The 72,089-nt window shown below is 43.9% G+C and overlaps 1 protein-coding gene across 1 annotated transcript; it reads left to right on the plus strand.

Annotated features, from left to right (window-relative positions):
• Nucleotides 1-787: 787 nt before the first annotated feature.
• Nucleotides 788-45,926, plus strand: LOC130283216 (calcium-activated chloride channel regulator 1-like). Its single transcript, XM_056532420.1, has 14 exons — nt 788-943; nt 3,640-3,783; nt 7,925-8,075; nt 12,630-12,738; nt 13,701-13,875; nt 15,349-15,573; nt 25,118-25,345; nt 27,163-27,340; nt 28,922-29,028; nt 31,687-31,908; nt 34,582-34,852; nt 37,599-37,763; nt 41,790-42,020; nt 45,410-45,926. The coding sequence occupies exons 1-14, from the start codon at nt 788-790 to the stop codon at nt 45,793-45,795; spliced, it is 2,748 nt and encodes a 915-aa protein (XP_056388395.1). The 3' UTR covers nt 45,796-45,926.
• The last annotated feature ends 26,163 nt before the right edge of the window (nt 45,927-72,089 follow it).

A 72,089-nucleotide genomic window follows, 5' to 3' on the forward strand; every position in this document is an offset into this window, starting at 1 on the left:
ACAGTGTGCAGCAGTATTATATTCAGGGGTACAGTGTTTGGCAGTATTTTATTCAGAGGGTGCAGTGTGGGGCAGTATTATATTCAGGGGCCCAGTTTGCAGCAGTATTATATTCAGAGGGTACAGTGTGTGGCAGTATTATATTCAGGGGTACAGTGTGTGGCAGTATTATATTCAGGGGTACAATGTGTGGCAGTATTCAGGTCATACATCCTCCACACTTCAGTCGCTCATTTGCTCTTTACTTCATGGCACTGAGGCCACTAGGTGCGAACTAGGCCTTAGCATTCAGCTCAGACCTTTACCGGATGTTAGACCTGAAGAAGCGGACCTCTCTAAAATTAGTTGAGTAACCCTGCTCTAAACGAACGCCAGGTGCAGCAAAGAGATTGCGGGGGGTCCCCAGCAGCAGGACCACTGCAATCAGACATCTTATCCCCTATCCTTTGGATAGGGGATAAGTTGTCTAGGGGCAGAGTACCCCTTTAAGGGGTCCAAGGAACTTAAAGGATATCCCATTTTATCATGGTGACCTGAGCTTCCGCACCCGGGATCAAATCAACTTTTTTACTACTCTCACAGCAGTGAATTCCAGTTTCACCCAGAAAAACAACTTGTTCTATTTCTGTGATATGATGATACTATTGACTCGGCTGAGATTGCTCTCAACTGCGATGTCACCCAATCGTCGCAAAGAGATAAAGCAATAAAGTTCAATAAAATTCTCGAGCAGACAACACTAGAGCATCATAAAGGAACCATACGGCTGGATAAAAAGTTCTACGGGATGGCAGCTTGGGGTGTGTTGGCTCTACTGGGATTTCAGGTCTTCTTCCTAACTGAGGCTTCTATGGCGAGGTGCCAAGCAGGGGGGTACGAGGATATCGTCATCGCCATAGACCCGGGGGTACCGGAAAACGTTGCGATCTTAGAAACAATTCAGGTAAGGTCAGAGCATAATACATCTTTACAGTATAGAGTCAGGAGGACACTAGGTTGTTGACACCTTCTTGAGTCGATCACCCAAAAATTGTCTTCGAAGGGTTGGTCCACTTAAGGGTGACGAGAACAAACTTGGGATATAAAGGAACTGGAATTTTTTCAGCCAAAAACCTCTGGTTTAGGATAGGGCATAACCACTATAAGGGGAATTCCCAGGGACCACTGCTTTCTAGGGGGCCACAATGATACACAGTAAACAAAGTAAGCCAAAGCCCACCAAATTCATCAGGCCCAACTATCTACTGCAGTGTTTCCAAACCGGTGTGCCTCCAGAGACATACTGGTTGGGAAACACTGGTCTACTGTATATGGGGGGCTTCCTCACTCTCTTCTGGAAGATGATATTGGGGGAAGAGAAGAATCAGGCATGATGGATTTCAACAGCTCAATCCATTTATTCCATTTATCAATTTGGGATCTCAGTGCTGAGACCCCCACCGATTACTAGGTATAACTGGGAGAAGCAAGCAGCAGTGTGCTTCACTCCCCAGCTCTTCCGAAGTGGCGGTCCACTCAAGGGTGAGGCGAACAAACTTGGGGTGTAAGGGAACTGAAAATTTGTAGCCAAAAACCTCTGGTCTAGATCAGGGCAAGGTGGGCAATTCCTAGGGACCATTGATTCCTAGGAGGCCACAATGATTGGACCCATTGGATTAAAGGGATACTCCATGGAATACAATTATTATTATTTTTTTTATCAACAGATTTGAAAATTACTTCTATTTAAAAATCTTAATCCTTCCAGTACTTATCAGCTGCTGTATGCTCCAGAGGAAGTTGTGTAGTTATCTCCAGTCTGACCACAGTGCTCTCTGCTGACACTTCAGTCCAGGAACTGTCCAGAGAAGGAGATGTTTGCTATGGGGATTTTCTTGTACTCTGGACAGTTCCTGATATGGACAGAGGGGTCAGTAGAGAGCACTGTGGTCAGACTGGAAAGAACTACACAAAGCTGATAAGTACTGGAAGGATTAAGATTTTTAAAGAGAAGTAATTTACAAATCTGTTTAATTTTCAAATCAACTGATGCCAGAAAAAAAAATTAGTTTTCCACCGGAGTACTCCTTTAACCTACAGGTCCATACACAATAGAGCAAAGTAAGTCAAGCCCACCAACTTTAGCAGGGCCAACCAACTGTCTACTGCAGTGTTTCCCAATCGGCATGCCTCCAGCCAAAGGCTGTCCGGGCATGCTGGGAATAGTGTTGCTCGCGAATATTCGCAATGCGAATTTTATTCGCGAATTCGCGAATATTCTCGAATATAGCACTATTTATTCGTAATTACGAATATTCTTTTTATTTAAATTTTTTTTTGTTTTTGTCATTTTTTTTTTCACAGTAAACATCACAGTGATCATCCCTCTCTGCTTCCAGCTTGTGTGGTGTAAAGAAGGTTCTAATACTACTGTGTGAGACTGGCGTGCGAATTTTCGCATATGCGAACTTAGATGCATGTTAATTTCCGCTTATGCTAATTTTCACATATGCGAATTTTTGTATATGTTAATTATGGGTTATGCCAATTTTCGCCTATGTGAATTTTGGTTAATGTAATATTCGTATTTGCTAATTTTCGAATATGCGAATATTTAAGTTAAACAATGCGAATATTCATTTATGCGAATGTTTTTCTTATGTTAATTATGACATACTAATTTTCTTATGTGCGAATTTTTTTCTCATATGCGAAAATAAAAAGCGAATATTACGAATCTGTGAATATATGACGAATATTCGTCCATATATTCGCGAAATATCGCAAATTCGAATATGGCCTATGCTGCTCAACACTAGCTGGGAATTGTAGTTTTGCAACAGCAGGAGGCACCCTGGTTGGGAAACACTGGTCTACTGTATATGGGAGCTTCTTCAATCTTCACCTGGAAGATGTCAATGTTTTGATCATTTGGGGTGCCAGTGCTGAGACCTCCACCGATCTCTAGATAAAACTGGGAGAAGTGAGCAGCAGTGTGCTTCACTCCCTGGCTTAGCACTCAGTAAGTCTCAATGCAGGAGATGAGCTCCATAGACTTATAATGGAGCCCTTAAAGGGGTACTTCACTGGAAAAAAAATAAATAAATCAACTTGTGCCAGAAAGTTAAACAGATTTGTAAATGACTTCTATTTAAAAATCTTAAATCTTCCAGTACTTATCAGCTGCTGTATGCTCCACAGGAAGTTCTTTTCTTTTTTAATTTCCTTTCTGTCTGACCACAGTGCTCTTTGCCAACACCTCTGTCCATTCTAGGAATAGTCCAAAGCAGGAGCAAATCCCCATAGCAAACCTCTCCTGCTCTGGACAGTTTATAAAATGGACAGAGGTGTCAGCAGAGAGCACTGTAGTCAGATAGAAAAGAAATTCAAAAAGAAAAGAACTTTCTGGCACCAGTTGATTAAAAAAAATATGTTATCCAGGGGAGTATTCCTTTAATGGACTGAGCGCCGAGCTAAGGAATGAAGCATGCCGAACACTTCTCTTGGCTATACAGTATATATAAAGATAGATAGGGGTCTCAACACTAACACTATGTTCCGCTGTGGTTTTGCTGTAAATCATTACATTTCTGCTTGTTTTCTTAGTTCCATTTACATGATATTTACTCCTTTTTATACAACTTCCTCCGGCTTCTTCAGACAATGGTGAAGGAGGCTTCACATTACCTGTTTAATGCTACAAGACAAAGGCTTTATATAAGGAGTGCGAAGATCTTACTTCCTAGAACTTGGTCACTGAACTACACCAAGTATACCAACCGTACAAGAGAGCGGTATGAGAAGGTAAGATTTATACTCGGCGGCATACACAGAAGATAGGGGGCCTCGTAAAAAATATCCGGGCCCAATATTATGGCGTCTGATTTTGCCCCCCCCCCCCCCCCCCCAGGACAGAACAGTCTGGTGTATGTAGTGCGCCACCGGGTGTGAAGGTGAGGTGTATGGGGCAGATGTTATTAACCCCTAAATGTTCGTGACGCCAAGGCGTGATTTTCCCGGTAACCACCTGAACGGTATAACCGCTATCCATAGGTTAGGCAGGGTAATAATAGTCCAAGACCAGGTTAGGGTTAACGGTAGCTTTACTGAGGTAGACAGATGCCAATAGTCTTTACAGCTCGGCCAGGATCCCAGAGAGGTGACCAGTAACACAGGGGGACTCGCACCTTTCTGGGACTTGCAGTGTTTGGACAGACTTCAACTCAGCCACGCTGACTATTGTAGACTTGACTGTAGGTAGTAACAGCAGACAGAAATGACTTGACTTACTGACATGTGGCTGCTGGTTAGGCTTGAGGCCTCCAGATGTGCTGGACACTGGATCTGAGACGTCTGGTCTTTAATGTATCTGAGCAGGAGAAGAGAATCAAAGAGCAAAAGAGAGAAAGAGAGCAGCTCTTCCCTTCCTTATAAAGGGTGTGTGGTAGCCCTTGGGGGTATAGTATAGTTGGGGTGTTGCTTCAGAGTATAGGGGGTTAATTTAACCCCTGTCACTCGTGACGCCAGGGTGAGGGTTAATATGCTGAGGTAAATCTTCGGCCTATCACCACCCTTCCCAGAGACGATAAGTACGTGCTTAAATGAATGAAAGTCCACAATGGAGAGGAACTTGAACTTGCATAAACTTTACTGAGGTACTTGCGGTACATCCAATTAACAGCAACAGTCTCAGTAATACAGTCTCTATACAGCACGGCAGTGATTGACAGATGCTGAGGACCATTGACTTATCCAAAGAGTTATTAGATTTAGGATTTTTGCAGAGATCCGTCCGGAATATTTAGATCTGTGATCTTGCTGAGGTAATAGGGATTGAAGTAACTCACAGTTTTGAGAGATGACCGTTGCTGCAAGGCTTAGGCCTGGTTACTGCTGATGACAGCTGCGCAGATCCGTCCTCATCAGCAGCGCAGGAATAAGAGCGAGATTAATGGCCGTCGCTCCCTTATATGGGCAGGGCCATTTTGGATTGGTCCGTGTCAGCTGTCACTTACCATTACAAGGCATGGTGGGTGAACACGTCGAGGGGTCCTCCAAAGGTCCTTAAGCAAAACCATAGAGTTTCTACCTGATCACGTGACCCGCAGGTCCCGCTACACTCCGCACAGGTAAATAACCAAATATATACAGTTTCTATAGCTATATAAATATCAAATAGAATTACTATATATCTACTGACTAAGTGAGAGGTGACAAGGGGAAAACTAGACAAGAGGGACCCCGACGTCCTAGGGACTCTGGCTATGGGAACCTCTATACAGGTAACATATAGGATACGGTACCAGGACACCACAGGTGGCTGAGCAAGGAGCCCATAGGTCAAGCTGCAGGTGACCTGGTTAGCTGGTGCTCTAGTGTTGCTCGCGAATATTCGCAATGCGAATTTTATTCACGAATATCGCATATTCGCAAATTCGCGAATATTCACGAATATAGCACTATATATTCGTAATTACGAATATTTTTTTTTTTTTTTCACAGTACACATCACAGTGATCATTCCTCTCTGCTTCCAGCTTGTGTGGTGTAAAGAAGGTTCTAATACTACTGTGTGAGACTGGTGCGCGAATTGTCGCACATGCTAATGTTCGCATATGCAAATTTTTTGCATATACGCATTTTTGCTTATGTTAATGTTCGCATATGCAAAATTTCGCACATGGCGATTTCACACGCAAATTTTCGGGTACATTTATGTTCGCATACGCGATTTTTCTCGCTTGTACTTTTATTCGCATATGCGAATTTTCTCCCTGCAGATGTTCGCACATGTACATTCTTGCATACGTTAATTTTCGTATATGCGACCATCTGTTCACGTTAATGTTCGCATATGCGAAAATAAGAAGGGGGAATTTACGTATAAGCGAATATGCGCGAATATATGGCGAATATTCGTCCATATATTCGCGAATTCAAATATGGCCTATGCCACTCAACACTAGTAACAACCATGTGACAACAACATCATGGGCCTAACTCAAAGGTCCTTTATACCTAATACACCTAATATACAGATAACACAATGGATGAGACACTGCAGGAGGGCCCCTAGGACACAGAGGGACTCAACCTGACAGGGCCTAAGACTATATCCCGTACTGGGACATCACATGTATATTTTCCTTTGCTCTTTATAACCCATTGGTCAATCCCCCCTCCACTAATTTACTGACAATGCAGTTCCCTGGATACAGGGGTTCTGCACAGCTTCTTACCAATAGATAAAGGAATAGGGGACCAACCAGGACAAGGGCCCCATAGCAGACGCAAAATCTGCAACTTTGGTACGTACACCCTTGTTTGTACTATAAAGATAGTGGTGAATATTGATGCATGCAGGCTGTCAGCTGTATACATGGCTTGCTACAATGTATCAGCGTAAGAGAAAAAAAAGACCCTGGAGTGCGAACTGTTTAAAGGGGTACTCCAGAGAAAAATTTTTTTAGAATCAACTGATGCCATTAAGTTAAACAGATTTGTAAATTATTTCTTTAAAAAAATCTTAATCCTTCCAGTACTTATCAGCTGCTGTATGCTCCAGAGGAAGTTGTTTTTCTTTCTGGAATTCTTTTCTGTCTGAACACAGTGCTCTCTGCTGACACCTCTGTCCATGTCAGGAACTGTCCAGAGTACCAGCAAATCCTCATAGCAAACCTATCCTGCTCTGGACAGTTCCTGATAGGGACAGAGGTGTCAGCAGAGAGCACTGTGGTCAGACTAAAAAGAATTCCAGAAAGAAATACAACTTCCTTTGTAGTATACTGATAAGTACTGGAAGGATTAAGATTTTTAAATAGACGTAATTTACAAATCTGTTCAATTTAATGGAACCAGTTGATTTTAAAACACACAGAGGATTGGCTAGACCATTGTTTCCCAATCAGGGTGCCTCCAGTTGTTGCAAAACTACAACTCCCAGCATGCCCGGACAGCCAGAGGCTGTCCGGGCATGCTAGGAGTTGTAGTTTTGCAACAGCTGGAGGCACCCTGGTTGGGAAAAACTGGGCTAGACTGTATACATGCACACTCCTAGCTAGTGTTCAAAGTGTACAGAAATGTGCTTGTCCACCTACAGCAGTGTTTTTCAGTGTGCCTCCAGCTGTTCCACAACTACAAACCCTCATCATGATCAGATAGCTGTTGGCTGTCTAGGTATGCTGGGAGTTGCAGTTTTGCAACAGCTGGAGGCACACTGTTTGGAAAACCCTCGCCTACAAAGCAAAGTGCTGGAGGAAGCACATGCTCAGTCACTTCCCCTACAGCCAGCTCTCGGCATAGCGGTCCTATGCTCATTGCAGAGTAGTGTTGAGCGGCATAGGCCATATTCGAATTCGCGAATATTCACGATTATATGGACGAATATTCGTCATATATTCGTGAATATTCGCGTTTTATTTTCGCATATGCAAATATTCGCATATGCGCAACTTAACATATGCGAAAATTTGCATATGCAAAAACCCGTACAAGCAAAATTCGTATATGTGAAAATTAGCATATGCAACTTTTCGCACATGCGAAAATTCGCGCGCCAGTCTCACACAGTAGTATTAGAGCCTTCTTTACACTACACAAGCTGGAAGCAGAGAGGGGTGATCACTGTGATGTGTACTGTGAAAAAAAAAAAAAAAGCAAATATTCGTAATTACGAATATATAGTGCTATATTCACGAATAAAATTTGTATTGCGAATATTCGCAAGCAACACTATTGCAGAGCAGCCTGTGGCAGATGGCAGTATAGCCAAGGAGTTTCCTTTTGCAGGGCAAGTAAGATGGGACAATACTGTCAGATGCATGAAGAAAAAAAAATGTACTCCAATTCCGACCCCCAATTCACAGCAGCACCAGTGAGAAGACACATGGACGCAAAAAAAAAAAAAAAATTATTTAAAATTTTTTTTTTTGTTTTACAAATTTAGGCAGATGTTGTCATTGCGAATATGTTTCCAAGGATTGGAGACGCCCCTTACACAAAACAATATGGTGGATGTGGGGAACCAGGGCGATATATTCACTTGACACCAAACTTTCTGCTGCAGGAAAATTTAACCTCACTCTATGGACCATATGGTAAGAAATTAACTTGCTTTTTCCCCCCCAAAACCTTCTATTTGAAGTCCATGGGGTTGTCCAAGGATAGTAAATCAGAGCTAATTTCTTTCAAAACCAGAGCCACTCCTGTCCTTAGGTTGTGTGTGGTATTACAGCTTGTCTTCATTCACTTTAACGGAACTTAGCTGCAATACCACACACATCCTGAAGACAGGGGTGGTGCTGTTTTTAGAAGGAATTAGCTCTATCCTTTTTTTTTATTTTATTTTTATTCACGGGCAATCCCTTTAATTCAGACCAGCAGACTTAAAGGGGAACTCCACCCCGAGACATCTTATCCCCTATCTAAAGGATAGGGGATAAGATGTCAGATCGCCACGGTGCCGCTGCGCCGCTGCTGGGGAGCCCCGGGATCGCCGCTGCGGCACTGCGCTATCATTACAGCACAGAGCGAGTTCGCTCTGTGCGTAATGATGGGCGATACAGGGGACGGAGCAGCGTGACGTCATTGCTCCGCCCCTCGTGACATCACGGCCCGTCCCCTTAATGCAAGTCTATGGCAGGGGGCGTGACAGCTGCCACGCCCCCTCCCATAGACTTGTATTGAAAGGGGCGGGCCGTGATGTCACGAGGGGCGGAGCCGTGACGTCACGCTGCTCTGGCCCCTGTATTGCCCGTCATTACGTGCAGAGCGAACTTGCTCTGTGCTGTAATTATAGCGCAGTGCCGCAGCGGCGATCCCGGGGGTCCCCAGCAGCGGGACCGCGGCGATATGACATCTTATCCCCTATCCTTTGGATAGAGGATAAGATGTCTAGGGGCAGAGTACCCCTTTAAAGGGGTATTCCAGGAATTTTTTTTTATTTGGCTATGCTACAGGGGCTGTAACGTTAGTGTAGTTCATAATATAGTGTCTGTACCTGTGTGTGACGGTTTTCTCACAATTCTTCTGTGATTTTCCCCCCAATATTTATTTTTAGCAGCATACAAAATGACTGTTGTCTCAGATTTTACCCAGGTTGCAATGCGGCCGAGACCTGACCTCACTAGTCAGCTGATGACAGGGAGCCTGTCTGCTTCAATGGGTGGAGGGATCGCTTGGTGGGAGAGAGATCAATCTGCAACTAATGCAACAGCTTTAGGCACTCAGATTAAAAAACACTGGTCTTTTGAATGGATGCAGCTCATTTATGTTTCAATGGGTGGGGTGGCTGATATGTTAGCGGGAAGAAAATTGAATTATGCGATTTGTAGGCAAAAAAGAAAACTCAAACAGAAAATACCAGTTCACAAAAAGCTAGCCACAGTGTTATGGTAATCTCACAACATAGCCATTTAGCCCCAAGACAAGCGCAGATCCTTCCTAAGCATGTCCATTACTGTCTGCCAGGTACGTACTAAAATCACCTCATGGTGGATAGCCCCTTTAAAGGGGTTGTGCGCTGCCCTGCCTTTCGGAGCTCCGCTCGCAGCGTCCTGAAGTTCATTACTCCGAACACTGTGTGCGGGCTTCCGTGTTCGCGCCCCCCCCCCCCCCTCGTGACGTCACGCCCGCCCCCTCAACCAAAGTCTATGGGAAGGGGTGTGACAGCGGTCGCGCCCCCTTCCCATAGACTTTCGTTGAGGGGGCGGACGTGACGTCACGCGAACACGGAAGCCCGCACACAGTGTTCGGAGTAATGAACTTCCGGACGCTGCGAGCGGAGCTCCGAAAGGCAGCGCACAACCCCTTTAAAACATTTGTCGACCACAAATTTTGCAGACTAAATTGCTAGGCCAGTGGTCTCTTAACTGTGAACCTCCAGCTGTTGCAAAACCACAACTCCCAGCATGCCCGGACAGCCGTTGGCTGTCCGGGCATGCTGGGAGTTGTAATTTTGCAACAAATGGAGGTCCACAGTTTGGAGAGCATTGGCGTGTATTGATACCATTAGCTTTCACAGCACGCTATAAAGTGGGATGGTTTTCATTTCCCAGGCTGTTTTACCGACATCTAGTGGCCACTTCTAAAATTACAGCATTTCATATTTCACTTTACATGAACACTTCACACAATCATATAATACAGTTAAAATAATGTTTATAAAAAAAATTTTTGTAACAAAGAAAATTAAACAATGTGGGTATTTCTAATTATGGCATTTTCCACTGCATTGGAAGTGTATGGCCAATGTGGGAGATAAGCTCCGTAGAACCAGTCAAATAGCCGTCAGAGACAGAGACACACAAGTAATGTTTAAACAGGGCTTCTTCTATCTTAATTTATCTGTAAAAAAAAAAAAAAACAAATACACCCTTTATACTCCTTAATAAATCCTGCTCCTCTAGCGCTAATACAGACAAACTTTTCTGTCTATTCAGGTGGCTTACTACCAGCCGCCCAACACAACAGTCAACAAATGTATTACTCTCAAAAGTTACAATGTCCCCTTTTTGAGGCTGCAAACTAGGTTGCAGACTGACTCTCACCTAATTTTAAGCCGTACCTGTCATATCACAGAAAAAAAAAATGCTTATATGTTTCATTCACTAGGTCATGCAGATTCTTTACATGTCTTTTTTATGTGTCTAGCTTCTGTATTTGGTTAACAAATCTCTCTGATCTGCTGCTCACTCTTTCTGATATCCACTGCTCAGGAAGGGGCGTGTCCTAGGCAAGCATTGAGTTCGCCCTCACTCACCATGCATTCCCTTCCTCCCTGAGTCTGCTGTGCTGTGCAGGGTCTCTTAATTTAATCACTGCAGGCTGCTCTGTAACCTTGTCCTCTCTGCTTTCATGCTGCAGTCCGATAGGACAGGAGTGAGCACAGAGGAGTACTAGTCCCATCCTTACTTACAGAACTTTGTCCATGTCAGTGCTTCAGCTGGGACAAAGATGATGCTGCATCCGGACAGGGTTACGATCTGGGTGGTATGGGGACCCCTAGTGGTCTTTTTATAAGCCATGATATCTGTGAAAAGGAGATAAAAAATTTTTTACAAAGTATATTAGAAAGGTTAATGTTTTACCGAGATGTACAAAATATAAAAAAAATTATTTAAAGCAGTCAGAAAAATCTAACAGAATTGTGTAGGCCGTGAAAATTTGTGTAGGAATTTTTGTATTAGAAATTTTATATTTTGGTTTATAGACCCCTTTTTTTGGTTTAATATTTAAATTCTACCAGAAAATTAAATTTCTAATGGATCGATGATTTGATGGCGCTCTTATAGCACACCTCCACTAGGCCACGCCCCTCGTCACCAAACCTTGACACAATTCACATGGCGGAAATCTATTTCAGCTTCAAATTTCTGTCACAAAATTTTTACAATATCACCAATAGATTTTGTGCCATGTGAATATGGCTATAAAGTGCTAGCAGGCTTTTAGCAAACTTTACAGAAATATATAGAAAACATGAATTCTGCCTGGATCCCTTCTATACTGTACAGGTGAGAACCACATCCAGCTTAGGGAGGACTGTAGGATTGCACACAAAAAAAACAATGCATATAAAAAGTTTTTGATTCCTACAGTGTCCATTTAAAGTCCAGTGATAAACCCTTTTCACTACTCCCAGACTAGCCCAGATCAGCACAAAACTCATTTGTGCTGATCTGGGCTAGTCTCAACCTTGATTGGCTCAAGGATGGGATGAAAGGCCCCACTACCAAATGTCACGTTAAGCAGGGAACAGTGAAGCCCTGACTCACCCACAGCTACTGTCCCTACCTACTGCCTATCCACCCTTAGTGACGGATCGACAACCACAATGACAAACCCTCCCTGCTGAGTGCTGGGGCAGCGCTGTCAACATAATAAAATACAAAAACAGTAAGAGTCAGGAATCAGCTGGAGGCACACAAACTAACAGAGATACACAGTCAAACCAATGTCAGTCTAGCCAAGGTCTGTACCAGGAAATAGCAGAGTACAGAGCAAGAGAAGAGTCAAGGAAAAAGCCAAAGATCAATAAACAAGCAGGTATCCAGTGAGCAGGAGGTGTCAGCAAAGGTATAACCTTTCACAATGAACTGATCACTGCTCCTAGCTTATATAGGCAGGTGGTCAGGGATACACCTTCCTGCTGAGCAGAGCAGAGCTGAGAACCACACAGATGAGCTCCAAGCAGCTCCAGCCCAACTAGAGTCATTTAACTCTTCGTGTTCCACCAGAGCCAGACGTTACACCAAACCTGCCTCTTATCCCATCAAAATCCAGGCCCGATAACAGGACCAAAGTTCCCAGAAAGCAAAGTCTTGTGTAAGCTTTCTGCTTAGGTGGGGTCTTCCCCTCCAACCCCCTATGAAAGCTCTGCACCTAAACCCACATCAGGTGCATCAGTCTGAGCTACAAGTGAGAAATCAGGGGAGATCAAACAGAGAACGGACTTCATTTTTTGGGGAACGTACCCTTAGCCCCTATATTCCACTTGACCATAAGAGACCTGTCCCCGTTAGTAAGGTCTGTCAAGGTGGTCTTAGATCTAGCAGATCAGCCATGGCTTCCCCCACCAACACCAGCTGATCATTAGGGTGTTTTAGCATATTTCTGTGCTGATGAAAGCTTCTTTTTCTTTACATTTGCAGGGAAGGTGTTTGTTCATGAGTGGGCTCATCTACGTTGGGGAGTCTTCAAGGAGCACAACCCCAATGAACCATTTTATATTACTGGAAAGAGTCAAGTAGAAGCAACAAGGTAACAAACCTCGTATTTAGTAGCATGGTCATAGATGTAACCAGACTTATTATGACCCAGTCAGAAATCTAGTTGGTTCACCCACTTTACAGTCCCCTAAGTCCCCAAAAAGGGGCTAAAGGAAACAGTAAAAGAGGTTCTCAGTTTTTAACCATCCCTATTTCTTAGGAGGATCCACTATCCATAAGTTGATCACATGGTATCCTAGTACTTGGACCACAGTAGTAGGGGATACCTGACAGAAAGTGTTCAGTTTCTTTGCAGCACCACCACTGGTGATATGAAGCATTACACATTTTTCATCATTTAATGCACAGGTATACTGGGTCCTCCAGAACCAAGACACTTTTTGTAGACACTCTTCAATTTGGCTGATGGTCTTGGATCAGTGGTGTCCAAAAGGTGGGCCTCCAGATATTGCAAAACTACAATTCCCAGCTGTAGCATGCGGGCCTCCTCCCTCCCCCACCCTTCCCTTCGCTGCATGATTGATATACACAGCTCAATGCTGGAAGCCTAACCCTAAACAGCAGTGGCCTCTAAACTGTGGACCTCCAGATGTTGCAAAACTACAATTCTCAGCTGTAGCATTCATGCCTCCTCCACCCCTCCATGCCCTGCATGATTGATATACCAAGCCCAATGCTGGAAGTCTAGCTATTTACAGCAGTGGTCTCCAAACTGTGGAAATCCAGATGTTGCAAAACTACAACTCCCAGCATGCCTGGACAGCCTCTGGCTGTCCAGCCATGCTGGGAGTTGTAGTTTTTCAACATCTTTAGGCCCACAGTTTAGAGATCAATGGCCTTGATCAAGGGCCCCATACACTATCTCAGAATACCTGAAAATGTTTAATTTTTTAAGCCAAATACACATTTTACCAGAATGATCAACGTGTGCTGAAGAACATACCATAACTTTATTAGAAGATATAACCTAAATGTTTTTCATGCACTTTCTAGGTGTTCAGCTAATATCAATGGTACTTACAGAGTGCCACATGTGGGACCTTCCTGTGTAACAAGGCCATGTAGCATTGATCCCAGCACAGGCTTGTTTGCAAAAGGTTGTACTTTCTTCCCTGAAAAGACTCTATCAGCTGGTGAATCTTTGATGTATTCCCCTGGTCTCCATTCTGTGAGTGCAATGTGGAATTAAAAAATGTGTTATTCAAATCTATTAACTTTACAGCAAAATGCTGGCATTAGGATTTTTCTTACATTTACAATTTAAAAAAAAATTTCACACAAGTTTTAATAAAACAGAACAATTGGAACAAAATTCTTTCCATATGAACCATATATCCTCCACAGCTCACCGGGTGCGTCGTTGAATAGAAAGGCCTACAGAGGATAACTATTAGTGTTGCTCGCGAATATTCGCAATGCAAATTTTATTCACGAATATCGCATATTCGCGAATATTCGCAAATATAGCACTATATATTCGTAATTCCGAATATTCGTTTTTTTTTTATTTTTTTTTTTTTTTCACAGTAAACATCACAGTGAGCATCCCTCTCTGCTTCCAGCTTGTGTGGTGTAAAGAAGGCTCTAATACTACTGTGTGAGACTGGCATGCGAATTTGCGCACATGCGAAAATTTACATATGCTAATTTTTGCATACGCGAATTTACACTTATGCTAATTTTTGTATACGTAAATTTTCGCATGTGCGAATATTCGCATATGCAAAAATAAAACGATAATATTACGAATATATGACGAATATTCGCGAATATATGACGAATATTCGCCCATATATTCGCGAATATTCGCAAATTCGAATATGGCCTATGCCGCTCAACACTAATAACTATTATAAGGCCATATTCACAGACCGTAAAAAAAATGTAAATAAAATTTTTTTTTAACTTTACAATCGCCCTTAACGGACCCAAAACCTTACATATATGCCCTTATGTAGTCATTTACGGTTGAAAAAACTGTCATTTTTACTCTGTGCACTGTGTATAGTAGATAACACAGTAAAGGACAGTGCACTGTACCCCTTTAATGGGTATAGAGGCCTTTGAGTCCCCTCAGGCTCCAATGCCTAGGTGCCACTGCTAACACAATATAGAACAGTGCACTGTGTATAGTAGATAACACAACAGAGGACAGTGCACTGTGCATAGTAGATAACATAGAGGACAGTGCACTGTGTATAGTAGATAACACAATAGAGAACTGTGCACTGTGTATAGTAGATAACACAACAGAGGACAATGCACTGTGTATAGTAGATAACACAATAGAAGATAGTGCACTGTGTGTGCACTTTTAAGCGCTAGAGTACCCCTTTAAGTGGTATGGAGGCCTTTGAGTTCCCTCGGGCTCCAATGCCTAGGTGCCACCTCTACCTCTGCACCCTCAATAGCACTGTGTTGCCAAATGGAGTGCCTCCAGCTGTTGAAAAACTACAACTTCCAGCATGCTGAGAGTTGTAGTATAGCAACATCTGGAGGTACGCTGGTTGGAAAACAATGCCCTATAACTATGCCCAATATTTAGCTCTAAGACCTCATAAGCTTGATGAGAATGTATCATGTTATAAATAAAGTTGCATTCATATAGAATGTATACACTTTATGTATTCCCTATATACAGGTATCTGAATTCTGTGATGAGACGTCTCATAATATAGAAGCTCCAACGATGCAGAATCGGATGTGTGACTGTCGCAGTACATGGGACATTATTAGGAATCACAGGGATATTGTTTCAGCTGCACCAAGAGAAGATTTCAACATGTCTGAACCGACCTTCTCTCTTCTGCGATACAAGGAGCGAGTGATCACTCTGCTGATAGATGTCTCGCAAAGCATGAACACGGTGATCACTGACGACTTTTTATTCTTAATTATACATAAATTGTGCTCCAGCAGGATAGGCGATCAGTGTAAGGTTGGTGGGGGTCCAACATCTGAACCCCCGGTTACATTATGTAACTCAGGATCAGTACAGGATAAGTAATGTAATGTATGTACACAGTGACCTCACCAGCAGAATATTGAGTACAGCTCTGGAGTATAATACAGGATATAACTCAGGATCAGTACAGGATAAGTAATGTAATGTATGTACACAGTGACCTCACCAGCAGAATAGTGAGTACAGCTCTGGAGTCTGGCCACTAGAGGGAGCATCTTCCTGTTTGAGCTTCCTGTGAGCGTTTGGTGTGCTCGACCTTGAGAGTGATCCACCTCTCTCCCAGGGGCGACCTTCCTTTCCCCAGAGGGGGGGTTCGTTTCCTGGTATGAGCGAAGAGCGGAGAACCCCAACACCTGCCCCCCGAAGTAGGTCCGCGGGGGGCAGGGGGAGCCAGCGACCAGTTGCAGAGGGACCAGCATCAGGAACTGCACCAGAGGTCTCTGGGTTAAGGCGCTCTGCCAGGAGATGCAGCGATGTATCTCCAGCACCTCCTGAGCCCATGGAGACGAAGAGCAGCCGCAAGGCTGCTCCAACAAAAGGTACTACAGGTACTATGGACTGTGATACTCCTCCTGGAGCAAAGCCAAATGCCCATGGAGGTGTGGAGGAGGATTGGGCAATGCCCAGGGCCCAGGAGCCTGGAACCACCTATGGATCCCGTGTTGCAGAGATACTTCAGGGATATAAAGAAGCAAGGAGCAGCTTGTATAGGCTCCAGGAGGAGGTACAGGAGGCAAAAGCCTTAATGGAAACTGCGTCAAAACACCAGAAGGCTGAGCTGTCAGCAAGGATTAAACAGCTTAAAACCAGCATCAGCAATCTAAAGAAAAGGAAAACTTTTATTTTGGAGAACAGCGGGCCATTTAAAGAAAAGCTTCAGAATGAAGATCGCTTTGCAGAAAAGGAGAGGGAGAAGCAAAGAAAGCTGAGGGGGCTTCAGCCACGGGTGGAGGAGGAAGGAGACGTTGTGGAGGCCGATAATGTTGAGCCAAATCCACCCGGGGGTCTGCAACATCTCACCCCATACAGTGGGCTCCCTGCAGGGCAAGTGGCAATGTCATCTGGCTGCGGCCCTGGTGGTTCGGGGGATGAGAGTAGCACCAGTCACCAGGGAGGGGCGCTGATGGCCCAGATCCAGCTCCTGGAGTCCCCAGGTCGCCTCCAGGACTTCACGTTTGGACATGAGTTACCAGAGGAGGCACCTGGGGGAAGGAAAAAGAAGAAGTCAAAGAAGACCAAGCTCCAGGAGCAGGTAACATTTGTATATACCCCCCTCCCTGAACCCCCCGGACTGGCCGCAGGGTCAGCTCACTGTGTGAACCCCATTTCTCAGCCCAGCCTGAGTTCTGCTGTGGACTCAGTGCAGGAGAGTGGGGAGAGTATGGAGTCTAGTGTGGCGGTGAGCTCCATAGCTGTTTGCAGTAACAGTGGTGGAGCAGACAGTGTATCGGCTGTGAGGTCGGACAGTGATATTTGCCCAGCGATGGGCAGTAAGGGCTCTGGCACATTGGGTTGCTCCCTAACGGGAGGGGGGGGCGATTTTGTGCCAGAGTCGGCTGCGGGAGCTCCGGTGGCTCTGAGCGTTGGCACTGCTGTTCCTTTGGAGCAGCGGTGTCGTCGTGGAGGAGCTGCCGGGGCTAAGATGTCTTCGCCTCCCAGAAAGACTGGACTTAAACCCCTATTTTGTATTGGCGCCGCTGATCCAGATCAGCGGCGCCCAGGAGCAGGAAACTCCAGTACTGATGAGGCGGAGGGTACCAATAAAAACAGGGCTGGGGCCGCTAATAAGCAGGCTAGGCAGGCTTCCCGGTCCTTGTATAAGGGACCGGTGACCTGTCCTGTGGTGGTGGCTCCAGCTCTGGTACCCAGTGATGCTGATGGTACAAAATCTGCACCAGAACACACCGGTCCAGCCAGTATGAGTGAGAAAGTTAATGTAAAAGTGAATGAAGGAGTGAATGTATCTGTTAATAATTTGTCTGGGGCTTTGAATGGTGGTTTGGGCTGTAGCACGGGTGGAGGTATGGGGGGCACATTAGCTAAAACATGTGACAATGGTTTGGGTATGGATTATGTGGAGGAGGGTGGTGAAGGGGCGCAGATTAGTGGTGGGGATGTAGGGCCTGGTCCAGTTGCACCCCCAGCGGTGGCAGCACCGGTACGCAGCTACGCAAATGTCACCGCTGGGGGGAGGGGGGCACCTTCCTCGTCCTCTGGCTCTGGGGAGAGCAGTTTGCAGCAGCGTCTCCTGGGGGCCTTAAGGAGAGGGGAGAGATCGATCAATGTAGAGGGTAGGGAGGTTGATCTATCCTTCTGGATAGAGAGACATGGTCTTTCAGCCTTCCGAGAGGAGAGAGGGGGGGATAATGTGTGGTCCCTCCCTACAGCCGGGCCAGGTGGTCTCCGTAGGAATGTGGTCCGGCTGAGATGGAGAGGCAGTGATACATGTCCTCCAAGATCTAAAGTTGTTGAGCTTCTGCTGAAGTTGGGCTTTAAGGCAGCTGACATCTACGCCTTAATACATCCTTATGGTACCCCTGAGTTTGATATCAGCTTTGTTCGGCCGGAGGGGCTTGAGCTCTTCTGGTCGAATTATGAGCTGATAAAGAATGAACCCGGCTGGCGAGACTTTGCCATTCAGGCGGTGTCTCGCCAAAATAATGTCAAGAAAGTGACAGTTTTAACCCGTAACGAATCACTCTCTTGTATTGACATCATGACGTGGCTAGGTCGGTATGGAGAGGTGGTGGAGGTCCCAAAAAAGAACAGGGATGAATATGGCATCTGGTCAGGGGCCTGGACGTTTATGGTCAAACTGAGGCGTTCAGGAAACACAGTTACCCATATACCATCTGCGACCTTCCTCGGAAGAGATCGTATCCAGATCTTCTACCAGGGTCAGCCGAAGCTCTGTCACAGATGTGGTGACCCCACGCATTTTAGTGCCAATTGCACTGTGCAGAAGTGCACTCTGTGTGGGGAAATAGGTCATCTCGCTGCATCTTGTGCGGAGATTAGGTGTCACCTGTGTGGTGACTTAGGTCACCCATTCAGTCGCTGCCCTCGTTCTTTTGTCAACGCGGTTGTTGCCCCGGTGGGAGTAAGCCTTGAGGTGGATTCTGCTGGGGCGATGGCCGTCGGGGATGAAGGGGTGCAGGGGCCAGGGAAGAAAAGTAAGCAGAAGACGCCTGCCCAACTGAGGCGTCTCAAGAAGCGCCAAAGGGATAGGGAGATTCAGGACTCACAGGAGCATCAACCAACTGGGGTGACTCCTGATCCTGTCCCTGCGGCCAGTCTTACTGCTGAGGCCCTGGGGGATAGTGAACTGGATGAGGAGATTGGGAGGATCCACAAAGAGGGGGATGCCGTCTCCTCACTGTCCTCCCATGGTGAGAGCGCGGATGAGGACAGTGGGGGATGGGCAGAAACAAAGCGGGGTACTCGGAGGAATAAAAAAAGAGGAGATGTAATATCTTCTCCCACCCGCCAGATGCCAAAGGAAGGTACAACTGATCTCCCTCTGATTGGTCTCTCCAACCGGTTCCGAGCCCTCCGCGACATTTCCTCTTCGGAGGGGGAGGAGGCGGGGGGTGAGGTTCCGGATGTTGCGGGGGGGCTCACAGGAGACGCTGAGTCCTCTCTCCCTGGGGAATCTTTGTCTTCAGGGGGGGAGACTGGCCCAGAGTCAGGGGACGAGGAAAATGTATATAATGGGAAAATGGACACATCCATCTCACTAAAAAGGGGTAAACCATCATCTGATGAGGAGGGTGGTGGGGTGGATGGGAAGGATGGTGGGAAAAAGAAAGCTATCTAACTCAATCACCCTCGATGGCGGCACCCTCTCCGTTGACTCTGGCATCCATTAATGTTGCCAGCATTAAGTCAGATACAGCTCGATTTGCGGCCTATGATTTTTTTGCCCACATTAATGCTGATATTTTATTTTTGCAGGAGACCAGGCTAACAGATATGTCATCTATCTACAAGGCTAAAAGAGAGTGGAGGAATGGGCCCTCCTACTGGTCTCTTGGGGCCGAGCCGTATAGCGGAGTGGCGGTCCTTTTTACTTCAGCGGTAGAATGCCGACGGGTTATCGAGTTAGAAATGGGGAGGTGCCTGATCTTAGATGTCCTCATGAAGGGACAAGAACTTCGCCTTATTAACATCTACGGCCCACAGTCTAAGTGGGACCGGAAGTGTCTCTTTATGAGGATCAAGCCCTATCTTTTTACAAGTCGGCAGGTGGTCTTTGGAGGGGACTTCAATGCTGTCACGAGGCCCCAAGATAGGGGAGGTTCCAGAGACAAGCTGACTTATGATAGCGTCGCCCTTAATAGCATAGCAAGTGAGGCTCGCCTGGTGGATGTCCACATCCGGTACACCCCAGGCCACGCGGGATTCACCTATCATAGGGGTAGTTGTAGGTCTAGGATAGACAGGTTTTATTTGAAGGAGGAAGCCGTCTCTTCAGCAGTATCTGTTGTTGAGGTGGAGTTCTCCGATCACTGTTTAATTTTGTTTTCTCTGAATGTCACAGAGACCCCCCGGATGGGCAGAGGCTATTGGAAGCTGAATTCGTCTCTCTTGGAAGAAGCGGAGATAAGACAGTCCTTTGAGGATTTTCTTCAGAGCCAGGTACCATTGCTGGGCCTTTGTAGCAGTAAGTCAGAGTGGTGGGAGATCTTCAAGAAAAGGGTTGCGAGATTCTTCCGCCAGCTCTCGGGCCTCAGAAGCCTAAACAAGTACCGTTTGTACCAGGGCCTGAGGAAGAAACTTGAGAACCTTGTCTCGACTGGAGGTAGCCGAGAGGATATCTCCAGAGTGAAGTCCTTGTTGATGAAGTGCCAGTACGACAGACACGCATCTTTGGTTTTTGAGAGGGATTACGGGAAGTACCGCTCGCCCGACCCTTACAGAAACTGCAAGATGTCAGTGAATAGTAAAATAGTCTCAGGACTGATTGATAGTACGGGATCCTTGAAAAGGTCCAGATCAGGGATCCTGGAGGTCGTCAGATCCTTCTACTCGCACCTCTTGGGAAGGAAGGATCTAGATCGAGATAAGGTATCAGCTTTCTTGGCTGAAACCATCCCTGAACCAGGAGTAGACCCCTCTCTTGACATTTTGACAGAGATGATCCGGGAAGAGGAAGTCAGGATGGCGATTGATGGGCTTGCCCTCAAGAAGTCACCCGGTCCGGATGGCTTAACATCTGAGTTCTACAAGACCTTTAAGGACACTTTGGTTCCCCTCTTGACTGCGGTTTTTAATGAGTGTCTATCCTCGGGCACTCTGCCAAAGACAATGAGGAGGTCAGCGCTGATCATCTTGTCAAAGGGTAAAGACCCGTCCCACATTGAGAATTGGCGTCCCATAGCTCTTCTCAATGCGGACAGAAAGATTCTGGCAAAAGTGCTGTTTAACCGGCTGGTGGAGTTTGCACCCCGGCTCCTTTCGGGGGCTCAGCATTGCTCTGTTCCGGGCCGCAGTACATTTAGTGCTGTGCTCGGTGTCCGGGAGGCTGTGGAGCAGGGTAGGGCTGGCCACTGGAAGGGGTACTTGCTGTCCTTGGATCAGGCAAAAGCGTTTGATCGGGTTAACCATGAGTACCTCTGGTCTGTTCTTCTGAGATATGGCCTGCCGGGGGGGTTTGTTGATTGGCTTAAGACCTTGTATGCAGGGGCAGAGAGTTTCCCGCTTGTGAATGGTTGGATTGGTCGCTCCTTTGAGGTTGGGTCTGGTGTCCGTCAGGGTTGTCCTTTAAGCCCTTTGCTGTACGTGTTTGCAATTGATCCTTTCCTTAGGAGGATTGATTGTGGACCGTTGGCGGGGGTGAGAATGGACCTGGCGGTGCCGGATTCGGCTCTGAGGGCGGTAGCATATGCTGATGATGTCACTGTGTTTGTCTCCTCACAAGAGGAGGTCAGATGGGTGATGTCAGAGGTGGACCGCTACTCGGAGGCATCCGGGTCCAAGATCAACCAGGATAAGTGTGAGAGTCTCTGGCTGGGAGGGGGAGATCCTAGTTTTGATCTCCCGGACGCCCTTCCAGAGCCCCAGGAATCTTCAAAAGTTCTCGGCATTGAATTTGGCCAAGGGGATTACCCCAAACAAAACTGGGACAGCAGGCTTAAGATCGCCGCTCAGAAGGTGGATCAGTGGAAGGGTTGGTCTTTGACCCTCCGGGAAAGGGTTAACCTGATCAAAACATTCCTGCTCCCTTTGTTGATATATCTGGGCAGTGTATGTATGTTGCCAGAACCTCTCTGGACCCGGGTCTACAGTGTGTTCTTCCAGATGTTATGGGGGAATAGACTGAACCTAGTGAAGAGGGAGGTTACTTACCGTACAAGGAGACTAGGGGGGTTGTGTATGGTCAACCCTGTGGTGTTCCTAGTGAATACCTTTCTTAAGACCAATATAGCAAACCTCTGGTCAGAGAGGGCTCCTCCGTGGGTATCCTCCTGTAGGGGATGGTTTCGGCCTTTCTTCCAGGAATGGGAGACAGGAGGGCAAGTGAAGGATCTTCGCACACCACACGGACATCTCCCGGCTTATGCTACCCCGGTTCTGAAGGTTATTCGTCGGTGGGGTCTGGGGATGGGGGAGATTAGGACTCTGTCGAGGAAATTCCTTGACAAGAGGGTCCTGTCTTCTCATTTCCAGAGGCCATTGGCGCTCCAGGACTGCCCAAGTCGGGATCTGGAGGTGGGTTTAGAGCTTTTGAATTCTATCAGGATCCCCTTGAAGTTTTGGGACTTGACTTGGCGCTGCTTCCATGGGAAACTGTGTGTGAGGGACAATCTGAAGTGCAGGAGCTCTGATGACCGGGGATGTCCCCGCGAAGAGTGTGGAGGCATGCTGGAAAGCATGGAGCATTTTCTGCTTCATTGTCCCTTTAACACAGAGGTTTACAACAGGGTGGGCGCTTCCATTGGTTGGCCTCGGCTGGCCAGTCTCTCCTATGCGGAATGGGCCTATGGGGCATTCAGAAACCTTGGAGGCTGGGACCAGTGCACTTTATTCCTAGTCAGCTCAGTGGTCAGGTACTACACGTGGAACGCACGGTGTTTAGTGTCGACGCAGCGTAAAATCCTCCCTGTGGATGTGGTGGTTAGGAACATTCTCGGTGACCTGGTGAAGGTGCGTTCTCTGGAGTACGAGAGGCTGGGTGCTGGCAGGGCCTCTCGTCTATGGAGGGGCTCTGCCTTTAAAGTGCCTTAGCCTGTTGTCTCCCCCTGGTGGTGGGCTAATGCTGGCACATTAGTCTTTTTGTTTTGAGCAGTTGGTTTATGGTAATATAGGGCTTGCAGGCGCTGAACTTGAGCTTTAGGGGTTTGTTGTTTGGCTTATATTGTTATATGTATTTGTTATTGTATTTATTGTTGTAGTCTATTTGTATACTTATGTATTGTATATATTGTTAGTCTGTGTATATTTTATGTAATGTATATATTGTATATATTGTGTGATGCCACCTGGGGTTTGGGTTTAGTTTAGGTTGGGTGGTGGGTTAAAAAGGGGGGAGGGGGTTTGTATGGGACTTTTATATATACAGAAAATCCTGGACTGGTTCATGGACGTCTGGTAACATGTACTGGGGGCATGGGATGCGGGACCAGCTCAGGGCCAAAAAAAAAAAAAAAAAAAAAAAAAAAAAAAAAAAAAAAAAATGTGGTGTTATTTTGTTTGTGTTGGTTTTTATTATTTTGTATATATTATTATTGTTGTTGTTGTTATTCTTTTTGGTATATTACTGGTATTGGGTTTTTGGTATTGCAACTGGGCCAGGAAATTCACATTTAGTATTAGTGTATATAGTTTATTAGTATGGTATGGGTATAATGGGTATTATAGGAATATGTCTTTTGTAAATATTGTATATATTTGTTTGTGTGCAGGAATGAGTGTGGGGTGGACCGGTGTTGTATTTTATGCTATGGTGATGGTTTTATGATCATTATATTGATTATGTTCTGTCGGATATGATATGTTTATGTTTTGTAATTTTTTTATTGTTATGTTTGAAATTTTAATAAAAGATCTACAGGATATAACTCAGGATCAGTACAGGAAAAGTAATGTTTTGTATGTTCACAGTGACCCCACCACCAGCAGAATAGTGAGTACAGTTCTGGAGTATAATACAGGATATAACTCAGGATCAGTACAGGATAAGTAATGTAATGTATGTATACAGTGACCTCACCAGCAGAATAGTGAGTATAATACAAGATATAATTCAGGATCAGTACAGGATAAGTAATGTAATGTATGTACACAGTGACCTCACCAGCAGAATAGTGAGTACAGCTCTGGAGTATAATACATGATATAACGCAGGATCAGTACAGGATAAGTAATGTAATGTATGTACACAGTGACCTCACCAGCAGAATAGTGAGTACAGCTCTGGGATATTATACAGGATATAACTCAGGATCAGTACAGGATAAGTAATGTAATGTATGTACACAGTGACCTCACCAGCAGAATAATGAGTACAGCTCTGGAGTATAATACAGGATATAACTCAGGATCAGTACAGGATAAGTAATGTAATGTATGTACACAGTGACCTCACCAGCAGAATAGTGAGTACAGCTCTGGAGTATAATACATGATATAACGCAGGATCAGTACAGGATAAGTAATGTAATGTATGTACACAGTGACCTCACCAGCAGAATAGTGAGTACAGTTCTGGAGTATAATATAGGATATAACTCAGGATCAGCATTACAATGTAATACAAAAATACCCAATAATTTATGTATACACGCACAAAATATAAAATGCTATTCAAAAATTATATTAGGGATCAGAAAACATATCAGACAGCTTCTGAATGTGTATGAGCAGCTTAAAGGGGTACTCCGGTGGAAAACTTCATTTTTTTTTTATATCAACTTGTGCCAGAAAGTTAAACAGATTTGTAAATTACTTCTCAATCCTTCCAGTACTTATTAGCTGCTTAATACTACAGAGGAAATTATTTTCTTTTTGAAACACAGAGCTCTCTGCTGATATCACGACCACAGTGCTCTCTGCTGACATCTCTATCCATTTTAGGAACTGACCAGAGTGGAAGAAAATCCCCATAGCAAAACATATGCTGCTCTGGTCAGTTCCTGACATGGACAGAGGTGTCAGCAGAGAGCACTGTGGGCAGACAGAAAAGAGATCCAAAAAGAAAAGAATTTCCTCTGTAGTATTCAGCAGCTAAGAAGTACTGGAAGGATTAAGAATTTTTTTTTTAATAGAAGTCATTTACAAATCTGTTTAACTTTCTGGCACCAGTTGATTTAATAAAAAAAAAAAAAAGTTTTTCACCGGAGTACCCCTTTAAGTGGCCATGTGCTTCCATTGTAGCCTATGGACTGCGCCATATTATGTCCTTATTTATTTGTAAGATTTGAATTGAACCCTTTCACTATTGCAGAACAACCGATTTGGGAGAGTACGTCAGGCAGCGGACATGTTCTTCACTGAGAGCATTGCAGAGGGGACTTACCTTGGTATTGTCGAGGTCTCTATATACTCATATCCATCATCTAAGCTGCTACAAATCACTGATGACAGCGTCCGAGAACATCTGAGAACTAAACTTCCACCCACAGTATCAGACTACGGATCTGACTTTTGTCTTGGTATTTTAGAGGCATTTAAGGTAAGTTGATCTGATCGCTTTCCTAATATGTCTACTTTAGGAAATACTTAAATTTGGAATAAAATAATGCTGGAGCAATGTGTTGTTCCTCTGTTATTGTTCCTGGAAAGCAGGTGATAAACAATCCTCTTGTCCCAACACCAGTGTTTCCCAACCAGGGTGCCTCCAGTTGTGGCAAAACTACAACTCCCAGCATGCCCGGACAGCCAAAGGCTGTCCGGGCATGCTGGGAGTTGTAGTTTTGCCACAGCTGGAGGCACCCTGGTTGGGAAACACTGCCTACACACTGTGACCTTGTCCATTCTGTGCTGACAGTATCAGACTGGCGACACACCTTCTTGACAAGGGGCATGGCACCACCCAGTTGTCAATTTATTAAAGGGGTACTCTGGTGGAAAACTGTATTTTTATTTATTTATTTTTTTAAATCAACTGGTGCCAGAAAGTTAAACAGATTTGTAAATTACTTCTATTAAAAAAAAAATCTTAATCCTTCCAGTACTTATTAGCTGATGAATACTACAGAGGAAATTATTTTCTTTTTGGGAACACAGAGCTCTCTGCTGACATCACGACCACAGTGCTCTCTGCTGACATCATGACCACAGCGCTCTCTGCTGACATCTCTGCCCATTTTAAGAACTGTCCAAAGTAGGAGAAAATCCCCATGGAAAACATATGCTGTTCTGGACAGTTCCTAAAAATGGACAGAGATGTCAGCAGAGAGCACAGTGGTCATGATGTCAAGCAGAGAGCACTGTGTTCCAAAAAGAAAAGAATTTCCTCTGTAGTTTTCAGCAGCTAATAAGTACTGGAAGGATTAAGATTTTTTTTTAATAGAAGTAATTTACAAATCTGTTTAACTTTCTGGCACCAGTTGATTTAAAAAAATAAAAATAAAATGTTTTCCATCGGAGTACCCCTTTAATACATTTACTTTTAAATTTAAATCTGACATTCAGAATTCTAGAAACAAAAATGCACCAGAATTGTAATTTTATGAGATATCATATTACTGTATATAGCAATATTAGGGTCATGTGATATACGCAGAGTTCCATTGGTCAGGACTGACAGGTTTGGCTATCCAATGAGCTTTGTTAATATATAAGGGGCTGCTGCCACTAAATTCTCTCTCTAGGCCTGAAGCCTACTCTGTCCATTTTAAGAACTGTCCAGAGTAGGAGAAAATCCCCATAGCAAACATATGCTGCTCTGGACAGTTCCTAAAATGGACAGAGATGTCAGCAGAGAGCACTGTGGTCATGATGTCAGCAGAGAGCACTGTGTTCCAAAAAGAAAATAATTTCCTATGTAGTATTCAGCAGCTAATAAGTACTGGAAGGATTAAGATTTTTTAAAAGGGGTAATTTACAAATTCTTCTCGGGGACTGATAAAAATGTTATAAATGTTATGTTGTTGTATGATGTTCATACATGGATATTTATTTGGTATGTTAAAATTGCTATTTGTTTGGGGCCACCGGGGAGAATAGCGGGAGAAAAAATACTGCTTGCGTCGACTTTTTCTCCCGCTACTCTTTCTGGAAAAACAGCGGTGCCCGATGGACCCCATTGACAATAATGGGGTCCATCGGGACCCGCTGTTGCCCGTTTCGCCCCGTCAAAATGACGGCCATCAAACCCCCCCCCCCCCATCAAACCCCCCCCCAGGAAAAAACGGTTTGACGGTCGTTCTTGACAGGGCGCAACGGCAGTGTGAAAGTAGCCTAAGTGGTAGGTATGTTTGGGGTGGTGTTTTAAGGGGTCCATAGCAACTAGACTGTCCCCCAATAATTCAATGTATCGTCCCACAGATCAACAGGGAGAGCGGATCATTACCTGGTACTGAAATAATATTATTGGCAGATGGAAACGATATAAAAGGTTCAATTCGTTGCCTTTCTGACATTGAAGAGAGCGGAGTCGTCATTCATACCGTAGCCCTGAGCAATGAGGCGACCAAAGAACTGGAGAAACTTGCTGATATGACGGGTGAGGGGCATTCTGGGTCTGCCAGATGAACCCTATGTGTACGATAGAATAAATAACCCTTGAATGTTCTTCAGTGCCGACCCCCTATGGGTCTGGCATGACTAAAGAGAATAGCTTTTCTAGCTCTGGCTGTACAGTTGGGGTAGAACTACAACTCCCAGCATACCCTGTCAGTCACTTGGGATCAGATCATCCTGGGAATTGTAGTTTTTTGTTAACAGGAGGAGAGTTGCAGAGAGCAGACTAATGCTACAGAGCAGAATTTCCCAACCAAGGTGCCTTCAGCTGTTGCCAAACTACAACACCCAGCATGCCCGGACAGCCAAAGGCTGTCCGGGCATGATAGGAGTTGTAGTTTGGCAACAGCTGGAGGCACCCTGTTTGGGAAATACTGCTATAGAGAATGCATTGGAAGTCACAGTCTCCATATTGGTTGCCTTTAGCCTCCGCCGAGGTCAGGGCCCCAGTAGAGGCCAAAGCCAATATGGAGATGATAGGGATGACCCTTATGTTTCTAATGACTGATCAATATATTACTACTAATATGCTGAAATGGAAAAATATATTTGTTACCTACCCCTTAACCCATAAACCAGCTTGCAATCTGCAATCTACGATGGAGGCCTTGCCATAACGCCGGCACGACCGAGATAAGAAGTGAGAGACAAAATATCTGACGGACAGAGAACTCTGGAATTTCCCTGTAGAGGAACCTGGACACTAGATATGCTAATATATATGGACGCAATAATCAAACAACCAATAAAAATGTAACATGCTGAATTTGACGTCATAACTAAACCTCCTCTTTTGTCAAGTACTTCCGGAATTAAACAGAACTCGTTTGGGGCAGCTGCGAGTATGCTGAGAAAGGATATATTATACCAACATCCTGTCTGGTGTATATTCCTGGTGTATATAACAGCAAAGTCAATCACATTTGAAAGCCTCTCCTCGAGCCATCCTTGACAGAGACACAGTAACTTACCCTAGTTACTCCGTGTCAGATATCAATTGTACAACATCTTTTCTTAGAATTGCATTGTACTGTTCCTCTATTGTTCATCCTGGAAGTTTATAAAAAAAATTGCATAAGTCCCACTCACTATGAGGCCTTTATTATGGGAAAGACCCAAGATAAAGAGTTGATATGTAGAGAGTTGATAGGAGATGTTTTTTTTTTATTTTCTCTTATATTCCGGTGCAGCAGAGTCCCATTGCTGGCAATAGGATTCCGCTGCACAGCTGTCACGCCCCCTCCCATAGGCTTGCATTGAGGGGGGCGGAGCGTGACGTCACACGGGGGCGGGCCGTGACATCACAATGCTACGGCGCCTGTGATCGCCAGTAATCAGACCCGGAGCGAACGTGCTCCGGGGACTGATTGTAATGGGGTGCTGCGTGCAAGATCACGGGGGTCCCCAGCGGCAGGACCCACGCGATTAGGCATCTTATCCCCAATCCTTTGGATAGGGGATAAGATGTCTTAGCACCGGAGTACCCCTTTAAATAGGCCTCTGAAAAATGAAAAAAAGGCGAAATAATGTAGAAACAAAAATCCTTTTTTTTTTCTTCCTTTAGGAGGTCTGAAATATTTTGTGGCAGATCAAGAGGAATCACATGATTTGATTGACGCCTTTGTTGGAATTGCAAATGAAAACGGAGGCAATTCCGCCAGGGTCAGCCAGGTAATGTGGATCTCCAATTCATAGGATACTACACATTCTACTATTAATATTGTAACTATTGATCGCAAAATGACATCCTATAACACATTAGGAAGAAGGTGGAGTTTAGTTCTAGATTGATTCCAGATTATTGGATAATTATAGACAGGAAGGTAGTCTAAAATTAAATTATCCGCTAGAACTGCTGATTCTCCTTGCACAGTCTTGTGAGAGTTAAAGCGTATCTGTCAGATCCTATGGGAAAAATAAACAACTGACCATGTACATGTCATTTTTTTTTTTGTCTTTCATTTTCATCAGTAACAACATATAAAAAGTTTTTGGATCTGACAGTGTCCATTTAAGGCTGCATTCACATCTCGGTTTTACACTATGGGTGCCGGATCCGGCTGGGAGAGGGGCAAACCGGGCTCTCCCGTACCCCAGCTGGACCAGCGCTGAACTCCATTGACTTTAATGAGCTGACCGGAGTCAAACGGTGACTCCGGTTGGCTCATTTTTGACCCGTATCCAGTTTTGTGACCGTACCTAGAACCGGGAGAGCCCGGTTTGCCCCTCCCCCAGCCGGATCCGACACCCGTAGTGTAAAACCGAGATGTGAATACAGCCTAAGATTACCCTGAAGTTCAGTACTGGAAACGACAGCTGGAAATTCAGGATTCCAGAGTGTTTGCTGACAGACTTAAAGGGGTACTCCCATGGAAAACTTTTATTTTTTTAAATCAACTGCTGCCAGAAAGTTAAACAGATTTGTAAATTACTTCTATTAAAAAATCTTAATCCTTCCAGTACTTTTTAGGGGCTGTATACTACAGAGGAAACGGTTTACTTTAGATTCCTATGATGTCTTGACCACAGTGCTCTCTGCTGACCTCTGCTGTCCATTTTAGGAACTGCCCAGAGAAGGAGAAAATCCCCATAGCAAACATATACTCCGCTGAACAGTTCCTAAAATGGACAGCAGAGGTCAGCAGAGAGCACTGTGGTCATGGCATCCGAGAAATCCAAAAAGTAAAGCATTTCCTCTGTAGTATTTAGCCCCTAAAAAGTACTGGAAGGATTAAGATTTGTTAATAGAAGTAATTTATAAATCTGTTTAACTTTCTGGCACCAGTTGATTTAAAAAAAAGTTTTCCATGGGAGTACCCCTTTAAAGAACATTGGACAGATCAAAGTCATTATGTGTTACGACTTCTATTTCATCTTCTCCTATCTATGAGTTGCCATCACACCCCCTCCCATAAACTTGCATTGAGGGGGCGAGGCGGGATGTCACACGGGGGCGGAGTCGTGACGTCACGATACTCCGTCCCCGTGGCGGGAGGCATAACACTGAGAGCCTCCAGCGCTTCCTGCAGTGCTTACAGGTGGGTGCTGCATGCTAGATGGCGGGGGTCCCCAGCGGCGGGACCCCCGCGATCAGACATCTTATCCCCTATTCTTTTGATAGGGGATAAGATGTCTTGGGGCCAGAGTACCCCTTTAAATTATGATGCAGCCTTCTTATCTAGTATCTTTTTTATCCAACTTACATTCCATAAGTTATTTTATGACCTTACAGTTTTCTGTGACTGTGCATTTCCCCTGTGGTGGCGCTGCAGAGAGACGGACATTAAAGGAGTAGTCCAGTGGTGACTCAGTGGTGAGCAACTTATCCCCTATCCTAAGGATAGGGGATAAGTTGCAGATCGCGGGGGGTCCGACCGCTGGGGCCCCCTGCGATCTCCTGTACGGAGCCCCGACAGCCCGCGGGAAGGGGGAGTGTCGACCTCCGCACGAGGCGGCGGCCGACACGCCCCCTCAATACAACTCTATGGCAGAGCCGAAGCATTGCCTTCGGCAATCTCCGGCTCTGCCATTGAGATGTATTGAGGGGGCGTGTCGGACGCCGCTTCGTGCGGGGGTCGACACCCGCTATCTGGGCCGAGAGCCGGGGCCCCGTACAGAGAGATCGCAGGGGGCCCCAGCGGTCGGACCCCCCGCGATCTCAAACTTATCCCCTATCCTTAGGATAGGGGATCAGTTTTTCACCACTGGACTACCCCTTTAATTGCCAGGTTTCCCCATAGAATCAGATGTGCTGGGGGTCCTAATAGGGCAGCGGTCTTCAAACTGTGGCCCTCCAGATGTTGCAGAACTACAACTCCCAGCATGACCGGACAGCCAACGGCTGTCCGGGCATGCTGGGAATTGTAGTTTTGCAACATCTGGAGGGCCACAGTTTGAAGACCACTGTAATAGGGGAACCTGTGTGATCATCTAATAGAAGGGATTTTCCACAGTGGTTAACCTTACTCTTACTCTTATTAAAAAATCTTAATCCTTTCAATAACTATCAGCTGCTGAAGTTGAGTTGTTGTTTTCTGTCTGGCAACAGTGCTCTCTGCTGACATCTCTGCTTGTCTCGGGAACTGCACAGAGTAGAAGAGGTTTGCTATGGGGATTTGCTTCTACTCTGGACAGTTCCCAAGACAGGTGTCATCAGAGAGCACTTAGTCAGAAAAGAACAACTCAACTTCAGCAGCTCAGAAGTACTGAAAGGATTCAGATTTTGTAATAGAAGTAATTTACAAATCTGTTTAACTTTCTGGAGCCAGTTGATGTATAAAACAAAGTTTTTTCCTGGATAACCCCTTTAATTTTCTTTAAATCTGGCAGATGGAGAGTGCGACCTTCAGTGTGAACCCCACACAGTGCATCAGTGACACAGTGTATATGGACAGCACAGCGGGGGCGGAAACTTTCTTTACAGTTACCTGGCAGTATTCTGATCTATCCATCAACCTGGAAAATCCGAATGGAAAGATATATTCTACTGCAGACTTCACCACCGTACCAGCTTCTCATCTGAGCCGACTAAAGATTCCAGAAGTAGCCGCGGTAATAAAAGAACAACTCAGGAACAATTCATGACATTTACAGCGTAGTAAATATCAAATCAAATGACGAAACATGTAAATTGTCTTTCCTAAAAACTGTCATTACCATTCAGAATATCACTCCCATCATGCCTCAGGATACAGCATAGATTTTATTTTGTCATTAGATTGGGGGGCCCTTTCTTCTGAGCTCATTGGCGCCCCCTGCTGAGTGATTTTACATGAACTGTCTTTTAGAGTATTTACTTTTTTTTAGGAAATTTCTTTCTCAAAATTGGTTGACATTTTTTCATGTTCAGTCATACAAACTAAGTTAAAGGGGGTTATTTTAGTACTTACCTGGCAGACAGTAGTGGACGTGCTTAGGAAGGATCTGCACTTGTCTTGAAGCTAAATGGTTATGTTGTGAGATTACCATAATACTGTGGCTAGCTTTCTGTGAACTGGTATTTCCTGTTTGAGTTTCCTTCTTCAACTACGAGTCCCACAATTCCTTGTTTGTAAGTGTGAGGTCACTTTTCTCCCACACATCAGCCACCTCACTTATTGAAGCACTAATGAGCGCATTTCATGTAGCAGACCAGTGTTTTCTAACCAGGGTGCCTCCAGCTGTTGCAAAATTACAATTAATTGCAGAATGATACCCTACCACCCAGCGGTCGCTCCACCCATTGAAGCAGATAGGCTCCCTATCAACACCTGGCTAGTGATGTAATGTCTTGGGTTGCACTGAAACCTAAGACAACACTCATTTTGTATGCTGTTAAAAATAAACTTTGGGGCATTAATCACATAAGAATTGCGAAATTATCACACACAGGTACAGACACTATATTATGAACTACACTAACTTTATGACCCCTGTAGCAGAGTCTAATAAAAAAAAAAATCCTGAAATACCCCTTTAAAGGTGTTATCCCAATATCAAAAGTTATCCCTATCCACAGGGCAGGGGAAAACTAGGTGATCGGTGGGTGTCTGACCAATGAGACCCCCATTTTCATGGCCGGTTGCACACCCCCACCAATCAGCTAGGTACTCAATATCCCTCATTTCACTACTAAGGATGACCGACCGTCTTATGTGATTGCTCCTCAGATCATCACACCAGCAGGGGGCAGTGTGTCGCTCCACAGCAAAGGCAGGTTAGAAGTACTCACCACGAGGCCACCTATATTCCAACCCAACCCGACCATTGCCGGATCCCAAACACAACTTTGACTAGTCACTAAAGTCTATAGCAATACAGGCTTTTTCTTAACAACATCACTCTAAACTAAGGTGACGGTGGCTGGCTGTCAATGTCAGGACACATAATGGGCGTCATGATACCAGATTTTCTTCTGCTAATGGTCCGAGCATGGACAGGGGTGTGTAATGAAGAGACAGGGGCATGTAATGAAGAGACAGGGGTGTATAATGAAGAGACAGGGGTGTATAATGAAGAGACAGGGTGTAAATTGAAGAGACAGGGGCATGTAATGAAGAGACAGGGGTGTATAATGAAGAGACAGGGGCATGTAATGAAGAGACAGGGGTGTATAAAGAAGAGAGAGGGGCATGTAATGAAGAGACAGGGGTGTATAATGAAGAGACAGGGGTGTATAATGAAGAGACAGGGGTGTATAATGAAGAGACAGGGATGTGTATTGAAGAGACAGGGATGTTTAATACAGAGACAGGGTGTGTAATGAAGAGACAGGGGGGGTGTAATCAAGACATAGGGCGTATAATGAAGAGACAGGGATGTGTAATACAGAGACAGGGGTGTGCAATGAAGAGACGGTGTGTAATGAAGAGACAGGGGCATGTAATGAAGAGACAGGGGCATGTAATGAAGAAACAGGGGTGTATAATGAAGAGACAGGGTGTATAATGAAGAGACAGGGATGTGTAATACAGAGACAGGGGTGTGTAATGAAGTGACGGGGGTGTGTAATGAAGAGACAGGGGGGTGTAATCAAGACATAGAGGGTATAATGAAGAGACAGGGATGTGTAATACAGAGACAGGGGTGTGCAATGAAGAGACGGGTGTGTAATGAAGAGACAGGGGCATGTAATGAAGAGACAGGGGCATGTAATGAAGAGACAGGGGTGTATAATGAAGAGACAGGGTGTATAATGAAGAGACAGGGATGTGTAATACAGAGACAGGGGTGTGTAATGAAGTGACGGGGGTGTGTAATGAAGAGACAGGGGGGTGTAATCAAGACATAGGGGGTATAATGAAGAGACAGGGATGTGTAATGAAGAGACAGAGGGTGTGTAGTGAAGGGGCCTCCTGTATCTGGATGGTGGACAAGGAAACTGTAGGAGCTGCTTGTGCTTGTCAGCAGATCAAACAATTCTCTCTACTGGGTCATCCCCTGCTTCTCTCAATGCTTAATATTCCCCAGCTTGAAGTCTGTCAACTGAGCAAAATGTATTAGAGTGCATTGTAGAGGTATGTCTAGCAGTCAGCAATTTCTCACCAAGAGGAACACTACCCAAAAGTAGCCTCTGAGAGTATTTTTATAGGACAGCAGGGGAAGCACTTTTCGCCCTCTTGTGGCAAGACCCAGTGTCTGACCTCACCTGTAATCATTTACATATCTGTCTCAGACATAACTGCATGCCTAGTTTTCTGTCATGGAGTGTGTTACCAATAACGAAACTACATTTATTTTGTCTAGAGTGGAGCCTGGAACTTCACCCTCTGCAACAACGACACACGGGATCAGGTATTAGGTATAGTAGTGACCTCCAAATCTGCCGGTGTGAACGAACCGCCCATCATTGTAAATGTCCATATGAACAACGACACAAACAGGCACCCCGCCCCCATGATTGTCTACGCATCTGTAAGCCAGGGGCTACTCCCGGTGAGAGGGGCAAATGTCATTGCAGTTATCACCTCGGAAGACGGCGACCGTACTGCTCTGCAACTTCTGGACAATGGAGCAGGTAGCAAAACTTTATATGATGCATTCTTTATATTTAATTTTTGTAACAAATTTACTGTGTACCATAGGTTCATTTGCCTCTATGTATAATCAACATATTGTATATGGCTGCTTAAAGGGGTACTCCAGTGGAAAAGATTTGTAAATTACTTCTATTTAAAAATCTTAATCCTTCCAGTACTTATCAGCTGCTATATGCTCCACAGGAAGTTCTTTTCTTTTTGAATTCCCTTTCTCTCTGAGCACAGTGCTCTCTGCTGACACCTCTGTCCATGTCAGAGTAACAGCAAATCCCCATAGGAAATCTCTCCTGCTCCTATAACTCCTGACATGGACAGAGGTGTCAGCAGAGAGCACTGTGGTCAGGCAAAAAAGAAATTAAAAAAGAAAAGAACTTCCAGTGGAGCATACAGAAGCTGATAAGTACTGGAAGGATTAAGATTTTTTAATAGAAGTCATTTACAAATCTGTTTAACTTTCTGGCACCAGTTGATTTAAAAAAAATTGATTTCCACCGGAGTACCCCTTTAACTTTACAAGTTTTTTTGCATTCCCCACTGAGGGCTTATCTGGCTGTCAAATACTCATTTGGGCCCTCCATACAGATGTATGCTCAGTCTGGCTGAGCATACATGTTTTCTCTATCAGGAGACATGGACTGCCATATACCTTTATCAGCATCTTATTTTAGCATCTAGAGGCACACTAATTGGGAAGCACTGGAGTAAGTGGTGCATCTACTTTTTCCAGACTTTACTGGTATTAAAAGGGTACTCCGGTGGAAAACTTTTTTTTAAATCAACTGGTGCCAGAAAGTTAAACAGATTTGTAAATTACTTATTTAAAAAAAATCTTAATCCTTCCAGTACTTATTAGCTGCTGAATACTACAGAGTAAATTATTTTCTTTTTGGAACACAGAGCTCTCTGCTGACATCTCTGTCCATTTAAGGAACTGTCCAGAGCAGCATATGTTTGCTATGGGGATTTTCTCCTACTCTGGACAGTTCTTAAAATGGACAGAGGTGTCAGCAGAGAGTTCTGTGTTCCAAAAAGAAAAGAATTCCCTCTTAGTGTTGCTCGCGAGTATTCGCAATGCAAATTTTATTCGCGCATATCGCATATTCGCGAATTCGCGAATATAGCACTATATATTCGTAATTACGAATATTCTTTTTTTTTTTTTCTTCACAGTACACATCACAGTGATCACTAGTGTTGAGCAGCATAGGTCATATTACGAATATGCGATATTTCGCGAATATATGGACGAATATTCGTCATATATTCGCTAAATTCGCATATTAGTAATATTCGCGTTATATTTTTCGCATATGCAGAAATTCGCATATACGAAAATTAGTATAACCATTTCGAATGTATACATATTCGCAAATGCGAAAATCAAATCACAACAATATTCGCATATACGGAAATTAGTATTGAAAATTTGAATATCTGGATATTCGCAAATGCGAAAATATCTGCACAAATATATTCGCATATACGAAAATTAGCAAAGTGAAAATTACATAAACCAAAATTCGTACATCCGAGGATTAGCATAACCCATGTTTGACATAAGTTAAAATTCGCATATACGAAACAGTGTAATAAAAAAACCCAGCAAAATGCGAAATTTTTTTTTATTTTTATTTTTTCAAAATTTTTGTATATGCGAATTTCTGCATATGCGAAAAATATAACGCGAATATTACTAATATGCGAATTTAGTGAATATTATTTGCTAATTTTCGTATAAGCGAATTTTTGCTTATGTCAATTATGGTTTATAGAATTTTGGCATATGCGAATTTTTGTTTATGGTAATTTTCGCATTTGCTAATTTTAGTATATACGAATTTTACTTATGCGAATTATGGTCTATGGTAATTTTGCGTATGCGAATTTTTGTCTATGCTAATTTTCGCATCGTTCGAATTTTTGTGTAAACAAATTTTTCACATGCTAATTTTCGCATTTATGAATTTTTGCATATGCTAATTTTCGCATTTGCGAATTTCCGCTTATGCTAATTTTTATATATGTAAATGTTCGCATACGCGAATTTCCGCAAATGCGAAAATAAAACGCGAATATTATGAATATGCGTATTTAGCGAACATATGACGAATATTCGTCCATATATTCGCAAAATATCGCGAATTTGAATATGGCCTATGCCGATCAACACTATTCCCTCTGTAGTATTCAGCAGCTAATAAGTACTGGAAGGATTAAGATTTTTTAATAGATGTAATTTACAAATCTGTTTAACTTTCTGGCACCAGTTGATAAAAAAAAAAAAAAGGTTTCCACCGGAGTACCCCTTTAAGTTAATTTCAACTCAGTCCCACTGAAGTCGATGGCACTGAGCTGTAGTACCAGGCATGGCCACTATAGCTCTGTGGTGTGTAAATGATGAATGGGAGGCGGTGCTCCAGCCAGTCAGCTGATAGGAGCAAATGTTGGGAGTAGTAGGACTCTCCTACTGGTCTAATATTGACGGCCTATCCAGAATGTTATCGTGTCCATATGGCTGTTTCATGGGAAGTAGAGGACCAGGGCTCAAGTCCTGCAGTAACGCATGGGAACTAAGTTCCTGCACTTTTTCCACAGCAGGTACATCTTTCCAATTAGAAGGACCAGCCCATGAGTGAAAATCTTGGATGAGTTCCCACACTTTTTTTCCCTAGACTTGACGCCTGGTAGAGGGCCTCCTTACATGAAGTCTGTTTCCATTCACAGGTGCCGATATTGTAAAAGACGATGGTGTCTACTCGAAATACTACTTTAAGTTCAGTGCAAGCGGAAGATACGGTCTAAAAGTGCGTGTCACCTGTCATGTGAGTGAGTGCAGACTCGTCCATCCTAAGAATCGAGTTTTACACTTACCGGGCTTTGTAGAAAATGGTAAGAATGTGACATTACTTATCTGTTGTACCTACCTGCCAGCTATGTGACTTAGTGGGTATTTGCCATTTTATATATACTAGTTGAGTAACTGGCATTGCCCGCTCTTCCTCTCTAAACCCTGTGGGAAAGGAAGAGCAACAATAACGCTCTTGTCCTCATATCCCGACCTCATATACTGTCCTCATATCCTGACCTCATATACTGTCCTCATATCCCGACCTCATATCCCAACCTCATATACTGTCCTCATATCCCGACCTCATATAATGTCCTCATATCCCGACCTCATATCCTGTCTCATATCCTGTCTCATATCCCATCCCAATAACCCGTTCTCATATCCCAACCTCATATACTGTCCTCATATCCCGACCTCATATACTGTCCTCATATCCCGACCTCATATCCTGTCTCATATCCCACCCCAATAACCCGTTCTCATATCCCAACCTCATATACTGTCCTCATATCCCGACCTCATATACTGACCTCATATCCCGACCTCATATACTGTCCTCATATCCCGACCTCATATACTGTCCTCATATCCCGACCTCATATACTGTCCTCATATCCCGACCTCATATACTGTCCTCATATCCCATCCTAATAACCCGTTCTCATATCCCAACCTCATATACTGTCCTCATATCCCGACCTCATATACTGTCCTCATATCCCGACCTCATATACTGTCCTCATATCCCGACCTCATATACTGTCCTCATATCCCATCCTAATAACCCGTTCTCATATCCCAACCTCATATACTGTCCTCATATCCCGACCTCATATACTGTCCTCATATCCCATCCTAATAACCCGTTCTCATATCCCGACCTCATATACTGTCCTCATATCCTGACCTCATATACTGTCCTCATATCCCGACCTCATATTTCTGTCCTCATATCCCGACCTCATATACTGTCCTCATATCCCGACCTCATATTTCTGTCCTCATATCCCGACCTCATATACTGTCCTCATATCCCGACCTCATATACTGTCCTCATATCCCATCCTAATAACCCGTTCTCATATCCCGACCTCATATACTGTCCTCATATCCTGACCTCATATACTGTCCTCATATCCCGACCTCATATTTCTGTCCTCATATCCCGACCTCATATACTGTCCTCATATCCCGACCTCATATTTCTGTCCTCATATCCCGACCTCATATACTGTCCTCATATCCCGACCTCATATACTGTCCTCATATCCCGACCTCATATCCCGTCCGAATATCACAACCTCATATCCTGTCCTCATATCTCAACCGCATATCCCGTCCGAATATCACAACCTCATATCCTATCCTCATATGTGGACCTCATATCCCGATCTCATATCCTTTCCTCATTTCCTGCCCCCATATCGTGACCTCATATTCTGTCCTTATAGCCCCTCCTTTTATCCCAACCTTATATTCCATCCTCATATCCCAGGAAACAAAAGCAGACGAGCGCTCCAGTGTGCAATGATTCCCAATTAGATAAAAAGGATCCACAGGTAGGAAAAAACTCACCAGTTGTGCAATAGACCAGGCACAACGCTCAAAAGATTCCATGGACACTCGCGTCCTGCAGGCTCGGATACTGTTAATGGTCCATTAATAATGGAGAATAGTCTTGGCAGCAGCTTCAACCCTTCACTCACATGTTCATGTGGAGTCAGCAGTAAACAGGAGGTTCCCACACTAATTAAAGTGCAGGTTGTGGGGATGTGCAAGAAGCGTTGCCATGAATAATGTGCAAAAATGTGAAAAATGTACAAATTTATTACAAACATGAAACGCGTTTCAGGGACGATCCGCCACTTTCACCATAGGGGGAGATTCATCATTGCTTTTAGAGCATTTTTTTGGTCTATGTTTTGGCGCAGTTCAGGCGCAAGCAGCATATTTAGCGGCTTTTATGCGTCTTTTGATATAGACAGTTTTACACTTTTTGCCTACCCGTAGAACTTTTTCTTTTTTGACCATGCAGTGGTCGCGTATTTATCATTTGCGACTTTTGCCAAAAGTCGCTATTTTGTGTGCAAAGGTACTATTTTAGGCACAAAGTTACACCACCTACCAGTAGGCGTGAGAATCACTTCTACCTTCCACAATTCAACCTTTAACCTCTTGTGGACAACAGCGTCCCACTCCCCTTCTACGACACGTGCTTAGGAGCTGAGCGGGGGTCATAGCTGGGTGGTCCTGGCCGCTATCTGCCACCATGACCCATCCCTAATGCCAGACATCACCGATCACCCGGCTTTAACCCCATAGATACCGCAATCACATTTGATTGTAGCGTCTAAAATGCAAGTAGAAATGTCCCAGCAGCTCTGTGAAAGTAAATAAAAACACCTAACCTGCCAAATTCAGGACTCGGGAAAGTGTCTACTTCCCTCCCTCACAAGCGTCTAGAAAAAGTGTATGTGGTAGAGCTTTTCTCACCACAAAATTCATCATCCTGCTGCACCTTGGAAAATAGCTCTACCGTAGACATTCTTTGATAAATCTGGGCTTAAATGTCTGATGAAAGGGGCGGATCATCCCTGAAACGCGTTACACGTTTGTAATAAATTTGTACATTTTTCTATTTTTCGTGGCAGCACTTTTTGCACATCCCCACAACCTGCACTTTAATTAGCATGGGAACCTCCTGTATATCCTCATATCCCGACCTCTTATCCTGTCCTCCTATCCCATTCTTATATTGTGTCTTCATATCCCATCTTCATATGCCGTCTTCATATCCTGTCCTTTTATCCCAACCTTATATTCCATCCTCATACTCCATCCTGTTAGATTTCAACAGGCCTGATTCTATTGTTTGCTAAAGATAAGTCATCACTATTCAGAAACCATGAACTCTCCGCTGAGCCAAGTGTTTATCTGTATGGGGGGATTGCGAGAGATACCTGACAGCAATCTTATGTGTATAGCCCAGCGTTATCCAGGTAGAGCACAGCTTGTTAGATCACATGACTCAAAATCCGAACAAGATAAGTGTAACGCTCACATTTCTGAAGACAGGAACTCCTGTGTATGTGGATCCGCTGGACCTGTGTGGCAGATGACTTGGACCGTACCAGGGAGCGGAGTCTACGGTGCCGCTGGTCTTCACCAGAGCCCGCCGCAAAGCAGGATGGGCTTGCAGCTGCAGGCGACACCCAGGTCGCTACCCCTGGCACGGCTCGACCACACAGGCGGCTGAGGAGATGCAAGGCACAGGAGGGATGAGGCAACTCGTAGTCAGGATAGCAGTAGGTCAGGGCAGGCAGCACAGTAGCGTAGTCAGGACGTAGCAGGAGTTCAGTAGGCAAGTGGCAGAGGAGCAAGGTAAAGTCACAAGAGCAGGAGATCTGGTACACGGCAAGGCAATACTATGGAACGCTTTCTCTAGGGCACAAGGCAACAAAGATCCGGTAGAGAACTGAGGAGGGTGGAGGAATTTATAAACAAGCCACAGGTGGTTACACTAATGAGCGTACTGGCCCTTTAAATCTTAAAGCTCCGGTGTGCGCACGCACTAAGCGACGGGGACACGCGCGCCGGAGCAGAGAGGTGGAGGCAGAGGCAGGAGAAACACCCGGAGAGTGACGGACTGGGGCTTGCATGCGGGCGCGTCCCGCGATGCGAGTCCCAGCCCCGTCGGCAGCAGAAGGTAAGGGGACCATGCGCTCACGGCCAGCATGTGAGGCCAGAGCGCATAGTGTAACAATGAGTAATGGAAAGAATTTACAAAGTTATATTACTTTTTATGAGTAGTTATATATACTGTAGTGTTTCGAGATGCCAGGGCACACGGGGAAACACAAGGTCATCTGGCTAAACACACTTCCCATTAGTCAACCACAAGGTGTCTCAGCAGGGGCCCTACTGTGACTGTGATACCCAGGGCCCATATCAACCTTGAGCCGGACCTGAGTTAGGTAGAATGTTCTTCAGTAATCTTCCATTGTGAACTATGGGTTATAGATGAGAAGATACAGGATGATCTGTTCTCTATCATAACTCCCCAGGTAAGGTTATGATGAACCCATCATGGCGTCCGGAGGATGATGTTCTGCCTGTACTCGGAGGATCGCTCCAGAGAACCGCTGCTGGCGAATCGTTCATGGTGTCTGATGTGGTCAAAGAGGAAACAGATGTTTATCCACCGGGGAAAATTACAGATTTACAGGCCAAACGTATAGATGACACCATAGTCTTATCCTGGACAGCACCTGGTGACGATCTGGACATCGGAAGCGGTATCAAATTTTATACTACACTGGGGAAAATGTTTTTTTTTTTTTTTTTACTTGAATTATATGACCATCTCTGCTAAAACTAACAGTCTGGAAGTGTCACCCAGCTTTTCCAGACCTCTGTATAACTAGGTAGATTTAAAGGGATACTCCACTGCCCCAGCATTCGTAACATTTTGTTCCGAATGTTGGGTGCGGACGGCAGGGGTTGTGACGTCATGGTCACACCCCCTCAATGCAAGTCTATGGGAGGGGGCGTGGCGGATGCCACGCCCCCTCCCATAGACTTGCATTGAGGGGGCGTGGTGAGACACGTGACCATAACGTCACGACCCCTGCGTTCGGAACAAAATGTTCTGAACGCTGGGGCAGTGGAGTATCCCTTTAAAGGGGTACTCTGGTGGAAAACTTTTTATTTATTTATCTTTTTTTTTTTTTTTTTTTTTTTTTTTAAATCAACTGGTGCCAGAAAGTTTGTAAATTCAGATTTGTAAATTCTTTCTATTAAAAATTCTTAATCCTTCCAGTACTTATTAGCAGCTGTATACTACAGAGGAAATTGTTTTCTTTTTGGATTTATTTTCTGTCACGACCACAGTGCTCCATGCTGACACCTCTGTCCATTTTGGGAACTGTCCAGAGCTGGAGAAAATCCCCATAGCAAACAAATGCTGCTCTGGACAGTTCCTGACATGGACAGAGGTGTCAGCAGACAGCACTGTGGTCGTGACAGAAAATAAATCCAAAAAGAAATGAACTTCCTCTGTAGTATACAGCAGCTGATAAGTACTGGAAGGATTAAGATTGTTTAATAAAAGTAATTTACAAATCTGTTTAACTTTCTGGCATCAGTTGAATAAAAAAAAAAAAAAAAAAAAAAAGTTCTCCACCAGAGTACCCCTTAGTAATATTTTGAATCTGGGAATTCAAGGTAACTCCCCCCCCTCACAGTACAGCCTGGTAATGGCAGAAATATTGATTAGCAGTCATGTGTCCCAGACAGGTGGAACTAACTTAAAGCAGAATGGAAATTTTACAACCTGGAAGGAGAAATGATTTTTAGTGCTAACATGTGCCTCTATTTTTCATAATACTTATTACATTTGTGGTGAACTTGTGGGGATGTAGGGTAGGAAGGGTGTAGCTGTGCAATGATGAAAGGGGGTTGGATTAACCCTTAAAGGAGTAGTCCAGTGGTGAACAACTTATCCCCTATCCTAAGGATAGGGGATAAGTTTGAGATCGCGGGGGGTTCCGACCGCTGGGGCCCCCTGCGATCTCTTTACGGAGCCCCGACAGCCCGCGGGAAGCGGTGCCCGACACGCCCCCTCAATACAACTCTATGGCAGAGCCGAAGCGCTGCCTTCAGCAATCTCCGGCTCTGCCATAGAGATGTATTGAGGGGGCGTGTCGGCCGCCGCTTCGTGCGGAGGTCGACACCCGATATCTCGCCGGAGAGCCTGGCCCCCGTACAGAGAGATCGCAGGGGGCTCCAGCGGTCGGACCCCCCGCGATCTCAAACTTATCCCCTATCCTTAGGATAGGGGATAAGTTTTTCACCACTGGACTACCCCTTTAACTGTCGTGACGCCAGGGTGCGGGTTCTTCTTCTCTCAGGATTGAGTTTAGTTGAACTCACGGTTTGGTATTCGGCTGAAGTTAGCAGGCCTCAGGCCTAGATTTGTCCGGTAGCTTTGCACAGAGCTCCGCTCGCTGTCATATCTCGGGGGAAAGAGAGAGATGATTGGGTAACAGTGGCCTTACATGGAAAGCGGCAGACTCATAGCTTATTGGTTCCCACCATCTGTCAGTCCTTTCACAAAGCATTGTGGTACATCATGTGACCCACTCACGTTACCTGAAAAGTCCTTAAGCTTAATCTAACAGTAGGCTTAGTAGACATGTGACCTAAGGTTCTGGAAGTACTATATATATATATATATATATATATATATAAATTATATACATTAAATACATAAAATTAAAGAAGGAAGAGGTGACAAGGGGTTATCCCACTAGGAGGATCCTACCGGTATGCAGGAACTCTGACTTTGGGGACTTACTACACAAGGTACGGTACAACGAGAATCTGACACCCTGCTCCCCTCGCACTAAACCCAATATAATGGGTTATGGAGCGGATGAAGAACTTTACAAAAAGTTGTCACTCGTAGAGTTACGGCACTGTAATCCTCCGGCTGCATTGCACAGCTCTGCGCAATGGAGGCAGGTAGGTGCCCATTGTTTGTGGAATATCAGCCAAAAATTTTCCACTTGGACATTCTGCAGCTATTCCGCTGTGTGAACATGGCCAAAGAATGTCCTGGCTACTCTAACTTCCAGGTAACCCTGCCCGCTATTTTGATTAAAAGTTATACATTTTATCCCAGATGTGGCATGCCTAAGATTTCACAAATACACCACTAACGAACTGAATGTCTATTGTGCATTTTTACTTCACAATTGGCTCCCATCTCCCATGATGCACTTCTTAAATTGAGGAGTCCCTGTCACATCCCAAAAAGGTGCCTAGCACCTTTATTTCTCTCACAAATACTTTCTATCTGTTGCTCACTTGGTTTGTCGTTCTGTGCTCTGTAGGGGACATGTGCTCACTCTGCATGACACATTTTCCTCCCTGAGTCTGCTGTGCTGGGTCTCTTCATCCAGGCTGCATCACTGCAGGCTGCTCTGTAACTCCCTCCTCTCTGTTTTCATGCTACAGTCCCATAGGACAGAAGTAAGCACAGAGGAGAGCTGATCCCACTCCTTCACTTCCTGGACAAGTTAAAGAGGTACTCCACTGGAACTGGTGCCAGAAAGTTAAACAGATTTGTAAATTGCTTCTATTTACAAATCTAAATCCTTCCAGTACTTATCAGCTGCTATATGCTCAATAGGAAGTTCTTTTCTTTTTGAATTTCCTTTCTGCCTGACCACAGTGCTCTCTGCTGACACCTCTGTCAATTTTAGGAACTTATTAGAGTAGGAGCAAATCCCCACAACAAACCTCTCTTGCTCCGGACAGTTCCTGACATGGACAGAGGTGTCAGCAGAGAGCACTTGTGGTCAGACAGAAAGGAAATTCAAAAAGAAAAGAACTTCCTCTGGAGCACACAGCAGCTGATAAGTACTGCAAGGATTAAGATTTTTAAATAGAAGTCATTTACAAATCTGTTTAACTTTCTGGCACCAGTTGATTTAAAAGAAAATGTGTTCCAGTGGAGTACCCCTTTAATGTTTTGCCAAGATATATATCATATAAAGTTTTTTAATTTAGTGCCCATTTAAGGATAGTTCTCGAAATGCATTTGCCTTAATCTTCTTTTTCTGTTTTCCATTAAATCATATATTGATGTTTTTATTTTTCGGTTTTTTTTTTTGCTTTCCAGCTTGGCGTTACGAGTTAGGAGTGAGCAACAATATTGCAGAACTCAGGGACGACTTCTGGGGTTCTGTTGTAGTCGACGTCCCTCTCAAACCGAGTTCAGCCGGATCACGGGAAAACTACACATTTATTCCAAACCATGACGAAGAAGACATTGTCGTCTTCTATTTTTCTTTAGTCTCAGTGGATGAAAACCTGCAGAAGTCAGCGCCATCAAACATAGCTCAGGCTGCCATCGGGGTTCCTTCTTTCGTTGCGCAATGTCCCACACAAAAACCTAGAACCTGTACAACGAAGCACGTCCAAGTATGTGATGCCGGATCCACGTCTGCGCCAACGCAACCAGCGAAATGCCCATCTAAGCCGAAACCAAAATGTCCCACTAATTGACCTAAAACATTCCATACATGTTACTACAGTGCAATATATGTGGTGAAAATAACTTTATTGACCCCAAACAGTCGAATAACTGGAGTCCAATGGGCCCCAGGACAAATTTTAGACCTTACACCCATCCCCACTTCCACTGCTATGCCCACACACATTGGGACAGATTCATCAAAACCTGTGGAGTAGAAGTTGACCAGTTGTCCATAGCAACCAATCAGATCGCTTCTTTCATTTTCACAGGCGAAGAAGCAAATTGATTGGTTGCCATGGGAAACTGCACCACTTTTCTGCTGCACAGGTTTGGTAAATCTCTTACATTATGAGGGAGATTTATGAAAACCTGTCCAGAGGCAAAATTGACCAGTTGCCCATAGCAACCAATCAGATTGCTTCTTTCATTTTTCAGAGGCCCTTTGTGAAATGAAAGAAGCGATCTGATTGGTTGCTATGGGCAACTGGTCAACTTTGCCTCTGGACAGGTTTTGATAAATCTCCCCCTATATGTGCAGAGGAAAAGTTGCCCAGTTGCCCATAGCAACCAATCAGATTGCTTCTTTATTTTTTAAAAGGTCTCAGAAAAATGAAAGTAATCTGATTGGTTGCTATGGGCAACGGGGCAACTTTTTCTCTCCACAGGTTTTGATAAGTCTCCCCCAGTGTGCATCCACCTTTGGCAAAACTACAACTCCCAGCATGCCCGGACAGCCTTTGGCTGTCCGGGCATGCTGGGAGTTGTAGTCTTGCCATAGCTGGAGACACACTGCTTGAAAAACACTGATTTACGGTCTGCCTCTAAAGTATGTACACCATTGTTTATATGAATACTTCCTTAGGGTATATTCACACGTACAGTATCCTGCGCAGTTTTGATGCATAGTATTTGAAGCTGCAGATCTCAGTGTAAACAATGACTTAACACAGCTTCAAATCATGCGCATCAAACCTGCGTAGGATACTGTATGTGTGAACACACCCTTAAAGGGGAACTCCGGTGGAAAACATATATTTTTTTTTTTTTTAAATCAACTGGTGCCGGCAAGTTAAACAGATTTGTAAATTACTTCTATAAAAAAAAATCTTTACCCTTCCAGTACTTTTTAGCAGCTGTATGCTACAGAGGAAATTCTTTTCTTTTTGAATTTCTTTTTTGTCTTGTCCACAGTGCTCTCTGCTGACACCTGATGCCCGTATCAGGAACTGTTCAGAGCAGGAGAAAATCCCCATAGCAAACCTATGCTGCTCTGGACAGTTCCTGACAGGGACAGAGGTGTCAGCAGAGAGCACTGTGGACAAGACTAAAAAGAAATTAAAAAAGTAAAGAATTTCCTCATACAGGTGCTAATAAGTACTGGAAGGATAAAGATTTTTTATTAGAAGTAATTTACAAATCTGTTTAACTTTCTGGCACCAGTGAATAAAAAATAATTTTTTTTCCACTGGAGTACTATTTTAATCTCCGCCGATACACCTTTATACAGCATATTGAATATAGAACGGGATCAGGATATGTATTTTACAGCCATATTTTTCTTGTGCATTTTTTACTTTTCTTTTCTTTTGCATTGGGTTGTGTTTATGTGCATTGATATATTGGACTTATCAAACATCTCATGCTACAAAATGTATTTAATCATACTGCTATAACTTCTATAAATCTACTCGTATGACACCTTTAGCATTTTTGTAACATCTAATGATTTACTCCTTCCAATTTGTCCAGTTCCTGGTTTTAATTTTAGTTATCTGGAGCATTTTTTTTTTTTTTATATACAGTAACCCCCCGACATGCGATGGCCCCGACATATGATAAAATCGACATGCGATGCTTTTATATGTCGGGGCCATCGCATTAACTGCTATCCAACAGCGCAAAATGCTTAAGCTGCTGTCGGATAGCAGTTCCCGGGCAGGTTCGCTTACCTATTCCCGCTGCCCCGGGTCCACTTCGCGATCCTCCGGCGTCTTCCGCATCTTCTCCAGGGTCCGGGCCTCACTTTCCGGAGTCGTTATTACGTCACTACGCACGCACCGGCGCAGCAGCTTAATAACGTCACCAGAAAGCGAGGCCCGGACCCTGCAGAAGATGCGGAAGAAGCCGGAGGATCGCGAAGAAGATGCCGGAGCAGCGGGACAGCATCGGGAGCCCCTGGGACAGGATCGGGAGCGGTGAGGACGCGGTCCGGAGTGACGGGGACAGGTGAGTACAGCTTTCTATACTTTACATTGCACGGATCCCTCAACATACGATGGATTCGACAAAGATGGGTCGTTTGGAATGAATTACCATCGTATGTTGAAGGACCACTGTAACTGTTTATTTTTGAATTTTTCGAAAAGGAAAATAAATATTTCTATTAATAATTGGATAACATACAAAAAAAACATAGGGCAAAGAAAAGAAGAAAGTTGGTGACAGTTCTCATGAATTACCATCTTCACATGTCCATCTGAAACAAAACATCAACAAGGCAAGTCCGAGACACGTGTATAAATAAGCCAGAATCAATAGAGTGTCTCCAAGCTATGCAAACATTACAAATAATACTTAAAGGGTTACTCCACCCCTAGACATCTTATCCCCTATTCAAAGGATAGGGGATAAGATGTCTGATGGCGGGGTCCTGCCGCTGGGGACTCCCGCATTCTACCATGCGGCACCCACCTGTAACAGCTTCCGGAACCACTGGAGACCCTCAGGCTAACACCATCCCGACCACGAGAACGGAAGATCGTGACACGATGACTCCGCCCCCGTGTGATGTCACACCCGCCCCCTCAATGCAAGTCTATGGGAGGGGGCGTGATAGGGGGGATAAGATGTCTATGCGCCGGAGTACCCCTTTAAAGACATAGAAGGAGATTTATCAAGCTCCGTAGTAGAATTTTTTTTGCATAAAAAAGTCACACATACTTGCGCACGTGCGACTTTTCTATACATGCTGCGACTTTTAGATTTTTGTTTGTTCCAAAGCACATTCCTGAAATCTGCTCACGTAGTCTTTTTTTTTTTTTTTTTTTAACTTTGCAGTGGTCATGTATTTATCAAATACGATAGTCACTATTTATGAAGAAAAAAAAGTCGCATCTCCATTTAAAATTTGCATAAAGTGCCTACGTCTGCAGAAAAGGACATAACACCCACTTTAACAACTGTTCTTGTTCTGCATCATGAAACAAAGCTACTACATTAGTGTTAATGTTATAGAAAAAATGTATTATATAACTAATAACTCTATGCATTTTAAGGTTGAAAATACACACTGCACACCTTGATAATTTTAGGACACGTATATGCTGGCGTACCCACTAAATTTTAAAATTAATGTTGTGTTGAAATAGAATAAGGCACAAAATAATTGTGTAAGAATTTTTACAGGCTACGTAAATAACCCATGTGTGGCACTAAAAAAAAGAATCCATAGTAATACAGCTTCATGCACATTTTGGGATGGGTAACGTACTGAGTCGTTTTTTTTTTTTTTTTTGTGGTTTGTTTGTTTTTTGTGGCTTCACTTTTGTTTATGTGCCTGTTAGTGCTGCACTGTCTTCCTTCCTGATGTAAACTCCGGCCTCAGCGCAGTGACGCAAGACTCCGCCCACCAACGTCACAAAATGTGGACTCAAAATTAAACAAAAAAGCCTCCAGGAGACGGGTCTGATTACTGGCAAAAACTGTGGCCAGAGCATTGTGACGTCACGGTACCGCCCCCATGTGACGTCACGCTCTGCCCCTCAATGCAAGCCTATGGGAGGGGGCGTGACACCCTCCCATAGGCCTGCATTGAGGGGGCGGAGTGTGATGTCACAATGCTCCGGCCCCGTGATCGCCAGTAATCAGACCCGGAGTGAACATGCTCCGGGGACTGATTATAACGGGGTGCTGCGTGCAAGATCACGGGGGTCCCCTGCGGCGGGAACCCCGCGATCAGGCATCTTATCCCTTATCCTTTGGATAGGGGATAAGATGTCTTAGCACCGGAGTACCCCTTTAAGTCATACATTCCAGTGAAAGGATAGAATAGTATAACTTAGGTTCTTATGTTGTCCCTTCAGTACATTTGCTTTTTGACTGAACAAAAAATAATGAGAAGTAAGATAAATATTAAAGAAAACATCCACTAATGGAATCAGATAAAAGAGATATGAAAAAAAAAAATAATAATAAAATATATAGTAAAGAAGAAGAAAAGACCAGAGAAAGGTGGAAAAGATGAACCCGAGCGGTTCCTTACCCATAGCACCATTCCTCACACTGCTGCGTGGAATTCTGAGTAGTCATCCCAGTCCTTCCAAATTTTGTAGAATTGAGGTAGGAGATTGTCTGCTGCTGCTGACAAATACTCCATTCTCCTAACCATCAGTATTCTATTCCTCAAGTTCTGTATAGTTGGAATGTCTGTTTTATTCCAATTTTGAGCAATTAAGCCCTTAGCCGCAATTAAAATATAATGAAAGAGTCTAGTTATATTTCTCTGGAGGCCTGTGGGTGGAAGGTTAAGGAGATATGTTAAAGGGTTAAAGGAATATGTTTACCAAACACCTCACGTACCATTGACTGTAATTCCAGGCAAAAGTGCCGGAGTGAGGAACACTCCCAGAAAATGTGTGGTAGAGTACCCAGACCGGAGTGACATCTCCAGCACCTGGCAGAAAAGTGCGGGATGAAACGGTTAAGAACCTCAGGGGTATGATACCATTGAAATAGGATCTTATATTGGGTCTCCTTATGAGAGATACAAGATGAGGCTTTCGCCGTGTGTATCCAAATGATCCGCCAGGTAGCTGGAGACACAGGTCCAACCAAACATGACCCCCACTTTGACATATAGGAATGATTGATAATGGAGATGTCCGTCGGGGAAATTAGAATATTGTAAATATCTGAGATCAGACCTCGCGTGGATACCACACTTTTACAAATGATCTCAAATGGAGTAGGGCAAGCAAAGGCAATATCCGATGCAGATATTCTTGAGTTATCAGTTATGGAACGATAAAAGTCACCTGCTCCATTAGGTAGCTGAAGTTTTTGTCTTAAGGTTTGGAAAGGAATAATTAGTCATTTAAGAGGTTCTATCAGGTCTGCTAGTTGGAAAATTTTGGCATCCACCCAAGATGAAATCACTGCAGGATTGCTACTGTCAGGTATAGAGGGATTATATAAAAGAGGGGTCCGAGGTGATATAGGTGATCTCAGTAGATGAGTTTCGGAGATCTTTCTCCAAATGTTGAGAGTCAATCTTATGGAGCACAATGAATTTCTCAGCATTGAGGGGGGAGGACGAGGACCATATCAGGGACCATGGACGAATGGGGGCTATCCATTGTTTCTCAATTCCCATCCATTTGTTGTAAGCTAAGAACTTGGTCCAAGAAGGAATTCTCCTAAGATGCACTGCGTAGTAGTATTTATAAACATCTGGCATAGCTAGTCCCCCATGTTCCTTTTTTGCCCCCTTTCCACAAGAATTTAAGTAAGGATAACTGAAACCTCCTAAGAGCCCCCCCAGGTATCAGTATAGGTAGGGTTTCCAATATATATATAGGAATTTAGGCAATATGGAAATTTTGATCGCTGTGATTCTACCTATAAGGGACAATGGAAGAGGAGATCAAATACCTAGTAGGGATTCGATTTCTGCGAAGAAGTGGGGAAAATTATGTTTATATAATGTGGAAAAGGTAGGTGTGAGACGGATACCCAGATAGGTAAGCGAAGAATCCTTCCATCTATACGGATATTTCGCTTTCAGGTTAGAAAGTTCTGAGTCAGACATATTAATAGGCATGGCTTCTGTTTTATTGCTATTTATTTTGTAGTCTGACATGTGGCCATATAATCTCAAAATCGAGTGAAGAAAAGGGAATGACGTCGTCCGCGAACAGCGAGACTTTATATTCCTTGTGGCCTACCTTAACACCTGTAATATCTGGACATTTACGCATCAGGGCTGCTAGTGGTTCTATACATAACACAAAGAGTAAAGGGGACAGGGGACATCCCTGATGTGTGCCATTGCGGATGTGTAATCTTGGAGAAGTAGCATGTGGGAGTTTAATTTGAGCAGAAGGAAGGGTATAGAGTTGTCTGATAGCCAATAGGAATGAGCCAGAGAAACCATACACACCAAGCGTGGACATCAGAAATGACCAGTTTAAGTGATCAAACGCCTTTTCTGCATCTAGACTCAATAGAAGTCCTGTGGATTTGGACTTATTTAGAATGTCGATGAGGTCTATGGTGTATCTGGTATTATCTCTAACATGCCTATGAATGATGAAACCTACTTGATCCTTATCTATTAAAGAGGGGAGAACTTTACTTAATCTAATGGCTAACAATTTGGTATAAATTTTCAAATCCGAATTTAGGAGTGAAATAGGATGGTAGCTGGCACAGTCAGAAAGGTCCTTGTTTTGTTTGGGAATTACTGCGATGTATGAATCTAACATAATAGAGGGTATGGGGGAGTCGTTAAGGAAAGAGTTAAAGAGGGACAAGAGATAGGGAGATAATATATTTAAAAAAAAAGATGATAATACAAGTATGGAAGGCCGTCCAGGCCAGGGGATTTACCAATAGGCCGCTCCTGTATTGTTTCTAAGAGTTATTCCCTAGAGATCGCCATGTTTAGCCTCTGAAGATCAGAGCTTGTGATTTGGGGAAGACCGCATGAATCAAGATATTTCTTAAGTTTAGTATCTCTTAATGTCAGATTATATCTCTTGGTGTTGATGATGTTTTGGTTTTAGTGCATGGTGTGCCCTGTCCATCTGTATTTTATTGGAGGAGGGAGCCTTGAGTATCATATTGAAAATGGCTTCCAAAGATGTTTTCAAATCTTTGTCATGTGTCACCTCAGGTAGTCTTCTGACTCTGGGGGGAAATATACTGTATACAATGACATTGGCTATCCCTCAACACTGATGTTAAAATTGAGACATTCACCGGTATATCCTTATATGAAGGACATACCAGAGCCTGCACACCAACGCCAAGGTTTCTCAAATGGCGCAGGACCTAACGCTAAACCTACCTGTGCGTAATAAGCAAAACAGGGGCCAGTGGGCAATTACGGCAGCATTAGGTCCGACTCACAGAGTCCTCCCAGGTACCCTCCAGCGTGACTGAGCACACATACAATGGGAATAGGGAGGCAAAGTGCAAGCCCCACCTAAGTTGGCTAATATAGGTGCATGGCCTCACAGGTGCTACCATAATGCTGCCTGGAAAATGTTCAAGGCACATTACTTATAGAGTTTACACACCTCCAAGTATAAAATGTAGACAACAACAAAGAACGTGGTCTCAAATGGCTGGAGGTGCTCAATTCCAAATGGGGTTGTGCATTTAAACTGGGGGAGCAGATCCTGCCCTTGTAGTCCATTGCTAGGGGCGATCCCCAGCATAAAAATGCATACAATGGAGGATGCCTGCAGCGGACTACAAGTGCCACAATAGAATCCTACACCAGATAGACGGTGTGGATGAGTAACAATTAGAACAATACAATACAGGAATTTGGGTGCACTACCACAGCATTGTATGCATTTTTATGCTGGGGATCGCCCCTAGCAACGTACTACAAGGGCAGGATCTGCTCCCCCAGTATAAATGCACAACTGCATTTGGGGTTGAGCACCTCCAGCCATTTGAGACCACGTTCTTTGTTGTTGGGGAACTATCCTGCCAATCTAATGTGGGGGGAACTATCCTGCCAACCTAATGTGGGGGGAACTATACTGCCAACCTAATGTGGGGGAACTATGCTGACAACCTAATGTGGGGGGAACAATACTGCCAACCCAATGTGGGGGGAACTATGCTGCCAACCTAATGTGGGAGAACTATACTGCCAACCTAATGTGGGGGGAACTATACTGTCAACCTAATGTGGGGGAACTATGCTGACAACCTAATGTGGGGGGGGGGGGAACTATGCTGACAACCTAATGTGGGGAGAACTATGCTGACAACCTAATGTGGGGGGAACTATGCTGCCAACCTAATGTGGGGGAAGTATGCTTACAACCTAATGTGGGGGAAGTATGCTTAGAACCTAATGTGGAGGAACTATGCTGACAACCTAATGGTGGGAAAACTATACTGCCAACCTAATGTGGGGGAACTATGCTTAAAACCTAATGTGGAGGAACTATGCTGCCAACCTAATGTGGGGGAACTATGCTGACAACTTAATGTGGAGGGGAACTATGCTGACAACTTCAGTCCGATCCTGTCAATGTAACCCTTGGCATGGTGCAATCAGTGGCAGTTGCAACAGAAATTGACCTGACAGGTGCCTAGCCTATCGGGGGTCAAATTCATAAAGGCCTCTGTGCCTGTCATGGCAGATCTGCCTGAGGGAGACTGTACTAGAAGATCGTCAATTTGATAGTTCACTGCTATAGTATAACTTTAAAAGCCATCAAATGATTGGCTATAACAGTACCCTTAAGGGACAAATAAAAAGATTATAAAATAAATAAAAACAGGTTTCCTCCTTCCCCTCTCCTCCGTCACTTCCCTGTGTAAAGAGATCGGTGGTGAGGGGGACCCCATCGGAGGAGGTCACCCACGGGCACTCAGGATCGGAGCTGTGTGAGGGCACTCTGCATAGTGATGGTTGCCATGGCAACTGGAGGCCTTACACTGGCCTCAGTTGTCATGGCAACATGAGCGATCAGTCCCTACCTAAGGTAGAGACTTATCTATCCTATGCCTGTCAGTACTGAGAGACATAGGCATAATTCAATGGAGTACAGATGTGTACTCCATTGAATTATGTGTGTATAATAGTAAAAAAAAACTAAAGTGTGAAAAGAAAATTGAAAAAAATATAAAAAATAATAACATAAATTGTATGTGTATAATACACCCCCAAAAATAGTCCCCCCCAAATATTTTTTATGCCATAAATGAAATAAAATATAAAAAAATTGGTATTGCCGTAATCGTATCAACCTGCAGTGTAATGTTCACATGTCATTTATAACGCATGATGAACGTCCTAAAAAATAAAAGACAACCGTAGAATAGATTTTTTTTTATGTATACCACCTCATAAAAAATAAAATAAAAAACGAGTGTCATATGTACCCCAGAATGATATAAATGAAAGCGTCAACTTGTCTCCCAAAAATATTTCTGTACCCCAAGGCAGATGCCAACAAAATATCCTAAACTAAAAGGAGGCCCCAAAATTCACACAGCACATCTTCATGTCTGAGGCCTATGTGAGAGACATAAAGCGCACAAAGGCCACATATGGAATATTTCTAAGTATGTCAAAATTTGGGGAATAAATCTTGAGTTTTATTTATTTCTCAACACCTACTGTGTTACAGAAAAAAAATGGGTTAAAATGAAAAATCTACAAAAAAATTTAATTTTAAAATTCCGCCTCCACTTTGATTTTATTTCTGCGAAACGCCTAAAGGGTTAATTAACTTCTTTAATGTCATTCTGACTACTTTAAGGGGTGCAGTTTATAAAATGGGGTGATTTATGGGGGTATCTAACATACAGGCCCCTCAATTCCACTTCGGAACTGAACTGGTCCCTGAAAAATCTGATTTTGCAATTTTCTTGAAAATCTGGAAAATTGCTACTAAACTTATAAACCCTCTAACATTCTAAAAAAGTAAAAGAATGTTTATCAAATGATGGGAACATAATGTAGACATATTTTAGATGGGAATTAATCATTATATTGGTGCGGCATGGCTATTTTTAGTATGAGCAGAAAATATAAAATCTAGAAACATGCTAATTATTTTTTTCCGCTATTTTTTTATAACAAAAAACGCTAAATGTATCAATCAAAATATACCACTAATGTAAAGTACAATATATCACGGAAAAAAAAACAATCTCAGAATCGCTTTCATAAGTGAAAGCATTCCAAAGTTATTACCAAATAAGTGGACGCATGTCAGAGTTTGAAAATTTGCCTCGGTCATTAACCCCTTAACGACGCAGGACGTTAAGGACGTATATCGCGTCGGTCCCGGCGCTCATCAACGTCCGGGACCCGCGGCTAATACCACACATCGCCAATCGCAGCGATGTGCGGTATTAACCCTCTAGAAGCGGCGGTCAAAGCTGACCGCCGCTTCTAAAGCGAAAGTAAAAGTGACCCGGCTGCTCAGTCGGGCTGTTCAGGACCGCCGCGGTGAAATCGCGGCATCCTGAACAGCTGGCAGGACACCGGGAGGGCCCTTACCTGCCTCCTCGGTGTCCGATCGGCGAATGACTGCTCGGTGCCTGAGATCCAGGCAGGAGCAGTCAAGCGCCGATAACACTGATCACAGGCGTGTTAATACACGCCTGTGATCTGTGTAAAAGATCAGTGTGTGCAGTGTTATAGGTCCCTATGGGACCTATAACACTGCAAAAAAAAAAAGTGTTAATAAAGGTCATTTAACCCCTTCCCTAATAAAAGTTTGAATCACCCCCCTTTTCCCATAAAAAAAAAATAAAACAGTGTAAAAAAAAAAAAAAATAAACATATGTGGTATCGCCGCGTGCGTAAATGTCCGAACTATAAAAATATATCATTAATTAAACCGTACGGTCAATGGCGTACGTGCAAAAAAATTCCAAAATAAAAAAAAGGGCATTTTTGGTCACTTTTTATACCATTCAAAAATGAATAAAAAGTGATCAAAAAGTCCGATCAAAACAAAAATCATAGCAATAAAAACTTCAGATCACGACGCAAAAAATGAGTCCTCATACCGCCCTGTACGTGGAAAAATAAAAAAGTTATAGGGGTCAGAATATGACAGTTTTAAACGTATAAATTTTCCTGCATGTAGTTATGATTTTTTCCAGAAGTACGACAAAATCAAACCTATATAAGTAGGGGATCATTTTAACCGTGTGGACCTACAGAATAATGATAACCATGCATAGCAGATGTATGCTAAGGCCAACATGGTGGCTCAGTGGTTAGCACTACTGCCTTGCAGTGCTGGGGCCTTGGGTTCAAATCCCACTAAGGACAACAATAAATAAAGTGTTATTATTATTATTATAATAATGTCAGCAGAGAGCATTCCAAAAAAAAAAAAGAATTTCCTCTGTAGTATTCAGCAGCTAATAAGTACAGGAAGGATTAAGATTCTTTAATATAAGTAATTTACAAATATGTTTAACTTTCTGCCACCAGTTGATTTAAAAGAAAAAAGGTTTTTACCGGAGTACCCCTTTAAGGTCAAAACAGGCTATATTGAGTAAAGGGGAAGAGGGGAGACAAAAGTGAGTTATTGTTGCAGAAAATGCCACTAGATGGCAGTAGTATGCAAAGAATTTACAATGTAACAGCTCCCTAAGCCGACACAATATAAACTTTTTTAATGAGGAATATTTCCAAGCAAATATGATGTTTCCGTTGTAAAGTTTTCCACCGTATGCTCTTTTTTCTATAGGCTGATCTGTTATACAACCACTATAAAGCATTCTAAGACGCTGTTAAGGGACATTGCCTGGAAGGCAGGATAAGGCCTCTTGTTGCTTATTAGCAATGCTTTGTTTCCATACACAATCTGCACATCACATCTGAAAAACATAAATTCCTCTGCTTGCTTCCTGCAGTGATACCAAGACAAGAGGGGCCCCCATCCTAAACACTGGCTGCAAACTTTCCATAGAACTGATCACAAGTTCAGCTGTCATTTGGTTACTGTTAAATACCCGTTCATTTTAAGTATTGCTGATTTCTGTATCCTAGTGTTTCCCAAACAGAGTGCCTTCAGCTGTTGTAAAACTATAACTCCCAGCATGGAGGCACACGCGTTCAGAAACATTGCTACAGTATCCCCCAAAAGTGAGTCCACCCCTCACATTATATATACAGTATATCCCATAAGTGACTCCACCCCTCACATTATATACAGTATATCCCATAAGTGACTCCACCCCTCACATTATATATACAGTATATCCCATAAGTGAGTCCACCCCTCACATTATATATACAGTATCTCCCATAAGTGAATCCACCCCTCACATTATATATACAGTATATCCCATAAGTGACTCCACCACTCACATTATATATACTGTATATCCCATAAGTGAGTCCACCCCTCACATTATATACAGTATATCCCATAAGTGAGTCCACCCCTCACATTATATATACAGTATCTCCCATAAGTGAGTCCACCCCTCACATTATATATACAGTATATCCCATAAGTGACTCCACCCCTCACATTATATATATATACAGTATATCCCATAAGTGAGTCCACCCCTCACATTATATATACAGTATATACCATAAGTGACTCCACCCCTCACATTATATACAGTATATCCCATAAGTGAGTCCACCCCTCACATTATATATACAGTATATCCCATAAGTGAGTCCACCCCTCACATTATATATACATTATCTCCCATAAGTGACTCCACCCCTCACATTATATATACAGTATCTCCCATAAGTGACTCCACCCCTCACATTATATATACAGTATCTCCCATAAGTGAGTCCACCCCTCACATTATATATACAGTATCTCCCATAAGTGAGTCCACCCCTCACATTATATATACAGTATCTCCCATAAGTGAGTCCACCCCCCCACATTATATATACAGTATATACCATAAGTGACTCCACCCCTCACATTATATATATACAGTATATCCCATAAGTGAGTCCACCCCTCACATTATATATACAGTATATACCATAAGTGACTCCACCCCTCACATTATATACAGTATATCCCATAAGTGAGTCCACCCCTCACATTATATACAGTATATCCCATAAGTGACTCCACCCCTCACATTATATACAGTATATCCCATAAGTGACTCCACCCCTCACATTATATATACAGTATATCCCATAAGTGACTCCACCCCTCACATTATATATACAGTATCTCCCATAAGTGACTCCACCCCTCACATTATATATACAGTATATCCCATAAGTGACTCCACCCCTCACATTATATATACAGTATATCCCATAAGTGACTCCACCCCTCACATTATATATACAGTATCTCCCATAAGTGACTCCACCCCTCACATTATATATACAGTATCTCCCATAAGTGACTCCACCCCTCACATTATATACAGTATATCCCATAAGTGACTCCACCCCTCACATTATATATACAGTATCTCCCATAAGTGAGTCCACCCCTCACATTATATATACTGTATATCCCATAAGTGAGTCCACCCCTCACATTATATATACATTATCTCCCATAAGTGACTCCACCCCTCACATTATATACAGTATCTCCCATAAGTGAGTCCACCCCTCACATTATATACAGTATCTCCCATAAGTGAGTCCACCCCTCACATTATATATACAGTATCTCCCATAAGTGAGTCCACCCCTCACATTATATACACAGTATATCCCATAAGTGACTCCACCCCTCACATTATATATACAGTATATCCCTTAAGTGAGTCCACCCCTCACATTATATATACAGTATATCCCATAAGTGAGTCCACCCCTCACATTATATACACAGTATATCCCATAAGTGACTCCACCCCTCACATTATATATACAGTATATCCCATAAGTGAGTCCACCCCTCACATTATATATACAGTACCTCCCATAAGTGACTCCACCCCTCACATTATATATACTGTATATCCCATAAGTGAGTCCACCCCTCACATTATATATACAGTATCTCCCATAAGTGAGTCCACCCCTCACATTATATACACAGTATATCCCATAAGTGACTCCACCCCTCACATTATATATACAGTATCTTCCATAAGTGAGTCCACCCCTCACATTATATATACAGTATATCCCATAAGTGAGTCCACCCCTCACATTATATATACAGTATATCCCATAAGTGAGTCCACCCCTCACATTATATATATATAGTATATCCCATAAGTGACTCCACCCCTCACATTATATATACAGTATATCCCATAAGTGACTCCACCCCTCACTTTATATACAGTATCTCCCATAAGTGAGTCCACCCCTAACATTATATATACAGTATATACCATAAGTGAGTCCACCCCTCACATTATATATACAGTATGTCCCATAAGTGACTCCATCCCTCACATTATATACAGTATCTCCCATAAGTGAGTCCACCCCTAACATTATATACAGTATATACCATAAGTGAGTCCACCTCTCACATTATATATACAGTATCTCCCATAAGTGACTCCACCCCTCACATTATATACAGTATCTCCCATAAGTGAGTCCACCCCTCACATTATATATACAGTATCTCCCATAAGTGAGTCCACCCTCACATTATATATACAGTATCTCCCATAAGTGAGTCCACCCCTAACATTATATATACAGTATCTCCCATAAGTGAGTCCACCCCTCACATTATATATACAGTATCTCCCATAAGTGAGTCCACCCCTCACATTATATATACAGTATCTCCCATAAGTGAGTCCACCCCTCACATTATATATACAGTATCTCCCATAAGTGAGTCCACCCCTCACATTATATATACAGTATCTCCCATAAGTGACTCCACCCCTCACATTATATATACAGTATATCCCATAAGTGAGTCCACCCCTCACATTATATATACAGTATATCCCATAAGTGACTCCACCCCTCACATTATATATAGTATATCCCATAAGTGAGTCCACCCCTCACATTATATATACAGTATATCCCATAAGTGACTCCACCCCTCTCATTATATATACAGTATATACCATAAGTGAGTCCCCCCTCACATTATATATACAGTATATCCCATAAGTGAGTCCACCCCTCACATTATATATACAGTATCTCCCATAAGTGACTCCACCCCTCACATTATATATAGTATATCCCATAAGTGATTCCACCCCTCACATTATATACAGTATATACCATAAGTGAGTCCACCCCTCACATTATATATACAGTATATCCCATAAGTGAGTCCACCCCTCACATTATATATACAGTATCTCCCATAAGTGACTCCACCCCTCACATTATATATATAGTATCTCCCATAAGTGACTCCACCCCTCACATTATATACAGTATATCCCATAAGTGAGTCCACCCCTCACATTATATATACAGTATCTCCCATAAGTGACTCCACCCCTCACATTATATATACAGTATCTCCCATAAGTGACTCCACCCCTCACATTATATATATAGTATCTCCCATAAGTGAGTCCACCCCTCACATTATATATACAGTATCTCCCATAAGTGAGTCCACCCCTCTCATTATATATACAGTATCTCCCATAAGTGACTCCACCCCTAATATTATATACAGTATATACCATAAGTGAGTCCACCCCTCACATTATATATACAGTATCTCCCATAAGTGACTCCACCCCTTATATTATATACAGTATCTCCCATAAGTGACTCCACCCCTAATATTATATACAGTATATACCATAAGTGAGTCCACCTCTCAGCCTTCAGACTGTCAGTGCTTACGCTATATGCCGCACACTGTATCACATTGGTCTGCATGGCTGCTGTCCCAGAAGGAAGTTTTCTAAAGATGATGCACAGGAAAACCTGCAAACAGTTTGCAGACTAAGGACATTGATTACTGGAACCATGTCCTGTGGTCCAAGGAGATCAAAATAAACTTATTTGTTTCAGATGATGTCAAGCTTGTGTGGTGACAACCATGTGAGGAGTACAAAGACACGTGTATTTTATTATAGTCAAGCATGGTGGTGGGAATGTCATGGTCTGAGGTTGCATGGATGCTGCTGGCACTGGGAAGCTACAGTTCATTGAGGGAACTATGAATGTCAACATGTATTGTGACTGAAGCCGTGCATGATCCCTTCCCTTCAGAGACTGGGCCGGTGGACAGTTTTACACCATGGTAATGACCCCGAACACCTCCATGACCACCAATGCCTTACTTAGGAAGCTGAGGGTAAAGGAGATGGTCTGGCCAAGCAGGTCTCCAGACCTAAACTCTATTGAGCATCTGTGGGGCATTTTCAAATGGTAGGTGGGGGAGCACAAGGTCTCTAACATTCACCAGCTCTGTGAAGTGTCATGGAGGAGGAAGAGGACTCCGGGGACAACCTGTGAAGATCTGGTGAACTCCATGTCCAAGAGGAAAATAATGGTGGCCACACAAAATATTGACACTTTGGGCCCAATTTGGGCATTTCCCCTTAGGGGTGTACTCATTTTTTTTGCCAAGGTTTAGACATTAATGACTGTGTATTGAGTTATTTTGAGGGGACACAACATTAAACACTGCTAAACAGGCGTGCAAGGTATTTACAAAGATATTTCACTTTACATCGTGTTGCTATTTGGAAATGATCGTTGAGATAAAGAATACTCCATTAAGGAAAATTACAAGAACATTTGAATCACATTTTTGAGGTTTTTTTTTTCTTCTTCTTTTTTACAATGTGCAGGAAAACTGCATCTCCAGATCTCTGTCTGCTCATGATCTGAGGATAGAGGTCCGCTCAGCCAGATGTTTGTAATTTGATCTCTATTTTCCATCATGTGTTATATTTTCCATGAGTCGGTACGTCAGGAGCAGCAGGTATGTCAAGGCACGCTGCCCCTATTATCATAAGCATTAGCAGAAAGCATTTATTATACAAGCAAAGTGGACGCGGTGCCCTGAGGTGATGAGGATGGAGATCCGCCAGATCCCCCTTTACTGTATTTGTTCATAAGTTTTTGCAAAAATCAAGGCAAAACTATCAATTACATCACAGATAGAGAATGAACACAGTTTTTCTTCAAAGCAATGTTTCTCCACCTGCGGCTCTCCAGTTGTTTCAAAACTACAGCTCCCACCATGCCCTGACAGCCTGTGACTTCAGAAATTGTAATTGTAAGTTGTACATGGCATTTTTCACCAGTTTTCCCCTCTGGATACAATGGATCGAGCTCCACTGTACCACTATTGCTCACCCTCAGAAGCAGCAGCAGCATGGAGGACATTATAGAATCATTAAAATCAGGTGTATCTTTCAGTATCATTGTCACAAGTGGACAAATTGTAATTGTAAGTTGTACATGGCATTTTTCACTAGTTTTCCCCTCTGGATACAATGAAGTGGAGATCGAGCTCCACTGTACCACTATAGCTCACCCTCAGAAGCAGCAGCAGCAGCATGGAGGACATTATAGAATCGTTAAAATCAGGTGTATCTTTCAGTATCATTGTCACAGGTGGACAAAATCCATCCCCTACCAATGTAGTCAACTTTAAAAATATTAGTGGGCGAAGGGTATCCCGAAACGTGCGTTGGGGTGGTGTCACTCTGGCTCAGCACAGTGCATTGTTTACTACCTGTTGTTTGGTATGTATGTGTTCCCTGCTTTCTGTATTACATACTTAGTTGAATGATTGTATTTTCCATGATATTGGCAGAATATGTGAACACCTTTTTGTGCTAATGTTTGTATATACTCATTATATGTATTGGCTGGAGTGACGCAGATTTTTCTCTCTCTAGTGGAGATTCTCCCTTTTATTTTTGTTTATATGTAGTCTTTGCAATTTTAATGTATATCAATAAAATTATATTTTTATATGGTAATAAGTGACTTTGTTTTTTCTTCTTGGTAAAACATTAGTGATAGAATGGGTCCTTCTATAAAGCTCACAGATACCAGCACGGTGCTGTAATAGAAGCCAACGGTGCAACAAGTCAGTACTTGGAATTTCTTCCCTTCTTGATCTTTCTCCATCAGCTGTGAGTTGTATTATTGAGAAGTGGAATGGTTTAGGAACCACAGTAACAAAGTGGAGACCATGTCAAGTTATAGAGAAGGGTCACTGAGTGCCAAGACGCATAGCGCATGAAAGTCACCAACGTTTTGGTGACTCAATAACAGAGACCTCATCTGGTATTAAGCACAATGCCAAGCCTTGGATGGCGCATTGTAAAGCCACCAACACTGGACTTTGGAGCAGAGGAAACGTGTTCTGTGGAGTGAGGAATCACACTCCTCTATCAGACATCTGACAAATCCGGGTGCTATGTGGTTGTTTTTCAGGGGATGTCCTAGGCCGCTAAGTTCCAATGAAAGGAAATCCTTATTTTTTAGCACATCAAAACAGTGCAGGCAATTGTCAATTCCACCTTTGTGGGTTCCGTTTGGTTTCGGTCCCTTTTCAGTTCCTGCATGACTGTGCCACAGTGCACTGTGGTGTCCCGGTACCGTATTACATACAGTACCTTGGTAGGGGTCCCCAAAGGCAGAGATCATAGCAACCGTGGGGTCCTCAGATCTAGTCTTCCCTTAGTCACCCCTTAGATTGTGAAAATATTGTTAAGGTAAATGTGTATAAATGTATATAGAAAGTGTACTTACCTTACGCTAGCGTCGCAGGACCTGCGGGTCACTTGACGAGGCTTTAGTCTCTATGGTTAATGCAAAGGACCTTTGGAGGTTCATAGGCCATGTGATACCCACAATGCTTTGTAAGGCTGATTGACAGATGGCGTGGACCAATCCTAAAACGGCCAGCCCCTGCCCATATAAGGGAGCTGCGGCCATTTTTCTCTCTCTTGGGTTGCTGTCACTGAATGAGGTAGGACCTCTGCAACTTTCAACGACAATTACTAGGCCAAAGCCTTGCGGCCTCGGTTGAATTACACAGTGAGTTCTTCTAAATTCTCTGCAATTATTGGCAAGGACCCTGGACCTAAACATAGCCCTAAATCCAGCGGATCTGCGCATACTAAATTCCTACAAGTTAAAGAACTTACTAAAAGTCGCAACCAACGGTCAATCTCAGCCAAGCTATTCATAGACTCTGTTACAAAGACTGTTCTTATGTTTGCATGTTACAGAAAATCTTCAGCAAAGTTTATGCAAGTTTTCAGCGAAGCTCTGGTTGTGGACAATACTTTATTCTGCAAGAACCTATCGTCCTTGAGAAGGGTGGCGATAGGCCAAGACACACAACATTTAACCCTCACCCTGGTGTCACAACTTACAAGGGTTAATAACACCCTTTATAATCTGCACAGCAACATCCCGACCACCATTCACACCCACAAGGCGACTACCACAGCACAAAGCAAGGTCCATAAAATCATGGTTGGGTGAGTCTGATGCGGTCTGGTCTGGCCTCAACCCCATCCAACACCTTTGGAATTAACTTGAATAGAGTTTGCTATCCAGGCCCCTCCTCCATAATCAATGCTCTTCTGGATGAATGAGCAAAAACTCCACCAGAGACCATTAAAATCTTGTACAAAGTCTTCCCAGTAGAGTGGAAGACGTTAGACCTGCAGAGTTAGACCAACTCCATTTAAATTTAGAAGGGGATGAAAAGTAGATGTAATCTGTTCCAATACTTTTGCCCATATAGTGTATATTACTTACTGCATGCTGGAGCCCTGTCTCTGTGGGTCTCTATGTGTATGTGTGGTGTCCCGGTACAGGACCTTGTCCTGTCCCTTGATAAAGTCCCCTCAGTTAGAGTCCCTCCATTCCACAGGGCTCTCCTGCAGGGTTTGCCCCTTGGTCGCCTCATATAAATGTATTTCTGTATAGTGTACAAATGTATAGGACCTACCTAGGTCACGTGATATATTATAATGGTTGTACAGATATTTCGGACCTTCCTGGGTCATATGATGTACCCAGAGTTCTCTGGGTTCAGGACTTACAGGCTTTGCAACCAATGGGATTAGTCCAGCCCCCCTGGTATATAAGGGGCTGCAGTCACTAAATCCACCCTCTTGTTCCTGCACTCTCTTGTTCCTGACACTCAAGCAAGCCCAATCAGCATTTCTTAATTGATCTCAACTAGGCCAAAGCCTAAAGAATCAGCAGCCACTAAAACCGTGAGTTACCAAGCTCTAACTACAAATTCCTAGTGACTACTATTCAACTCAAATGCTATATTTAGTAGTACAGGGGCCTGCTTAAAGCTCAAGATTATTAGTCCCAGCAAAGCCTGTGAGGAACCTGCATCCCGGTTACCTCAAGAGAAACTGTATGTTTATAAAGACTGTTAGCATAAGAAGTTAAGTAAAAGTTCCAGTTATCTCATAAATCCTGCTGTGGACATTCTGTTTATTATCCTGCCGTTTGTGGACCGGTTGTTGGCAGGGCCTTCTATAGAATACAACCGCACCCTGGTGTCACGACAAACCAGGGGTTAATACCACCAGACCCTGTACCATTATCGCAACAACCCTATTTCACTACCCTTCTGGCTTACCACATATGTCACTACAGCCTCTCACCTCTTCTCCCCTCTTTATAGACTTCTATGGGCAGTTGTTACCTGGTCCCTCAATAAGCTAATCTATCCTTTGTAACCAAGTTGTTAAAATGGTGGTTGGTAGGTATCACCAAGGCTTTTTACCTAGTGACATAAGACTGAAGTTTGGGTTCGAGTTTTGGGAGGGACTGGAGGTTCTGGAGGTAAAGTTACTCCCATACTCCAGTTTTGGAAGTGAAATACCCCTTTAAGCAGTTTTTCAGGGGGAATGATAACTTTAGGATGAGGGGGGCAGGAAAGGGACCTTAAAAGTAGAAGAGGAATTTTTATATGAATAAGATGTATTACGTGGAAGCTACAGGGGTGCTAAGAGAAATACCTTTTCACTTTGTGACGCCAGGGTACTGTTAACCTATATACAGTCTGAGGTTTGAGGCAGCTTCTCCTGGGCCAGACACGGGGAGTAAATGAACACACCGACATCAGGTTACGGATAGATGTCTTTTCTAAGCAGGGTGCAGATGGTGTTACACGTACAGTCTGGTGCAGAGTGAGAGGATGCAGCGTAACCACCTGGAAGCCCTGTTGCCTTGCTGAGACTTGTGGTACTTTCACCAAATGAATTACTGACTCGAAAGACAGGTAGATTGATCCTGGTAGCTAGGGTTCTGTCAAGGTCTTGTAGCTTCCTCCGCCAGGGCATGAACTTGCACTGTGCGGGCGATCCTTGCAGAATGACTGGATAAAGTAGATTTGATCTGGGCCTTCCCTTAGAGCACACAACACACCTTACACCTTTATCACACTTTACTCAGCAGTGAACTGGAGATGAACTACACTATATGGGCCAGTATTTAGGGGTTCCCATTGGCAGGCAGGTCAAATGGGGTTTACACAGCTCCTGTCTTAAAGGTACAGCAACACATAACTAACATGCATGAGGATAACAACCACAGGATAATTATCAAAATATATTAATCTTTGGCAAAGTGCAAAATACAATTAATGTAACGATCAGTCTTTTAGTCTTTCAGTAGGCCCAACACCTGTGCTGCAAGGCTGCCCAAAGCAGTCCTGAAGCCACAGGACAGCCTCTGGTGCTGGGACACCACACGTTGTTTCTTACATTGTCTTATGCTACTGATTTATGCAAATTTAGTTACCATGCTTGGCCATTGCTTCATTTGCTCTCTGTGAGGCTTCCAATCATATCCGTATTTTATTAGATCCTACGAGATCCCGATTCCCATGCAGGGCTCTTCTACATACCCTGGTTAAGGGGTACTCTGCTGCTCAGCGTTTGGAACAGACTGTTCCGAACACTGGAGCCGGGGGCTTGTGATGTCATAGTCCCGCCCCCACGTGAAATCACGCCCCGCCCCCTCAATGCAAGTCTGAGGGAGGGGGCGTGACGTCTGTCACGCCCCCTCCCATAGACTTGCATTGAGGGGGTCGGCGTGACGTCATGAGGGGGCAGGGTTATGAAGTCACTAGCTTCCAGCGCCGACTCCAGCGTTCGGAACAGTTTGTTCCAAACGCTGAGCAGCGGAGTACCCCTTTAAGGCAATGTGGCTTGTTCCCCTGTCACCTCGCACCCAGTGATCGCCTTTGCCCTTGGCACAGATCACACATAGCAAAGCTCAGCCCCGGACAACCCCAAACATGTGAGGCTGCATTCACATCTCGGTTTTACACTCCGGGTAATGGGATATGGGTCAAAAATGAGCCGACCGGAGTCAAACGGTGACTCCGGTCGGCTCACTGTAGACCCATATCCAGTTTTGTGACTGGACCTAAAACCGTAGTATACCGTAGTATTAGGTCCGGTCACAAAATTGGATACGGGTCAAAAATGAGCCGACCGGAGTCACCATTTGCCTCCGGTCGGCTCATTAAAGTGAATGGAGTTCAGCGCTGGTCCGGCTGGGGTATGGGAGCGCCCGGTTTGCCCCTCCCCCAGCCGGATTCGGCACCCGTAGTGTAAAACCGAGATGTGAATGCAGCCTGAGCGAGCAACAGATGCTATTTTACCGCAAACCAATGTGTTTTTCTTTATTTCTTTCTTTTTTTTTTTTATTCTATAGGAAACCTCATTGAGCGAGGCCCTTTCCTCCAGGAACATCTGAGGAACTCATTATGACTTTGCAGTGGAAACAGACTGGTTTGGAGAATAAAATGCTGACTTGGTGAATCTACAACTCAACCTGTAACACCGCAGCAGCGGCAGGAAATATTGGGAACATGTTAGCGGTTTTCTGACGCTTCTGTCTCGACACAATGAAACCTGGAGGAATGTCTGCAAAAGAGATCAGCGCGGCGAGAAAACATTGGTTTCTACGGATGAAACAGAACATGGCCGGACCAAAGGGGGAAAAAATGACATAACGTATGATCCTGAGGTCGCCGAGTTCACTTTTACAATACGCCTGGGGAAAGCGGTGGATGTTGGCTTATATTATTTTGGCGATGTTGTGATGGGATGGCTGTTAGGTACCAGAGGTGAAACTTAAAGTATCTGTGACATTTTATTGAGAACCTCCCACCTATTATGCCTAATTTATAAAAGTGGTATCCCTTGGGTACCCTCAAACACCAAGCCCTGGGTGCAGCGGGGACCCTGTCCACTCCCTATAGCAGTGGCCGCTAAGTTGTGGACCTCCAGATGTTGCAAAACTACAACTCCCGGCATGCCAGGCTAGCCAACAGCTTTCAGGGCATGCTGGGAGTTGTAGTTATGCATCAGCTAGAGGCCCACAGTTTGATGACCTAGGAGGTATGTGGCCCATGCACCTCCTAGGTTAGTGATTCCCAACCAATATGCCTCCAGTTGTTGCAAAATTACAACTCCCAGCATGCCAACTGTCCTGGCATACTGGGAGTTGTAGTTTTGCAACAACTGGAGCCACACTGGTTGGGAAACACTGTCTTAGGTCATCAAACTATGGACCTCCAGCTGTTGCATAATTACAACCTTCCGCCTGCCCGGACAGCCAACATGCTGGAAGTTGTAGTTTTGCAACAGCTGGAGGTCCACTGATATACGGGCAGAGTTCCTCCTGCCTCTCCTATTCCGAGTGCTGGGTGTGGGCACTGTGGGATAGTAACTAGTAAGGGAACAAGTTCTCAGGGTTCTCAGTATTACTTACAGATAGTCTTTATACATTATTGGGGAGTAAGGTTATGTTCACACGGCGGAATTGCCGAGCTGTATTTTTTTGGCGGAATTACGCATATATTAGCGCACATCATTTTTAATGGGGGATTCCACTGTCCCATACACACAGCAGAAATTCCGCATTACAGATTCCACAAAATTCTAAGACGTGTCTTTAATGAGCGGAATGGCAGAATTGCCGGTGTGTGTACATAGCCTAAGGTGTACCTAATAAAGTGGCCAGTGAGTGTATATTCCATAGGCTCATATGAAACAGGCCTAGTAAGGAGACCAGCATTTGATCCCAATTCCAGCATCTGAGGTCCTGTTTCTATAAACTATAAGGCGATGTTCGCATGGTGGAATGTCCGCACGGAAAATCTGTGCGACATTCCACCGACAGCGGAGCACCTGCAGAACATGCCCGCTCTGCTGCTGCTGCTGCGGAATATCCGTGTGCAATTCTTCTGCAGAATTCTTCACGGAAATTCTATCATGTGAACATAGCCTAAGACTATTTAGGGCTCTTAGTTCATTCTGTAATACTGAACTGTATTAGGGTTTATAGGCCCTTTAATTAGTTCCTGATTTCCTGCTTTAGGCTAAAAAGGTCTAATAAGTGAAGCTCACGCAGAAAGCCGATCCAGTAATTGCTACCATGACATTATGGAGCGTCCCTTCCTGTCGCCACCACGTGTGTACATTACAGGGCCGTATACAAGGGATTACCGTATTTTTCGCCGTATAAGACGCACTTTTTCTTCCCCAAAACTGGGGGGAAAAAGTCGGTGCGTCTTATACGGCGAATACAACCCTATCGCGGCGGTCCCTGCGGCCATCAACGGCCGGGACCCGCGGCTAATACAGGACATCACCGGATTGCGGTGATGCCCTGTATTAACCCTTCAGACACGGCGATCAAAGCTGACCGCCGCGTCTGAAGGGAAAGTGACACTAACCCAGCTGTTCAGTCGGGCTGTTCGGGACCGCCGCGATTTCACCGCCGCGGTCCCGAACAGCCCGACTGAATAGCCGGGTTAGTGCTTACAGGACACCGGGAGGGACCTTACCTGCCTCCTCGGTGTCTTCTCCGTTCAGGGATCCCCTGTATGGCCGGCGCTCTCCTTCCTCGTCATCACGGAGAGCGAGGATACCCGGCCGGCAGCAGAGATGTACCGGATCGACGGCGACACGGCGACAGCGATGGAGCGACATCCAGGGCAGCGGTGACGGGTCCGGAGCGGCGGGGACACGTGAGTATTACCTCCTATGCTGTGGTCTTCAATCTGCGGACCTCCAGATGTTGCAAAGCTACAACTCCCAGCATGCCCGGACAGCCAACGGCTGTCCGGGCATGCTAGGAGTTGTAGTTTTGAAACATCTGGAGGTCCGCAGGTTGAAGACCACTATTGGGTTCAAAATCTTTATTTTTTTAGATTTTGCACCTATAAATTGGGTGCGTCTTATACGCCGGTGCATCCTATAGGGCGAAAAATACGGTAGTTTATTAATATGGTCACTTCAGTACAATGCCAGAAATCTGAGATCCCAATAAAGCCCCCAATTTTTCGTTTGCCCCCAGGTTGCCAATAAAGTTGTATTAAACTTATGTTTATTTGCCAAGATGCTTAGTTGTTTTTATTTCCGGGACTAAAATATTGATAACACATCTTTAGGATAGGCTACTATTATTAGATCGTTGAGGGTCCAACTTCAAACAACCCCATTGATCAATGAACCGAAGACCCCGAGGTGCTTCGGCCAGCACTGTGGCCTCTTCATTGTTTTCAAGGCACAGACTAGAGATGAGTGAACTTACAGTAAATTCGATTCGTCACAAACTTCTCGGCTCGGCAGTTGATGACTTATCCTGCATAAATGAGTTCAGCTTTCAGGTGCCTCGATGGGCTGGAAAAGGTGGATACAGTCCTAGGAGACACTTTCCTAGGACTGTATCCACCTATTCCAGCCCACCGGAGCACCTGAAGGCTGAACTAATTTATGCAAGATAAGTCATCAACTGCCGAGCCGAGAAGTTCATGACGAATCGAATTTACTGTAAGTTCGCTCATCTCTAGCACAGACCATAGGTTTGTAGTGGTGTTTAGTGTTGAGCGGCATAGGCCATATTCTAATTCGCGAATATTCGCGAATATATGGACGAATATTCGTCATATATTCGCGAATATTCGCATATTCTCGTTTTATTTTCGTATATGCGAATATTCGCGTATGCGAAAATTAACATCTGTGAATATTAGCGCATACAAAATTCGCATACGCGGAAATTCGCACATGCGAAAATTATCATACACAAATCTTCGCATATGCGAAGTTTCGCATGCCAGTCTCACACAGTAGTATTACAGCCTTCTTTACACCACACAAGCTGGAAGCAGAGAGGGGTGATCACTGTGATGTGTACTGTGAAGAAAAAAATAAAAATAAAAAATGAATATTCGTAATTACGAATATATAGCGCTATATTCGCGAAATTCGCGAATTCGCGAATATGCGATATTCGCGAATAATATTCGAATTGCGAATATTCGCGAGCAACACTAGTTGTGTTTGGTATTGCAGCCCAGCCTCAGTACAGCTGCTACTAAGTGTATGGAGCTGTGCTGCAGTGTTCGCCTATTCAGCCAGCTGTTCAGTGCATACCAATGATCTCTAAACTGTGCACCTCCAGCTGTTGCAAAACTACAACTCCCAGCATGTCCGGACAGCCAAGTTCAAATGGTGTTTGAAGTTGGACCCTCAACGATCTCATAATAGCGGCTTATCCTAAAGATGGGTTATCAATGTTTTAGTTCAGTGTGGAGTGCAGAGCTCAGCATGAGCTGCAGTGTGGAGAAGAGACAGCAGGAGTGCGAGGTGATTTAAGGGAAGCCTAAAGAAAATT

Source organism: Hyla sarda, chromosome 7 (assembly GCF_029499605.1).
Source record: "Hyla sarda isolate aHylSar1 chromosome 7, aHylSar1.hap1, whole genome shotgun sequence".
Taxonomy (NCBI): domain Eukaryota; kingdom Metazoa; phylum Chordata; class Amphibia; order Anura; family Hylidae; genus Hyla; species Hyla sarda.

Bases quoted from the DNA above. Each gene is read 5' to 3' on its own strand.
- LOC130283216 (XM_056532420.1), top strand. From the start codon at position 788: ATGGCAGCTTGGGGTGTGTTGGCTCTACTGGGATTTCAGGTCTTCTTC. The intron at 29,029-31,686 runs GTAATGTGGATC...TAAATCTGGCAG, and splicing joins ATTCCGCCAGGGTCAGCCAG to ATGGAGAGTGCGACCTTCAG. The intron at 42,021-45,409 runs GTATCAAATTTT...TTTGCTTTCCAG, and splicing joins CGATCTGGACATCGGAAGCG to CTTGGCGTTACGAGTTAGGA.